This window comes from Mercenaria mercenaria, unplaced genomic scaffold (genome assembly GCF_021730395.1).
Source record: "Mercenaria mercenaria strain notata unplaced genomic scaffold, MADL_Memer_1 contig_4952, whole genome shotgun sequence".
In the NCBI taxonomy this organism is placed as follows: Eukaryota; Metazoa; Mollusca; class Bivalvia; order Venerida; family Veneridae; genus Mercenaria; species Mercenaria mercenaria.
The window spans coordinates 1,819-68,014 of NW_026463223.1; the positions used below are offsets into that span (position 1 = coordinate 1,819).

The window sequence follows — 66,196 nt, forward strand, 5'->3', positions numbered from 1 at the left end:
GGCTGGAATAAAGGACTGTCGCCATAAAGAATCACATATACATAGGAGATATCAACATTATATTCTGTATGGTTTACATATGAGGGACTGACCCCTAAATGTAAAGATATATACTTAGGAGATCTTAACCTTATGGCTGTCTCTCTGACCTCTATACGAGTGACTGTCCACCTAAATGTAAAAATATATACGTAGGAGATCTCAACCTTATGGCTGTCTCTCTGACCTCCATACGAGGGACTGTCCCCCAAAATGTAAAAATATATACGTAGGAGATCTCAACCTTATGGCTGTCTCTCTGACCTCCATACGAGGGACTGTCCCCATAATGTAAAAATATATACCTAGGGGATCTCAACCTTATGGCAGTCTCTGACCTCCATATGAGGGACTGTCCCCCAAAATATAAAAACAAATATGTTCATAGGAGATCTCAACATCAGGCTGAATCTCTGACCTCCATATGAGGGACTGTCCCTCTAAATCAATATCACGATGAACCGACGATATCGCCCCAACTCTATTTAGGCTAAATGCAAAAATAGATGCATAGGAGATGTAATCATCAGGCTGTCTCTCCTTGTCTCGCGCTTCAGTGACATCAATATTTTTGCGGCGGGCCGCTTGCGGCCTCTGCCGCTTAGTTAACACTCACAGTTTCAAAGTGTGTCATCGCGCGGAAGATCGAAAATTGGAGACAATCCGAATAACACATCAAATTGAAGCGTAATAATTCTTGTAAAACGGATAGTTTAATGAGAAGAAGGGTTAGTGGTTACTGCGTGATGATTTATAAAGTATTAATGTCTTGTATGGTAAACCTATTTTATACAGTAATAAACCCGTCAAACTAGTTCAATAATAGAACTATTTGACTTCGCGGAATGTCATTGGACAAAACCAAACAACACACTGAGACAAAATAGTCCAAATTTTCATTGTTATTACACCGTAAAAATGCATTTGATGAAGTTTGTGTATTATCCTACTTTCGTGCATTTTAATAAGAATAAAGAAGAAAATCTAGGCGAATGATATTTTTTGTTTTAATAGGTATTACCGGACTTCTTTAATTATTGTTGTTTATGACGCCATCTTGTTTTTGTGAATGAAACAACAACAACAACTTTTAAAGGACATATCTGTTTATGCGGTGATTTTTTTTATGAAATGAGCTTTTAATAGGAACGTGAGACCGTGTCAAGGTGTCACTAATATATAGCGTATGCCTGCCGTATTTGCAATTACCACAAAATAGTTTTTACAACGGAAACGTTCGAAGAAGCGGAAAATGACTCATCGATAGCATAATAGATTTCTGTACTAACAGTTTAAAAAAAGTCTCAAATCAAGGAATATTGCATTTGGAATGGAATGTTATTGAGGAAAAGGTTATCTATTTTTCTATCAAGCAGCGTTATGGCTTGTGTATAGATTTAAATCGGGCCTTACGTTTGCTTGGTAAGAATGGGTATTCCAAATTGCAACTAGCAGAACTTCGGATACTTCACAAGTTTGGCATCAAATTAAAAGAAGATTTCTACGTCATTCATGTTCAGCAGGACACAGATTGACAGAAGGTTGTTAGCCATTGATTTTTTTGCTTTTATTTGTAGATATTTGGGATTTTTTGTCAGAGCTATTTTATGAAGGTTAATAATTTGTAGGGTGTATTGATTTTTAGCAAAGAAGTATAACTATAAATATACAGAATCACAACTGGAGATCATCTCCCGCAGGCACATATCCCCGCGATAACAGGTGTTATCATCTTGAAGGGTTAATGCAGACTTGATCACTCCTGATCAAATTGATAGACGCTTATTAATTTAAAACTGGTGATACATGTACGGCCGTCACCTAATAAACCGAATCGGGTCCAATTTTCAAACGAGCACTGTTGATTTCTCAGACTTCCAATCATAAACTCATTTCTTCCCTGTGATCTTGTAGAAAATACTAACAACATTAAAAAAAAACACCATTAACATTATAAACAAACAATCTTAAAATAGAAAGTTTTTCACGATACAAATTTTTATCCTTCTGCTTTCTGTTTCATACACTGGTAACGGCTGACCGAATCGGGTCCAATTTTCAAAAGACCACTTCTGAATTTCCAGACTTCCAATCATAATTTATTCCTTCCTTCCCTGTGTAAAAAATACTAACAACAATATATATATATATATAGACAACAGGCTCGGAAATTTTGATAACTCAGTCGGTCCAAAACGAAAATCCTGACATCGGCGCTACCCCACCACTGCATTCCCAATATTACATATTTTGTAAAACGTGATAGAGTAAAGATATAATCATGTCATGCATTAAAACTGAGTTACCGGTCACCGCGTGTTTCCATACAATGAAGACAGTTATTCAGTGTTATGTGTGATTGTTACTTTGTTTAAATTTCGATTTTTTTCCGAGAAAATACTTGTAAGGATAAAATTACCGAGGCATTGACACCGTGTGCGTAACTAGTCTAAAAGCCAACGCACGTGACCGGTACCCTATACACGGCAGATACTTTGTGATGTTTCCTCATTCTTTGACGGAATTTCTATAAAATACAATTATATGACACATATTCTCTGCTAAACAGTCTTGGTATTTTAAGAATACTCTGCCGCGACCGAATGTGTACGTTATATGAAACGCTGAGATCGAATTTCCCGCATGTATAGTACCGAAAGGTCACGCGTGTTGGCCACGGATATTTCATTTCACTTATGTTGTACTTCAATAAGCAGCTACATTTTAAAAGTTATATGTTCTCTTCTGATGTAAACAAAATTTCATTTTGAAACGTTTTTTAAAAGACCGATTTGATAAACAGCACCACTCCGGTTTTCTTTTCATGAACGTGTTTGCCAGTCCATTTTTTTTTCTTTTTCTTTTTTGCACCGTCGGGTTGCAAAGACGATTTTCTGCACTTGTTTCAACTGGAGCCCCAACAATGAATCTTGTAATTTTTTCAAATCAAGTAATTATAAAAAATACTTTGATTGGTTTTCCGTGTGATGTCTCATTAAATCAAAGACCTATAATATACAATTATAGCTTTTGATTAATGCAGTGACCATTTGTTTTTTACCATGATGAAACATAGCCTTTTGAAATAAACCATCGTCGGATTTTAAAAAAAGAAGTGGATCCCAGTCGAAATGATTTGGATCCAGTCAGACATATTTGGAAACCAGTCAAAATGTTTAATACATTGCAGTCGGCTGTCTGCAAACATTAAAGGATGTGCCGCGCTAGTACTGATTGCGTCACGTGCTAATTATGGACCGATTATCAAAGTGACAGTCAGACTGTTTGACACGTTTATTGATTATCTGAGGGTGCGACCAACAATTTCCTGCTTGGCAGTAGATGGTGTATTGAGATATCAGACAGAAATTTATACTTTTCTCCATTTTTACGGGACCGATTTTTTTTTGTTTTTTCACTTTATGAATCGGTCTGAAAAGTAAAAAATCGATCCAAAACCGACAAACCGGCAAATTTCCGAAGCCCTGATAGTCAACATTAAAAAAACACCATTATATCATTATAAACAAACAATCATGACAATCTAATAGAAAGTTTTTCATGACAAATTTTTATCCTTCAGTTGTATGGTAAAAAATTTCATACATTGGTAAAACGAGATCTCATTCAGTTACCACGTGATGTTTGTGAGATTAGCTCTATGTGCCTTTCAAGTTGTGGGTCTGTTTATTCTTATAGGCTTAGCGCTTTGTTTTTAGGCAATGATTAGGGGTCAAGACTCCAGTACTAGACATCTAGACAAGTTCCATTTATCTCTGGACAGATGAATTAAAAATAAAATAATAAACAATGTTTTCTTTAGTATTTAAGACATGGATTGTGCTCATGAATTGTTGAATTGGTTTAAATAATGGTGACAGTCATTAATTGCTGTTAAAATTTTCTATTCAATATGCCTCAGACCTTCGAGTGAGAGCAACATACATGTAATTATGATTATAAGATAAAAAAAATTAAATGAAGGCAACTTTAGGCTAGGCTTAATATACTCATTTGGTTTATTGGGATGACTTATTTTATGATATGATATTTTTTTATCCCTCTAAGCCTTACCCATATCAGCATTTTAATGTTAGGAAAACGAAGACATTAAAAAATAAAAAAAAATGTCATATATACTGGTCAGACTTACTGCTACAGTACATTAAACATTAATATATTCATGTTGAATTTAACTAATAATTTTAATAACAGACATAAATCAATATAGACATAAATCTATATAATAAAATGTAAACAGGTGTGAGGAGATATTTACCCCGACACCTGTTTCAATACGCAGCGGACTGTGAACAACACTAACTTGCAGAAAGAAAAAACACATATACATTAAGAAAATGTCAGTGATGCAATTTTATGCTTTAATGTCGACATAAATTCATTATCAGAGATGTAATCTATACAAATACATTGTACGTGTACCAGAAAACATTCACAACAGATTCACTGGGGATTTCTTAAGTTTGGACGTGACGGGACAGCGACAGTCAGATTTATGTTATCACGCTGTCCCAAACGTTCTGCTTTATGACAAGAAATCAGAACTTTTACCAGCAATTACCTTATACACAGTAATACAGTACATAATAAATTAATAGTACATGTACATGTTGTATATTGATGCCCGGACTAGGGTGTAGCGATATGCTTAGTCTCACAATACAATACATATCATGTGACAAAATTAAAAAAAAAATAATGTTCCTTCTCTTGGAAAGTACTTGAAATTTTGCTTTAAAGTTAAAGAAATTGTAATAAATGATACATTTCGTCACCTCAGTGCAAAAAGTGGATAACTGCATTGATTTAAAGAAGCACTTATTGACTTACTGCACTAAGGTGACGATTTGTTTAGTTGCTATCTTCAACAGTGATTGTATGGAAGTTTTCATTCAATGTCGATCTCTACTTTCCACTGTATCGTAAAACAGACCTATGATACGATACGCCAGACTATATATAATGTATCGTGATACAGTGAATTTCGATATGTCGTTAATTACACCCTTAGCCCGGACCTCTAGACCTTAATGTCTTTATTGTGTGTGAAGTTGTGCATTTCCGTTTTGCTAAATGAACATGTACTATGATCCATAAGACATAACGTGATGAAAAACAAAAAACTTAAAATGTCATAAAAAATGATGTTTAAAGGTAATATTAAGCATGTTATACTAAGCTTACTTATAGAAGTAACACATACCTGGATACCAGCTGCTAGTTACTCTGGTTGTTGGGAAATTTTATATTAAATCAGACGATAAATAGAACAGTAGGTTTTTATATTCCCCTACAGGTGGAACACGGAGTGGATTATAGGAATGATGCCTATTAGAGCGCAATAAGTAGATATGCATGTACTTGACTTATGCTTATAGGTCAAAGGTCAGTGTCACTATGAAGGTCAAGAAAAATTTGTTTCTGCTGATGGATTATCTAGTGCTACACAAAAATGTTCCCCATGATGAGACAGTGTGTCAATGCTTGATCTATGCTGTCAGTTAAAGGTCAAGGTCACTGTTCAAGATCAAGTAAAACTTTGTTTCTGCTACATTAATTGCATCAAAGGACATTTTTAGTACTACACAGAAATGTTCCCCATGATTATGCTATATGACATTGGTGTTGGTCTTGATGTTCCAACTTCCAGCCAGATGATTTTTCACTGACTTATTGCCCTTTGGTAATTCAACTTAGTTTACTATAGTACCATTTCTTGTCCAGAGTATTCCTCAGCAACCACTGGCTGGAATTTATAGTAGCTTTATAGGAAGCTTCACTGCAAGAGGAAATGCGCGTTCGAGTCAGATGATTCACTGAGTTACTGCCCTTTGATAATTCAACTTTAGTACACTATAGTACCATTTTTTTGTCCTGGACTGGAATCCAAAGAAACTTCATCGGAGTTGCATATTATCTTCATGTTTGGTCGAATGATTATCACTGAGTTACTGCCCTTTGATTATTCAACTTTAATGAACTATAGCGCCATTCTAGTCAGGATATTTCTTGGCAACAAAGGTAGTGCGCATTTTTAGCTCATCTGAGCACAAAGTGCTCAAATGTGAGCTTTTGTAATCGCTCTGTGTCCGTCGTCGTCCGTCTGTCTGTCAGTCGGTTCCGTTGTCAACAATTTGACTGTTAACACTCTAGAGGTCACAATTTTGGCCCGATCTTAATGAAATTTGGTCAGAATGTTACCCTCAATAAAATCTTGGATGAATTTGATATTGGGTCATATGGGGTCAAAAACTAGGTCATCAGGTCAAATCTAAGATAAAGTTGTTAACACTCTAGAGGTCACAATTTTGGCCCAATCTTAGTGAAATTTAGTCAATGTTACTCTCAATAAAATCTTGGAAGAGTTCAATATTGGGTCATCTTGGGTCAAAAACTAGGTCACTAGGTCAGATCAAAGGAAAAGCTTTTTAACACTCTAGAGGTCACAATTTTGGCCCTATCTTAATGAAACTTAGTCAGAATGTTACCCTCAAAATAATCTTGGACGAGTTCGATATTGGGTCATCTGGGGTCAAAAACTAGGTCACCAGGTCAAATCAAAGGAAAAGCTTGTTAACACTCCAGGGTCACAATTTTGTTCCAATCTCAGTCAAAATGATACCCTCAATAAATTTTGGACGAGTTCAATATTGGGTATCTGGGTCAAAAACCAGGTCACCAGGTCAAATCAAAGGAAAGCTTGTTAACACTGTAGAGGCCACATGTATGACCATATCTTAATGAAACTTGGTCAGAATGTTGATCTTGATGATCTGTTGGTCAAGTTCAAATCGGGTCAGGTGGGGTCAAAAACCAGGTCATATCAAAGGAAAAGCTTGTTAACACTCTAGATGCCACATTTATGACTGTATCTTCATGAAACTTAGTCATATTGTTAAACTTGATGATTTTAGGTCTAGTTCGAATCTGTGTCATGTCACTTCAAAAACCAGGTCACCGGGTCAAATCAAAAGAAAAGCTAGTTAACACTTTAGAGACCACATTTATGACCATATCTTAATGAAAACTTGGTCAGAATGTTAATCTTGATGATCTTTAGGTCAATAGGTCAGGTGAGCGATACAGGGCCTTCATGGCCGTCATGTATCTTCATCTTATGGTGGGATAATATTCTGGACAGTGAGATTCTAAATATTTATTAATTCAACATGAGTATTTTTTAAAACTATATCTGCCCAGTCAGCGGATTCCACTTTTTAGCTCACCAGAGCACGAAGGGCTCAAGGTAAGCTGTTGTGACCAGTCATTGTCCGGCTGCGTTCGTCATGCGACATGCATCATCCGTCAACATTTACCTTGTTAACACTCTAGAGGCCACATCTGTCACCCAATCTTATGAAACTTTGTCAGAAAGTTTGTCTTGAAGATCTCTTGTCAGGTTCGAAACTGGGTCATGTATGGTCAAAAACTAAGTCAGTAGGCCAGATCAAAGGAAAATCTTGTAAACACTCAAGAGTCCACAGTTTAAGTTGGAAATTCATCAGAATTGTTTAAAGTGTTTGTCTTGATGTCCTCTAGGTCAAGTTCGAATCTTGGTCAGGTGGGATCAAAAACTAGGTCACCCGGTCAAATCAAAGGAAAAGATTGTTAACACTCTAGAGGCCACAGTTGTAACCAACCTTTATGAATCTTGGCTAGAATGTTTTGTATAGATGATCTCTAGGTAAAGTTTGAAACTGTGTCAGTTAGGATCAAAAAACAGTTTAGCAGGCCAATCAAAGGAAAATCTTGTTAACCTCCATAGTTTAAGTTTGAAACTCATAAGAATTGGTCAGCATGTTTGTCTTGGTCAAGTTCGAATCTGGGTCATGTGGGTTTAAAACTAGGTCACCGGTCAAATCAAAGGAAAAGCTTGTTAAAACTCTAGAGGCCACAGTTGTAACCCAATCATCATGAAACTTTGTCAAAGTGTTTGTCTTGATGATTTATAGGTCAAGTTTGAATCTGGGTCATGTGAGGTCAAAAACTAGGTCAGAAGGCCAGATCAACTCTGGTGAGTGATATAGGGCCATCATGGTCCTCTTGTTTCTTTTAATATGCAATAATTTATTTTGGTGAGCATCCATTGGGTTTACATTATTTCTTGTTATTCTATGCCTTTTATTCTCGGTAAAAAAGGAAAAAGACAATCAAACAGACATGAACTCATCTTTAGACGTATGTAACATTGCATTAAGTTGATATTCATGCGGATACTTTCATCGGTTTATGGCTTTTATTGTTTTGCTAACATGCAGATTAGAAAAAAAAATTGTCTAGTCAAATACGGAATATAAATTGATCCAATACAGTAATATATTGGACAGTCACGTGGTACAAATGTGATTCGCTGAGAAAAATATGTATTCAATGATATGTGTATATTCTAGATGCAAATTTATAATTAAAATTCAAAATCTCACTGTTTTGAGAAAGAGAAATTTTAAAATATAATCTTCCGTTATATTTCATGTCTTCTATTTAAGCCCGCCGCATTCAGCACTTTTAGTGCTTTGATTAAGGACTGTCAACGTTTCTTAAATATGTTCAATATATAGATACAATATCTTGCCCACTTTTAAAAGTGTCAAGACTGGTGGTATTAAATTGCATTGTCAGTAAACTACTTGGCTATAATTTTTGCCAGCAAGATAAAATTATTAATCTGGTATTGCGACACTCGGCATATTGACTTTATGCATGACTTAGTTACATCAAAGCTGTGGAACAGAGCAGGTATTTCCGTCATGGATTTTTTGGAAAATGGCCTCTATTTTATTTTGAAGAATGCAAGATCCTGTGTATACGAGAACCAAAACCATTGAACACTATTTACAAGTACATTTTACCAAACCAGTCTGTGATGTGACGGGCCACTTCCCGATGTGTAGAAATAACTTTAGTTCATTATCAACTAAAGTCTTTCATAGTCTACAGCTTAGAAGTCTACCATGGCAGCTGTCTGTCAAACTAAAAACTTTATATAATTGTTCCAGTGTCTGCCCCGAAATCTTTATAAAAGTATCGATACGTAGAAGACTCCAGAGGTATGATGCCAAGTTTGTTACCAGAGACATATGAATACATTCGATGTCTCTGTTGTTACTGAGCAAAACTCTGGGTATGACTGAAGAGACCTAGTATATATTTAATTTTCTTACATTATCTGTTCTTTCTATGTGGAATAAATAGCTAAGGAGATCTGGTAACTTGTATATTAATTTCTTTAAACCCACACTGTTTCATTGGTGAACACGTCCACTTTAACATTGTAAAAAGAAAAAGCAGACGGAAACGGTCTGCGGACTTCCATAATAGCTTCTTTCTCGTTACTGACTTCAAAAAAAGAATGCGGGACAGTCCTTGGTAAATGTGTTCATCCTAGTGACATGTAGCCACATCGTCCTTCCATTCAGAAGGACGGTTACAGTCTCTTTGGTCCCCATAAATGCTACTCTCAAGTCATTGAAATCAAGAGAGAAAAGCTCGCGACAAGGTTTCACTACAAAATAAGATACGAAAATAAGCACATGCTGTAGTTTTAATGATCTAGTACAGCGATTAATTTTGTCCCTCAAATTACGAATATCGTCCGAGTCCCTCAATCAACGGTCAGACTGGCAAATGAGAGAGAGAGAGAGAGAGACAGAGAGAGAGAGAGATGGAGAGAGAGAGAGAGATAAAAGGAGGGAATGTCCCCTATAAAAATGGCGGGGGAGGTGTTCGGAGTTCCCCTCCCAAGATATAGTTTTCGTATAAAGCAACCAAAATATAGATTCCTGAGCGCGTGAAAGGGGTCTCAAACGACGCTTCCTAATAGATGCAATAACAGTGCATTGTTTTGTTGTTTAAATGTGCTAGTGTTGCCAGAGGGATAGTCAGACGAGGGTTTTTAAAGCATGAAAATGTTGAATTCTGTAAAACGAAGTATAAATGAGGACGCCACGTGGGTCCTCCACCTAGATTTGAATTCAGATTTTGTAACCATGTTTTCAACAAAGATAAAAGTAAAAAAAAAAGCAAACATAAATGTAAAATAACGGATAAACGTATAGACTAAAGAATTATTGAAAAGGCGGCATTATACGAAAGAGTATTATGCCAGTTACGTGTTATTTAAGTAGCCCTACGTATTTCTTAATTTCGAGTTACGTACCTTTCTAACCCTATATTTTGAACAGTTGGATATACCTTACTCAAAATTTCGTCTGACTACTTCAACATTTTGAATTAAATAACTCAAAAATTGGATTTTCTAATGTCGTATACTCACAATTTCGACGTAATATCTTGAGATTTCATCTAAACAATTCTATTATCAAAACTAGATACTTGTGATAGCATGCATTGCAAGTTCCATCTCCAGATTTCGCAATGTCCACGCAAAATGCCACTTATTTATGTTATAAAGGACATAAAATATTCCATCAAAATCTTACAATCTTTTATCTCCAATTTAACTGATACTGTCATGTCATTCCGGAAGGCAGAAACAACGTTTGACTGGACGACACATGGCGGACCGACGTTCGGCGGGCGCCATACTGACATGTGTCGGGGTGACATTTGTAGGAGCGAAATTTAGTGGGGCAAATTTGGCAGGGCACTATACGACGTTCGGCGGGGCGATGTTTTGCGGGATGACGTTCGACGGGGCGCCATAACGACGTTTGTTGTTGTGTCGCTGCGACAGATCCAAATTACGAAATTGCACAAATCAGCAATCAGATTTCATTTCAAGTCATTTCTTTTTTCAATTAATAAATATTCAAATCCTTTAAGGTCAATAATAAAACCAACAACTAAAGTCATTTAAATATACAGTTGTTCTTATATGTATATAAACGAAAACAATATATGTACAAAAGTATTGGAAAGCACCGATCTTAAAACATGTGAGGCACCCTACAAACAGTGAACATTCGTGTCTCTCTTAATTGTATGCAGACACGAACGATTAAAAGAAGTAAAATAATGCTATATTTTCAATTAGATATAGTAATAACTCTATCTGATTTATTTTCCAAAACAACGTTTAATAATCCTTGGAAATAAATTCCTGATAGGTTAGAAATGTCTAAATACCTTCTTTTGTACGCTAAATATATGACAGTCATTACTGTCAGTGTTTAAAAGCGTTATGTATGATGATGGAATAGAAGCAGAAACATTTTGTTGAGGAATCTGCGAAACAATATAGTAGATCTATCCAGTTCTTTTCCATTTTTCTCAAAAGTATTGCTTTTCACTTCTGGGACGTCGAAATAATTGTTAAAGAGCAAATCACTGTTTGAGATATATGATTCTCACCTGTTGTCAACGATAGTTATCTGCATCTTCAAGATATTCACCAAATATTTGCCGCTTTGGCGAGGCTTTTTTTTTAACGCGCCACAATGACGTTTGATGCTATGACGTAATAATTGTACCGTTCCATGTGTTGCAGGAATTATATTTCACTGAAGAATTCGATAATTTCTGGTTGCATTTAATTATCATAACAGGGATCAGACGTTGAGGTGCTTAAGGAGGCGACCTGTATATTGACGTAAAAATATGTGACGATGATTAGAAGTAGGATAATATTAGGCCTTTACTCGGTAAGTGACATTTAGTTGATCAAGAGCCTTCTACTCGATTTTTTATTTCACGTTCACAAATGCCGGATCAAACAGTACCATTCCATGCAGAATTTGTTTACATTATATAACTAAAACGCGAACATCTCCGTTTTTGTGGCCGATTACATTTATTTCCTTGTAATCATAATAACTGAAGAAACTGCTTCTTCCGTGTGTACGGGCCCTCTGAAAGAATTTTAATTTAGGGCCTACATGCTAGCATACAAAACTTTTTCACCGTTTTAAATATACAATACGGCAATAAATTAACATTTGAACCCTTTTGACACGACTGATTATGCCTTTGCGGCTAGTGTAGATCATGATCAGCCTGCACATCCGTGTAGTCTAATCAAGATTATCACTGTTCGCCATTTAGGCAATATCTTTTTGGTAAGCCCCGCCCCCTTAACAGTTAAATGGTACTATCTAAATTCAAAAACAGACAAGTTCTTTATAGAAATTAAGCAGGGTAGGGGTTAAATGAGGTCGTAGAAATTCATAGATGTGCCGTAACCACTTTCTTCGTGGAAACTAAAAAACTTTCCTTTGTCATTTTCAAAAAGTGGTAGTATTTTTCCCATTTTCTTTAAGTTATGACTACCTATTGTTTGCAGAGATTATTTATTCAAAATATTTACTAAACATTTTAATTGTCGCCAGCACGTTAGTAGTCAGCATGTGCATTCAGTTATAAACTAAAAAGGTGCCTCTTTTTAATCAGAAAATGTTTTAAAGACTTAATTAAAATTATGTTTGATTCTTTGCTGGCATATGTTTTATAATTCGCATGCAATTAAAATTCTAAAATTTTGGATACACCAGTTTGATAAAGACTTTTAAAAATGATATATTTTTTTCGTTGTACATGCGAAATGACAGAATAGGATCGACAAATGCATGTTTAATTTGCCGATCCTATTCTGCGGTTCATTTCGCATAAATGAATTTTTATATAGTCATTGGCTCATTTTCAAGTAAATATTTTAAAACAAACCAAGTTTCGGTACAGGTGCAACATGTTATTGCTTCAAATCAGACACGCAGAACATAATATTTTTCAAAATAGTAAATGTGACATTGATTTGTTGGCGAAATAAAGATCATTAATTAGTAAAATTTAATAATTTGAGAATTGTTATTTATCATTTGGCAGTAAAAATTAGTTTTTACGAGATTTAGCAATTAACATTTTTTACTCAGTATATATAGTAGTTTGTAAGTAACATCTAGCATCAAGTGTATGATATTTAGCATTTAACTATTAGCATTCAGCATTAACTATTTGCTAGTTAGCATACGGCAATTAGCATGGCGCATCGGTCCAGGAAAATGGCCTTGATGTGTGCAAATTGATAAGAACCGGAGCGGGCGTACTATGCAGCAATGAAGAATTAATTCTAGCACTGCGACGTCTTGGATTTGTTTAATTTGCCAAAATTGAGTAAGGAGGAGAGGGATGGGCTGTCCGGGGTTGGAGCACTTAGGGTTATTCATTTACACTGGGAATTAGCCATTATATGCATAGTACTAACTTTCTGATTCTTTCTTAAAACGATATAATAGTATATATGTGTGTTTCTGTGTCTAGAATGTAAGTCATCGTGGTAAAAAGATCATTTGGATTTCTTTTTTTTATTTTGTCTATATAAAGCGTTTCCGTAATAATAAACACCTAAATTGCTAAATATGGAAGTAACGGAGCTGTTGTGACCACGCACTGTGACCACACATAAACATCTACATTAATCTAGATATTTTCCTTGTAACGTCGTGAAAAACAGCTTATATCTCTTTGATTTCTCCATCCGAGCTATATACAAACTACGAAGAGTACAGTTTGGATACGTACACGCAGACAGACAGACAACTTTATTTTCTCCCAAGCCAAGGTAAATAATTTACAACATGGGGATGAACTGCATTCAAAATTGAAGCTACAATAATACTTCCGGCAGCACCTTATTTACTGATGAATGTTGAGTTAATTGTTTTCTAGAGGATTCTGGAGTTTAAAATTATAATTGATCGATTATGGGGGAATCCTTCAAGATGTTCAAACATCATACATCATTTGAAGGAGTGCGCTAAATTACTCATAATATAATAATACATTAAGGGGACGCATATTGCTACATTCACAGTTCATACAGCAATGCGGAAGGGGTGCATATTCAAGAAATCGATGGTGGGAAAATAAAAAACATATTCCTAAACTGATATAATACTGATGGACACCTGTAATATTCAGTATTTTGTGGATAAGGATGTGGTACTATGAATGTAATAGGAAAACAGAGGTCTTTGTGAAAGTACATTCAACACAAAATATTAAGCTTTTGTATAAGGAAAAAACAGGTTTTTTACAATTACAGTGTTCCAAATAATGTTGAAGGGATGAGATTTTCTTTCTAACACACCAGGTTTGCTTAAACATGTAAAAATTTAACGCCACGTCAGTTCAGCTCGGGATGGACGCCATATTTCTCATTGATAAAAAATGTAAACAAAAAAATCAGAGTGGGATTAGCATTGCAAGGGCATAACATGACATTCTACACAATGAATACCTTAGAACAGATATCTAAGATGCTACACAGGTCAGGCGGGTTAAATGCATAATGGCGATCACTTGAAATTCATCTTGAAAAGGTGGTTAATCTTAGTTTGTTTACATGGTTTTTAATTTTCCCACGACTTCTCGGCGATTCACTGCAAATGTATTACTGCGCCGGACGAAAGGTAACTCTAATAAACATCGGGAGACAACTTAGGTGTCAGCACGTGTACGATTTTTAAAAAAAAACATGTCGATGATTATAATTTCTTATCAAATAATGAATCCTATTCAGATATTCGTCTTTAATATTAGAAAATTATTAATTTCTGTGGACATTTGTCAAAAAATATTACTTACATTGGACTACTTTGCGCATCAAACTGGTTTCCGCTTCAGTTGTGAGGCACTTCCGTTATACTTTTTGACAACAATAACAAAACATAAAATGAATCAATAGTCACTTATAAACCGACTGCTACTTAAATCAGTGTAAGTAAAGTTGTTGTTACAACATTATACATGTTCGTTACGTTATGAGATAAAGTTTATCTTGAACTGCATAATCCATTAATTACGTTTAGATGATATTGCATTTACAACTTATTTGACCCCATTTTTTTACGTGAATGACAGCATTCTCGTGCAACTCGTGCAAACAGAATTATGAAAAGTATGGTGGAGAATTCAAGGACAAATTATAAATGACATTAAAGTGAGGATAACTGTATATTCGTCCAGTTTTGATCATTGACATGCCTGCTGTGTATTAGTAACTTTTGTGAACAAGATTAGAATGTTACTTTTGCACATATACACATTGATTGGACCTCTCAACCAAATTTCATACCTTATTTTAGGGATTTTTAAGACAATACATTTTCAAAAGTTTGTTAAATGTGTTTTGATATTTAAGTGCATTGTAGTTCATGAATACCAAGTTAAAAATTATAATAATGGCAACATTTCTAGGCCCTTATTGTAAGCCACTAGACTTCTGTAACGATAAATGTTTAATGTATTAAGGGGAATATACTCTTTTAGTTTTGGAATGTGGCATTCCTTGACCACCGTATCTTTTCTTATGCACTACTTTGTAAACAAACTAAATAATGTGTTTTAGCTTACATATGCGAAATGAAAAGCAATACAGTGACCATATTTCACATTCTTTCTTTAAATTAGAATCTGTAGGACATTGATAAATGTTTGGACAAGGTGAAGCACTATTATTTTCGCACCAAAAAGTCTTAATTGTTGACTTTGAATGTACACAAGAAGTCTTATGTAATTCAACAATAACTTTCTTGTTTCAGTTTTCTCATTTTTATTTTAGTGAGTAATCCTTTGTGTACTTATAACAGTTGAAACAGTATCCATTTCATGTACCAAAACCTTGTACTTTTTTGCAGGTAAATTTTATCATACCCCACCCACTTTTTTCTAATTTCAAAGTATGCGTCCCCTTAAGTACAATAAACAATCCATATAAATAGAAGTCATCATGAAACTATTTTTAAGGTACATAATTTTAAGGTGATAACAAGTACCATAACAATAAAAGTCATCATGTAAATATTTAAAAAAAACATGACATGATATTGCGATAGCAAACTGACAAAGTACGACCTATATATAGTCGCAATGACGTACAGTCCATAAATAGCAATTCACACTGACGTAATGCTTTCAGTGTAAAGTTTACTATTTTATTGTAGTAAAGAAAAATGTACGTGTCGCATTTTGCTGTTATTCGGTTATGACTCATATTATCTTGTGTCGTTAGATGATTCAATGGAATATATGCACGTTTACCAACGAAGGTCAGTAAGTAGTGATATATATTTAGACGGCTATTTAAAACTTGACATAATAATGGAAACAAATTTACTAAGCTTAGTAAGTTCTTATTCAGAGTGGCTCGATAGTATTCTCGCAAAACAATGGACATTATCAGAAATATTAACATTTTGTAAAAAATTGTTTCTTTCCCTAGTAAAATTTAAGTAAATAGTGTTGCTCAGAGCCTGGTTCTTCAGAATCGCAGAGCCTGCACGTGTTATCAAGGTGCGCAGTTCCAGGTCCCCAACGCGCTGTTTCAATTGGGAGACGGTTATTACAAGTACGATATCTAAATAGATTAATGTTATCTACTTTTGAAAGAATATTAAAATATCTCTCGTATTCTAAAGTATGTTTAAATGAATGATAGATTCTGCCTTTATTGGATTGTTGTAATTGACTGTACCAGTGCTGCTTATATTGATCTATCAAAATTTGTTTTACAAGTTTGTGAGTATTTTTATGCACTGAAATATGCTGATTTAGCCAGATATCGGGTCTTCTAACAGTTTCAAGAATTTCTTTGATTTTACCAATCCATTTGAAGTTGACATTTGTCTGGTTAAGCATATACTGATAAATTTTAGCAGACAATTTGTTTTCTTTACCGCGCAGCAAACGTGACCAAAAAGATATCATTTTCGTATAAACATTTATATAAATCGGATATCTCCCAAGCTCACCATTGAGCATATATTTCGGGGTGCTTTTTCTACCAGTGGTAATTCGTCTCATAAAAACATTTTGAACTTTTTCAAGAAGATCTAGATTTTCAAAACCAAAAAATTTCCGAGCCGTATGTTAAAATGGGCAAGACGGTATGATCAAATAACTTAATGGTTAAGTCTGGTGGTAAATTCGCGTTGTTTGATTGTGTGAATAAGAGATGCATGGCTTTATTTACCTGTTGGCTAAAATGTTGTCTTGCTTTAAGAAAAGAATCAGATGCAGAAAAAGTTAAACCTAGGTAGTGATAGTTGTCAGTTATTTCAAGTTGATGTTCACCTAGATTAAAATTGTGAGCATTGCGATTTCTGGCACAAAATACTATTACTTTGGTCTTATTAGGATTAACTGTTATTTCCATTGGCTACAATAGTTGTTAAAATAATCTAAACAATGTTGGAAATCGACAGGATTATTGGAAACTATCACGGTGTCATCCGCATAAAGAAGAATCAATAGTTTAAGCCAAGTTTCGTCACTAAAGGAGTCATCTAGCTCTATGCCAGCGGCACCGTTAGCTTCCAAATATGACTGTAAGTCGTTTAAGTATAGTGAAAAGAGGATAGGACTTAAATTTTCTCCTTGTCTAACACCTATTTCGGATGGGAAAAACTGCAATTGATTACCACTATGCGTTACACATGATTTTATGTTTTGATACATGTTAAAGATAGTTCTAAATAGTTTCCCGTTAATGAAGTTTTGCGTAAGTTTACGCCAGAGTCCGAAGCGCCATATTTTATCAAAACATTGTGAAAAATCCACAAAGGCACAATTTCGTTTCTTCAGTATCTCAATAACAGCGTGTAGTGTAAACATGTGATCAGAGCACTAGTATGAGCTTCTGAATCCTGCTTGATTTTCATCATGTAGTTGCGAGTCTTCAATATATTTTGTTAACCTAAGATTTAAAACTGATGTAAAATGTTTACCCAGGCATGATAAAATATTCTAACACGTGTTAGAATATTTCTTAAGTAATTGGCCTATAGGAGTTGGTGTCTAAATGATTTCCTTTGTTTTTGTAAATTGGGATAATATATCCCTTAAGCCATGTCCTAGGTATGTTACCAGAATCAAGCAAATCGGTAAAATCATGTCTTTTGTTGCTTTGATATATTCATTTAGTATGTTGTCCGGAGGTCTACACGTTTTTCCATTATTTAAATTATTTATACATATCAAAATTTTAGCATCCGTGATAGGTGCATCTAAATACTGGTTTGAATTTTCTAAGAAGTCATATGTTAAGAACCGTTCATCTTCATTATCAGAATGAGGGTTAGCATTGATATTTTCGAAACCGATGGTGCATCATCAGACTTGGACTTTGGTTTAAGCTTTTTAAGAAATTTCCAATACTGTTTTGGGTTTTTATCATGCATATTTCTCAATTTATTACCATTACTTTGTTTAAATTTCGTAATATACCAATTAACGACTCGTTTATACTCTTTGCTAGCGTTTTGAAGTAGCAATTTGTTATCCATATTACGTTTACATCGATATTCAGATTTCGCATTATGGTAATTTTGTCTTGTCTTGTAGCATTTAGGACCAAACCAGGGTTTATTATTTTTTCTTGGAATAAATGTACCTTTAGATGGCAAAGTTGCAGTAGAGGCGTTATGAAACAGAGTCTGTAGTTCATTTGTTACAGTTTCAACAACCTGTGTATTATCACTAGAACCATTTTATCTATCTAAATTTCAATAGTGTCTTCCTTTTTATTTCACATTTGTCTGTAAATGTTAAGTCATAATTATGATTTTTAATTTTTCTCACATGTAGTATGGTTGAGATGTCTCAATATTATACCGTTTTGGGAGGGCGGCTCATGTGTTCTGTGATGGTCCACAAGACTATATAGTGCAATTATCATCTAGTCATCATTTCATTTGATATTTCTTATTTCTCCACTGCTTACGGATGTTTGTTCTAGACGTATGCACTGTATAATAAGTTTGGTGTTGGTTACCAAAAGAGCAATGGGCATAGCCATGTCTACAGAGCCTTGTACCATTAAGGAGTTGCAGAGAAAGTTAGAAACTTAATACATAGAAACAATCACATAGCAACAACACGATACACAACATACAACAATCCTTAACAAATACTTATACAGAAGTAGTAGTACAAAACTTATTTATATAAATACCAATAAAAGGGACACAATAAAGAGGGTTTAAAATAAGCATATTGAATTAACTTACAAAGCAGTATCCGGAACTTCTGGGTTGGAATAAAAGGCCTATACCCACTACCATATGAAATAAATATGACAAATAATGCCTACAATATAATTAATCAATATTTAAAATAAACTAAAAAAGATAAAAAAGTACGCACGAAAAAGATAACATTCTTTCTCGTGCATTTCAGTTTAGGCAGCAATTTTCCACGTGATTTCCAAACAAATTGCTTTCTTTTCTGATTTTCGATTTATTTGCTGCTTCTCTTCTTCAGTGAAACTTATTTTTCTTCTTTGTGTTGTTAAATCTGATACCATTACTATGGGCGAGATCATACATTAAAAATGAAAAATTGAAATTTTGCAAATCGAAAGCGTCATTTACGACATGCACTGCACTGCACTGACAAAAAGCCAACAATAAGGTAGCAGGGTACACTTCGAATTTTGGCCCCCGTCAATATTTGTTATAATTAGAACTTCGTGATTTTGGATGTTTGTAAATTAAGGTGAGAGATAATGACTGTTAATTCCTTAGAAAATTTAAACAGTCGATACATGTAAAATTCGCATGTAAGTTGTAAAACTAACTGCTGCTAGCTTTGTATGAATCGGTGAGTCACCTTGGGGCGGGAAATTCAAATCACGGAAGGGTTCCATGCTTGTTGATAGATACTCAGAAACTTTTTCGCTGCTTTTTGAAAAGGCGAGCTGGATGGACCCCCATTCCGTTTATATCCTGTAGTTCAGAAGGGACTATTAAATTGAGAAATGCAATGAAATTGGGCATTGTTCCTGCAGCGGGCTTATTGCAGGCTGTTCAAAAAGTGCAAAATTGATGATTTTGGCATGCTTTTTTTATTGGAATATGTAAAACTTTCGTTTTGATAACTTTCTGTATTCTTGTATGAGAGTCCGGATCTTGTTATTAATTAAAAACAAAAAACATGCACGCAATTTATTAAAAGGCCACCCTGATTCTGCTCATTAGGGAAGTGTTATATTGCGACTCGCTACATGTAAGCCTGGCCGTGCCCAAAATGATCGAATCTAAGTGTATTGCTGCTTTAAGGGAAATCTTCAAAAATTAAATTTTGAAAGAACTCTTAAAATTGCGCGGTTTCACATAGTTTAGAACCTCTTTTTCGATATTCTAAACTTTCTGGAGACTTAAAAACGCTACCTGACGGCACATCAGCTGAAAAAAATGTTACAGTGAGGACACATAGAAGCATAAAAGTCAATATACACGCATGCGATATTTTTTTAGATTCTAACACCATTAACAGGGTTCTGGTACAGTAAAAACATCATTTTTTATCATTTTTAACCCACATAGCGCATATCTGGCCAACCGGCTATGCATTTCGTCAATCAAGGGGATGTTCGGACGTTGGGGACCCCATGAAATAGGAAAATAGGGGGTGGGGACATCCCATTTTCGCAAAATGATGCAAAATTGCCCTTATATCATTCCTAATGACAAAATAAGTTAAATCATACCAGAAAATGATAAAAACGGATGTATTGTACGTTCTTTGTCTCGAAGCGACCATTTGTAAATTTTGGCTAAATTTGTGCGTTAAGGGTGGGCAAGTTTAGACGCTCACATAGAGACTTCTTTTCATGCTATTGAAAAAATTTCTATTTGGTGTAATTTGCGAAAGATTTATAAAAGTTCAGAACTAGTCAAACCCTCTTTGTTCATTAACTGAAAAATTTTAAGGTAGCAGGGTACACTTCGAATTTTGGCCCCTGTCAATATTTGTTATAATTAGAACTTCGTGAATTTGGATGTCTGTAAATTAAGGTGAGAGGTAATGATTGTTAATTATTTAGAAAATTTAAACAGCCGATTCATTTATAATTCTGATGTAGGTTGTAAAGCTTTGTACCGGGGAGTCACCTTGGCGCGGGAAATTCAAATCACGGAAGGGTTCCTTGCTTTTTGATTGGTACTCAGGAACTTTTTCGCTATTTTGTGAAAAAAAAAACTAGCTGGATGGGACCCCATTCCGTTTATATCTTGTAGTTCAGAAGGGACTATTAAATTGAGAAATGTCATAAAATTGGGCATTATTCCTGCTTATTGCAGGCTGTTCAAAAAGTGCAAAATTGATGATTTTGGCATTTTTTTATTGGAATATGTAAAACTTTCGTTTTAATAACTTTCTGTATTCTTGTATGAGAGTCTTGATCTTGCCATTAATCAAAAGCACAAAACATGCACGCAGTTTATGAAAAGGCCACCCTGATTCTGCTCATAAGGGAAGTGCAATATTGCGACTCGCTACATGTAGACCTAGCCGTGCCCAAAATTTTCGAATCAAAGTGTACCCTGCTACCTAAAATCGGTGGTCAGCTGATTACACACGTGGTGTATTTTACATAATTCTATATCTATATTATTTATTCAATCGAGAAACGTTCATTTGTAACACGTGACCTTACAATATATTACGGTATTTGGACGCACGTGCGTACAAAAGATCCTGTACTGTCTGCATTTGGACGCACGCGCGTACAAACATCCTGTATTTTCTGTATTTGGACGGTTCAACAGTCCCGAATGTAAATCGAATGAAGTAGGCACTCTATGTACAGAGTTTGATTATGCGCCTTGAAATCAGGATTTAATTGTCGTTTAATTTTTTTTTTTTTTTTTTTTTTTTTTTTTTACAACAATGCTATCTGATTTACTAATAAACCTGGATAATGTGGCAGTTAACCTAAATACATTCGACACTGTTTATTTTCCGATACAGGTAAATCAAATATTTACTTTATTATGGATCTATGACGGATTATCATTGAACACCCCTGGACTTATTGGACTCAACTGCCACATTATGAAAAGAAAATTATGAATGGCAGCGGACGGGGTTTCGTCATCCAAAGCATGTCCGCTCTCTAATTCAGTTTTCATCGGATCTTCACCAAACTTTCTGACAATGTTTGTGGGCATAACATCTCGGCCAAATTGTACCGGTACTCTTGGATTATGGTGCTTGAATTACTCAAAAAACGGGGAATTTAGCCTTGTCCGCTCTCTTACGTCGAACAGTTTTCATCCAATCTTCACCAAACTTGCTGACAATGTTTGTGGGCATAATATCTCAGCCAAGTATTATAACCAACCAAATCGCCAAATGGCTGTTGTAGAGAGGTTGCACCATATAATTTATTTCGTACTGATAAGCTGAAAAACAGCATCCAATGAATTACGTAAATTACGTATGAAGTGAAATAAATATAGAATAAAAAGGTTATTTAAGGCCTTACATTGTTCTGTATAATATATTTTTGCACTCATACCAAGCTAGGAAAATACAGAAAACATTTTTAATTTAAACTAAGATAAAATAGATATAGAATAAAAACGTTATTTAACATTGTGCTGCACAATACGAGATATATTTGAATATATATCTCCGTGTTGTACAGAACAATGTTAAATAACCTAATATTATACGACATGAATATTTTCATTTTGTAGGTAGAGTTTTGTTCTCAAAAACTAAGTAGGGCCTTTATCTTGTAGATCTTTTGTTGACTTGGATATTCAATCGCCCATTTTCTTTTTCTTTCTTTTTTTTCTAGTTTTCTTCAAAGGCGGATGTATGGAAGGTTTTCTGAAAATAAATCTATGACTCAAAGATAAAATTGAGAAAGTACACTTATCCAATCATGAAATTATTGGATTTTTTATCAACTGGTATCATAACCTATTAGGTTGACGATTTATCATGATTTTCAAAGTCAAGTGAATGTACATTGAGGAAGTATAAGACGGTCGACTATGTGTTTCGGGCTTCCTATTTAGTCATCAGAAAGATCTTAAATTTCAATTGAATCACAGTTTATATTTGAACAGCTAAGAATTCCTTACAATAGTGCTGATATAATACGGCATTGAACAAACAAAACTTAAATTTTCTTCTTCTTCCGTGTACAGGACATAACTCCAATAACTGGAATATACTTTGTCTCATTTAACTATAAAAATTTTTTCATTAAACAAAAAAAGTTTTTAAAGTGGAAAGAATGCTCATAACGCCTTTTGCAACAAAATAATAGTTTTTTATTAAACAAAAGAAGTATTTTAGACGGAAATAAATGTCAGAACAGGTAATTGACCAGAAAGGAAGCGATTTTCGCGTTTTTGTTCCTATTTTCAATAACCTTTTTGAACACAAAATTACCAACTCACCAGACCTGACATGCCTGATGGACAAGGTCATCAAATCATATATATTAATATTAGGTCATTTAATATTGTCCTGTACAATACGAGATATATTTGGACGACTACCCAGCTGAGAAAACCATATTGGAGTCCAAATATATCTCGTATTGTACAGTACAATGTTAAATGAAAAAAATATTATAATAAGTATGTATGTTTTATTTCTTCTTATTTTCTGTTTTCGCCTGGTACAGCCTATTTCAACAACCTTTCGAAAATACGACATCTGGTGATCTTTTTAATCGTATTTTTTTTTGGCTTTTGGTCATTTTTCGTGTTTATATCCAAATCTGACAGCATTGTCATGGCTTGCACTTTCGTTTTTGTGTTTACAAACAAACGACTGTACATAGAGCACATACTTCCGGAACATTTCCACGTTTCGAGCTTTATCATAAGTTTAAAATGGGACTGTTGAACCGTCCAAATACGAAAAAACCAGCTTTTGTGTACGCACGTGCGTTCAATACTATAAGATTCTTTCACTGGTTATAAGTGCAGATGGAAATTTCCGGCCTTGAGGGTAACTGTTTAGGCGGTAACGAGGTTCCTACCGAGTTACCGCCTAAACAGTTACCCGAGAGCCGGATATTCCCATCAGCTCCCATAACCAGTTTCAGAATCTTTTTCTTGCATACCGATATGAAGAAATAATAATAAAAATAAAGTCAGTCGAACGGCTTTCTTTTTAGAACTATTTCTTATAGCAGCGTATTTAAACAAAGTGCGGAAAACCTACGTCCGTAAACAGGAAAGACGTCATGACGTTTCAAAGACAAATAACAATGGTTAGTTCCGGTTTTGTTTTATCAGTTACAGCGTAACGTTATGAGTTTTTGATAAAATAACTTGTTTTTTTAAATCGAGAAATATACTGTCAGGAACAAAGATGAATTGTCAAGGTATTGGATTTTTATTCCGTTTTTCGAAATAAAAAATGAATAATTACATCAATCGGGGTGTAAGATTATTAGATTCTTTCACTGGTTGTAGATGCAGGTTGGAATTTCTGGTCTCGAGGGTAACTGTTTAGACGGTTTCGAGGCTCCAGCCGAGTGATCGCGTAAACAGTTACCCGAGAGCCGGATATTCCCATATGCACCTACAACCAGTGAAATAATCTTTTTCTTGCATACCATATTCAACAAAGAAGAGTAAAAAATAAATTCAAACAAATGATTTTCTTATAGCACTTTTTTCTTATAGTAGCGTATTAACAAAGCGCGGGAACTTTACGTCCGTAAACAGGAAGTACGTTATGACGTTACAGAGACAAAAACAACGTAAGAGTTCCGGTTTTGTTTTATCATCTGCAATGAAACGTTATGTTATTTCCTTAAAATAACGTGTTTTTTTTTTTAATCGAGAAATATGTTATAAGAAACAAAGAGGAACTATCAAGGTATTTAATTTTTATCCCGTTTTACGAAAAACGTTATTATTACTACACACATCTTCCGTACATATGTAGTTCGTTATACGTCATTTGCAGCGCGAGAGTCATCTTACACCCCGAGTTTTCCAGCACCTGTGAAATCACCAGAAATCCCCGTCTGGTATGCAAGAAAGACTTTTCCAGCACCGGTAAAAATACAGGAAATCCCCATCTGATATGCAAGAAAATGATACATTGTACGGTCACGTGTTGCAAATACACGTTCACGATTGGATGAATAAAACAGATATAGAATAATAGTTCATACTTTCTAAACCGAATGTTAAAATGCTCTCTTGTTTACAGCACTGCATAAGCTCAACGTCCGACACCCTTATTTATTTACTGAAAACCCACATGGGCGGGTGTATCCTCATCATGGCTTATTACATTTAAAATACAAGTGTTACGTGTATAATAATGTTAGGTTTGTACATGTCTGACGCTTTATTGTCTATTTAAATGTGTATACCAACATTAACAAACATGAGAAAAGAGACCCTTGCTAATATAATGTGAATTAAGGTAGCAGGGTACACGAATTTTGGCCCCGTCAATATTTGTTATACTTAAAACTTCGTGATTTTGGATGTCTGTAAATTAAGGTGAGAGATAATGATTGTTAATTCTTTAGAAAATTATGGATGATTTTGGCTTGTTATTAAAACTTTCGTTTTGATGACTTTCTGTATTCGTGTATAAGAGTCCTGATCTTGTCATTAATTAAAAGCACAAAACATGCACACAGTTTTAAAACGGCCACCCTGATTCTGGGAAGTGCAATATTACGACCCGCTACATGTAAGCCTGGCCGTGCCCAAAATTTTCTAATCTGAGTATGCCCTACTACCTTATAGGCATACAGACACTAAATAGAAAAATGGCGCGAAAAAAAATGGTAGTCGCATAATGGCGGATACAAATAGTCCTCAGTTTTTTTGCTCTGTAGAGCTATTTTCCTTATTTTCTTTGCAATTTTTTGGTTAAAATCACATGACAGATCTATGCTTGACATGTAGGTAGCATTTTCATAATGAAATAACAACATGACAAAATTTTTCATGGAAACTTAGATCATACACCACCAGTATAATTTGGGGTCTCATTTTTTAGATGATTTTGCAGTTTGTGTGTTTGACTGAAATTATTTTTCTTGCATCAACCATGACCCCCACTTTTCTTTTGATTTTTAGTTAGCACTGACAATATTCTTCAAGAAAATGTAAGTTACCGACATTTAAAATGGGTCCTGATGTGTGCTGCGGTCATTGGAAATAGGTCAATTTTATATAGAATAAAGAACAACAACTATTTAGTGTATTATAACCTTATAACGAAACCTAAATCCATAACGTGTATCTATTTTAGACATATCTGTGCTATTTATAGGTAAAGGAATAATATGGTGTTTTACTATTAGTTTATCGATCAATGTGAATCATTTGATTTCGCCGATAACTATTTGATATTTTATGATCTAGATTTATATCGTACGTTTGTGCTACATTTTACAGATACTTGGAATTCGAAAAATTGTCAAGGTAAACATTAGAAAAAATACAGTTAATAATAACTCAATGAAATAACAAATGAACATATCATAATAAATCATAAGAAGATCTGCATGAATAAATTTTCGAAAAAAGACTTCCGGAGTGACTAAATTGGGTTTCGTGGGAATTACTAGTATATATGGATATAGAAATCCAATAAATCATTACAATGTTTTTTTGTGTGTGTTTGACACGTCCTTTATTTTCATTTCTGGTTTTGCCACGGCTGAATGCCATTGAACAATTTAAATGTAATTTTAAATTACTGCACTTTTCTTACAAAGGACACTTCATTTAGATCAAGATATTGAGAATTCGTGATTTCGATCCACGGGTGAGGTATATGTTCTTTGTGACGATTTGATAAAAGACAAATTTTGTCTGAAATCATTCGTTCTTAACCTCTGATTCATACATGTTTGCAAGGAACAACTGCCTGACGTTACTTACCTAAAATACTGTTGAAAAACGGTGTCAAACCCAAGACAAACACACAAGCTTATGTAAAATACAAGACTCTGATTGTTGTTAAAAGACGTACAGGTAATGTGTTGTTAAAAGTGATACAGGTAATGCAAATGTATATCTGACTGTTTCTAACAGCAAGTGAGGCATGTGTTGTAACAATGCTTGAAAACACTTACTAATAAGATAAAACAAAATCTGTCTCATGGTTTCAATAAATTTATTGTTAATAGATTGTCATAAAATATAAAAACTATACATCGATACTATAATTCAAGAAACAATAACTATATACAATTATTATCATTGAGGCTGATGTGTTGCTTCAAGCTTAAATTAATTAATGTTGCCACAGTTGATTTGATTTCGTTTTTAAACTTATTAATTGTATGTTTTAATAATTTGCTGATCATTATGTATGAACCGAAAGAGTTAACTTTTTTTCAATCTGAAATACTTCTGAAATGTTGATTGCCAAAGAAATGACATTTGTCTCTGTATGTTTCCCATCCAAAAGATCAACAGCAGCTACCTGCCGTAGATGTCTTCAGAACAAAACATTATGAGCAGTGTTTCTTCTGTTTGTAATGAGCCCGTGTAGAAAAGCTTTAAGCGTGCATAAGAGGCAGTCATACTTAGCCTCTTCTCGTTGGTAAATTGCTAGGTTTCTGCTAGCAGGACGTATGGGTCTGTCTGGAGGTGTGGTTACAGGATCTCTAGCCTATCTTATTAGAAGTTGAAAAGATCACAGCAACTTATATAAGTTGGCCAACGTATACCCACAACGTATATGAAAAGGAAAACAGTTTTTTTGTGTGCAATTCCAGTCGTTCTTGATTGACAAATGATGTTTTAACATCAATTAAGGAAATCTACATCACTTGTTTCATGTGATTATAACAAATGCTGAAGGAAATTAGATCATCATTTATACAATAAAATACAATTCCTAGTATAGCTTTGAAACGTTGGGAATACAGTTCAAGTTACATTTTTGAAATTTCTAAGAGAAGTAATATTTGTTAAATTACTTAAAGCTACTCGCCCACAGTTTGGAAGATTTTTTTCCCCAACATGTTCATTTCCACCAATTTTGGCATATAAATACAAATGGGTGGTTGATTCGATGACCATTAAATACGTTTGTTTATAATGTTAAAATATCCCATGTCATCATTGTGCAAATTAAAAAAAAAAAAAAAAAAAAAAAAAAACGTTTGGCATAGAATTATTATATGACACTGAAAAAATGATTAAGTCGGTAAAAATTAAAGTAAGATATTGGTAAAATGCAAGAAGAATGTAAATTTTATGATATTTCAAAAGCTTCTACACAATATTTTTTTTATCATTTATATACTATCTTGCAAAAATATTTTGTCAATAAGTTTGTACTACTAGTCACTTTCAGATTTATTTACTTTTATGGATTTTGAGAGAAATTATTTTTCGCCTAAAATGTACGGGTTAGTCACTTTAAAATTAGACGTGTAACAAGTACAAGTGTGAAAAAAGAAATACTTCTAGTTCTTGCACGGAACGAAAGTGGTGGTAAATTGTTGATGTTTGTTTCAGATGAGTCATTCTGTATTTATGCCAGTTAAAACGTTTAAGATCGAAACGTTGAGAGTGTTCCCAAGAGTACATTACTTCCAAAGAAGATTTAGGGACCTTTTGCCAAGATTCAAACGAGTGATTGGTGAGTCTTTTGAGAGTAATAGTATGATACAAAAAGGTACTGTAGCTGACTGGGCGGTTGGGGCGTTTTGTGTTCAGTTGCAATGTTCAGCCATTGTTTATAGATTACATCGCCGGGTAACAATTGAATGACATACAATGTAGATGTAAAATGTATCAATTGCATTTACAGTTATTATCATGACCTATTGCAAATCACATTATGATATCAGATACTTGTGATATTTAGTAAAATAACTTGTCCTTTAATAGAAATTAAATATTACATGTTCCAAATGCAGGAACAATATAATATTACTTCAGCGAAACTATTCTATCTGTTCCATTACTTACATATAGTTATAATACTTTCGCACTTCACTGACTAGAATGTATTTTAATTGCAACTTGCACGAATAAAAATGCTTAGTAATTATTAATGGTTGAGTTGACATGATTTAATTAGGATAAAGTTTACAATGGCTGGCCTGGTGAGTTTAAAAGGTGGTTCCATAGTTTGTTCCATTAAAACCACTATCCGTGTTTGTTTTGCAATCTTTCACTATCATCTAATGCTTAAAAATAAAATTACAAATTTGTGCTAGTCTCCACATGAAATTTGAAACGATTTGTTTGCGTACTTGTAAAATAAACATAGCATTCTCTTAAATCTATTCAATATGTACACAAAAGATATCAGTTATATTGTCTCCCGGTCCTAGTACTTAAGATATAATAAATCTGTTCCTATACTTTATCAGTTAATAAAATATGGGCAGGTGTTTGGATGCGTAATAATTAAATCACGAGTGCGTAGCACGAGTGATTTAATTATTCGCTTCCAAACGACTGCCTATGTTTTATTAATTGATAAAATTATTGGAACATATTTATTGTTTCGATTCTAACAACGCAAATACTTTGCATTTTACAGTACTACATTTTCAGCGTAATACGTCATTCGGAACATATGCTGTTACAATTTACCCCCTATGGTTAGAAAGAGTTGCATAGCCAATGGGACGTATAGATATTTGTTTCTTTTTATCAGAATTTTGAGCAGTATTTATGAATTAGTAATCTAACAGCTCGCAAACTAATTATGAAGAGAATCATCAAATTAGGCGAGTTGACCCTGTGTTACAAGTTACAAGCTTAACTTTATATGACGTCACATCATTATGATGATATTATTATTTTACCAGATTTATATAGCGCCCTTTTCATGATCAATTTCACGTTCAAAGGCGCGTTACATAGTTCAAATGCAGCCACATATGCAGGGCGCATAATTCGTCCTCTACTAGTACAGACACAGAACGATCTGACCAGAGGGACACAGTGAGACAAAGCCCCCACGACAGAGAGATCAGAAATCAGATACAGACTTGTCCGGCTAACTTAGCCTAGCTCGTTTCGAATAGACGGCCGGTTCTTTAACGTGCCCAGTGTATAGCACTGATACACGCAAGGATTGCCTGGGTTCCTCACCAGTACACCTCTAGTTGGGTGGGAAACACTGAAAAGCGTTTCTGAAAATTCCCGAGTAGCTGCCGGGGATCGAACCCCCGACCTCAGGATTGGAAGGCCAGTGTGCAAACCACTGAGCTATCCGTCCACCCATATACTTTATGTCATACATTTATGACGTCACCGCTGAATCTTAGTTAAGCTAATTGAATTCGCTCGTAGAGATCAAAACGTGTTATGGTCCTACACATAAGTCAGTATGACTTTTTATCATATCTGTATTTTTGAAATGCTGTTTTCAACCGTTTAGCCCTGAAATAATTGGTATGTAATGGAACTGAAGTAGAATCTCTTATGCCACAGTCATAGGGGGTGAAATGTAACAGCCAACCATATTTTATCGTAGATTCATGTATAGGCGATTTCGCTATATGTTTATATAGCAATTGCTGCAGATCGTGTTAGAATTTGTGTTAAATGTTTTGGTCGTGCCCATTCAATGTATTTTTATATAGTAGATTTCCGCTTAAACCGATCATAGAGGGGCCTGAGGGGTGCTGCACATTTCTGCACCTCTTTAATATCTACAAACATGAACGCATGCCATACTTTCAAAGGAACTTGCTACATATTTTATTATTTTAAAAGGGACCATATCATATTTCATAATATATATTCTATCTCAATCTCTTCCATATACATACACGAAACACTAAATAATTATATTTGATACTATATCACTATACACATAACATGCTTACGACATACCTTATAAATATATCATTGTTCAAATGATATATTTTACATACGAGTGGCATAATATAGTACAGAATATATTACCTTACAACGAACAATGGCTTTTTATGTTTACATAATGACTTGTCATTCTATTCCTGCCATATTATTGTCGGATCAAAGCTTTTTATTGAAAATCAATACCAAATGACTTGTAACGAAGCAAATATAAGTGAACATTACATTTATAACATATTATATATCTCAAATATATTACAGGCGCATTCCCAAAAGGTTTCCATGTCGAGGAAGAACTCGAGGAAATCAATGACTTAGACGAAAAATTCACGAAGAAGTTGAACGTATATGTCATAGGACACAGTGAACTTGAAATTGCAAATGTTGTTGTTTCAACAAAACCGTTTGAAATAGAAAAGATTTCAGACCTTAAAGAACCACCAAGTATCTCCTTGTTCTTGTGCTACACAAAGACAGACTCGTTGGACCAAACTGGATTGAAGGTAGGAGTGTCGTTAACCTTTAGCCTTGTGGTGACAAGTTATTCTGCCTTTGTGACCAGTGCAGACCAAGATCAGCCTGCACATCTTGGTCTGCACTGTTGGCTATTCAGTCAGTAAATTTTCAATGCACATCCCTTCTAATAAAAAATGGCACTGCCGAAATTGAATGATAGACCAGTCCAATTTAGAAATTAATGAAAAGATGGAATGGTTCCAATGCAAAATTAATAATTAAGTGCTGCCCCGACAGTTCAGCAACACAGACAAGCAAATGAGCGCTCTAGGTAACTGACAAACTGTTTTGAAATAATACCGTAGTTTCTTATATTCCTCCTTGCGGAGTTAAAAGAAAATTATTACAGTTCAACACTGCGTTAAATGTTTTAAATATTAAAGTTGTTTGTTCTGAGTTACAATTTACGACGATAAAATAATCAATCTTTCCTAATTCATTAGTTTATTGGGTCTTTTGTTAATATATTGGTTTACGTCCCTTTTTTATTCGCTATGACAAAAGACATTGCGATACTACTGGCACTAGACCAAAATGAAAATTTCACTACACATGTTAAACTGTATCCCTAACTATTATACCCAGGGGTAGGGTATAACATTCTTTCTGGTCTGGTGCCAGTGTGCGATATCCCCGGCGTTGGCGTCGTATATAAACACCTTCTTTAGTATTTTCAGCACGCTCATATCACAATTAATATTCATCACAACTGGATGAAACTTCTTACATGTATTCCCCTTGATAATACCAATTAAATGACAAGTGTTTTTTCGAGTTTCTTTTTTCTTGAAATTATGCAGCCATTTATTTCAACAAACCTATTTGCAAATGTCAGCAAAGTTAGTACCTCAGTGAATACACATCAGAACTAAATGAAACTTGACACTCTTCTTTACTATGTAAGGACCATAAATTATGCTATCATTTTGTTGAAAGTATGCCATTTTTCCAAGTTAGCCATTTTTTATACAAATTACATTTCAAGTATTAGAATCTTTTGTTTCTTGGATATATTGTTTTATCCCCTGCTGTGAAGTAGAAGGCGTGATATAAAAATGTGTGTCCATCCATCTGCCTACATCATCCCCCGCGACACTACGTCACATCTCCCATCCTCCAAAAGCAATTTGGTTTTAATTTTACTCTTATGGTTCTAGATATTGTCTCTTAGTGTCCTACAGTTCGCCCTCGTCCACATTTTTCACACGCTTACCTCGACCTCCACACATCATCCCCAGGTATTTTTACTTTTATGTTTTACCTTGTGTTTCTTCTCATCATATACACACATATTTTCATCATCCACCCACTGGCCAAGAACTTTTTTAGATTAGTTTTTTTCTATTTCTTAATATTATTACCCCATCCACATTTCGTTTTTACTCTGATATATTCTTATTTTCACCTTTATTGTGATTGTCAATAATGTTTCTTACTCACCGAATTCTTTCCCACCAAACATTGCACACTCAAGAATAACCCCCTTTCAAAATGTGCTCATCTTTTGCGACGAGCTTCGTTGTCTGTAGACAACCATTGTCGGACTAAACCATATTACATCTATATCTGAACATTGTGTTCTTAACTATTCATACCCACAGTTTCCATCAAGTTCAGATAGAACTTGGTACTCATCATTAAAATAGAATAAACGTGAGTTTAACTCTAACATCTTTGACTTCATATTAGTGGAATTACGCTATCAGTCCTGCTTTGATAAGTACAGCTGAATCTTGTACTTTAGTATATAACTAGATCCTCCGCCCCTCGTAAACCTTACTAACTCTAGAAAGTAGTACTTATGCTCTGATGAATAATGAAGTATTTTACTCTTTGGAGGATTCGGCACTGGAAATTCTTTGTTATCAATACTACATCACAACCTTATATTACTCTACGGATAATATCCAATATTTGTCTTGATCCACCGAGTGCTTTAGTATTTTGCACATTGCTTTTGCCACAGAAAAATTGTATTTGGAATTGAAACTGTATTCAGAACTCAGTTCGCTCAAGTAACGAGATCAGATACTAATTCTGCTGTGATGAGTACAAGAGCATTGTGCATGTTGGAAATATTGACACTGGAATGTTGCTGAGTTGCTATTTTGTCTGTATGAAACACTCACAGCTTTACTATTGATATAGATACTATTGCAGCTTTGTCAAGAGATGAATTTCAGTAACTGGTAAAAGTGGCATCAGAAAGTGTTCTTTAACAAGACTGTATTCAGTTTTCATATGTCCAAGCTGACAATATAAAGTATTACAGATATTTCTGCTGTGAAAAGAACTAGAGTATTTTGACGTTTGAGATTTCAGTATTGGATGGATTGTTGTTGCAGACACTTTATTAAATCCTGTAAATGATGGAATATATATAACCCTGTTGGGATATTTACACTCGAAGGTCTTTGGTTTTCGAGACTGCATTACACTAACCTATAGTTCAACTAAACTTATCAGATTCAAGTTTTGCTGGACTATTACAGCACTAGTTGAAGGTATTTTCTCAGTAAAGCTATTGTTATTGAGATGTAACTTAACAACGGTAGCTAGTGCTGGCCAAACTGGCGAATGTATGTTTTTCCGGTTTAGAATATTGCTATTGGAAAGTCTCCGTTGTAGAAACTGTATCAATTAAATAACCTGTTTGCTGTACGAATGTTAATCTATGATGAGGACTTGAGTATTTAACTAATTTATAATATTTACACTGAAACTTTGTTGTAATTGAACGCACACAATTTTGAAAGTGTTTGCCTCTACTACTGTTTTTTCTACATTTCTTGAGATGGCACTGACAGAATATGTTTTTGGACACACATGGTAGTTATAATTTTTACTAATTTTCCCATTCAAAATTGAAAATCGTTATCACGAGGTACCGAAGGTAAAAAAAAGCTTTAAATAAATGGTTGCCAAGTACGAATACCTCCATGGTATATTGGTCAATATGGTAGGATATTGTATTGCCGAGACAAACTGGTTGGATTCCCGACTCAAACATGTTTTTTTCTTGATTAAGCACTTTCTAAAAGAGTTTAGAAACAACATAAACTCCTGTTCTGTTGTCCATGATGTGGCAAAACTTTAATTTCAAAGACAGATCATATTAGCCGAAACCTGGAGTCCATTCCCTTTAAATTGGAAGAGAAAATACTGGTTTTTGTACGCAGGTTTCATTGTAGTGGCCTTTATTCAGAGGTGGTCTTGCCATATGAGAATTTCTGACATTTCTTTGTAGTGTTGCCTTTCTAGTATTAATATTTACAGCAAGTACTCAACATAGCGCAGCAAGTGCCTGGTCGCTGGCTGAGCAATACGAAGGTAAGATACCGAGCTAGTGTCTCCAAGGGCTTAATTACTCCATTATTCATAGGTGTACGAAGGTACTAGTACCATAATAAGGGTTAGTTACAGCATTGACAATGAAACTTCTCCTATGAATACTCCAGCACACATTAGATTAGACTAGGACTAGTATATGATATATATTGTAGATATAGTTTTCTAACATCCTAATTTTTTTTCTTTTCCGTTGTCGTATGATCTGGAAGTCAGTCCATTTACCACAAAAAATGCAAATCTATCTATGTTGATGGAACATCTGTCAGACACCACTTTTTTTCTTTTTCAAAGTGCATTCCAGAGAGGTTTGACTACATGGGATTTGTATCAACAGTGTTAGAAAAAATGGAAAATACTTCTTACGACCGTGCTACTCACCTGGATCGGATGACGTCATTGCACGCGAGTAATTTATTGCAGATTCTAACACGACAAGCAGATAACCTACATACATGTAGAGCAAAATCTATCTCGGGTTATTCTGAAATAAACCACTCGCGTACAATGACGTCATCCGATCGAGGTGCGTAGCACGGTCGTAAAAAGTAGTAACCATTACCGTCCGTCCGTCCGTTAGCAATTTCGTGTCCGCTCTGTAACTCTTGAACCCCTTGGATTTCAAAGAAACTTGACACAAATGTTCACCACACCAAGACTACGTGCAGAGCGCATGTTTTGGATGTCTCACTTCAAGGTCAAGGTCACACTTAGGGATCAAAGGTCATATCAGTCTGTTTCGTGTCCACTCTGTAACTCTTGAAGTGCCTGAAGAATTTCAAAGAAACTTGGCACAAATGTTCACCGCACCAAGACGACGTGCAGAGCGCATGTTCCGGATGACTCGCTTTAAGGTCAAGGTCACACTTAGGGGTCAAAGGTCATATATGACTTTGCTTTGTGTTAATTGCGTTGCACTGTAGTGCTCTTATTTGTATTTGGTAGATCCCCTTTTTTGTTCACTTACAGTCAGTTTTTTTAATTACTTCCCTTTTATGTAACTATAAATAGCTTACTTTGAAACTTTTTTATTATTGGCCATAGGGAAAAACCAAGACCACTTTTCTGTGGTACAACATGGATGGTACATCCAATGTTTAGGCGTATTTGACATAGCTATTCCTGTTAAGGACTTTTTTTGTAGACTAAGAATTTTTTTTTGTGGACTTAGAATTTTTTTGGAATTTCTTCCCATTGTTGTTTCTGTCCTTTGGGCTTCAACAGGCAAGTTCTTTAAATTTTGCTGCCATCCTCTGATGAAACCGTTCGGGTGTATATTGTCCCGCTTGGCGGAGCTCTTTGTTTAAATTTAAAGTTAAATAATTTGCGTTTTACTTTCAGAACATCAGTTCAGTTATCGATAAATTCTTCGAAGACTTCGGAAATGGAAAACCACATTTGTTTGAATACATGTTTGTTGTTATTGACACCGTACGTAACCACACTGACGAGGAGCAAGATTTGTTTCAGAAAGAAGTGCATGAAGTAATACATAGTAAGCTTCAGGACACTGATGTTCACACGTATCAAGACAGAATAATTATTGGTTCTCATGACACTGTTCTTGGTAGTAAAATATCGGAACTGCTTGAGACAATGTTAGTTGATGGCTTCCATAAAGTTATAACATTTCTAGATCGTTTTGTACGGAAAACAAAACAATATAATTCGGAAATTGATATCATTCATACCGACCTTGTCGTTAGATCGATCCAGGCCTTTCTACGAGATGACATTGGCCTTGCTGACATGAGAAAAATAGCAGAAAGTAATACTTTAAAAGAAACTGAAGGAGTGAGCGTTGATGAAACATTTCTAAATCTGCTTTTAAATAAGCTTGCTCGACTTGTGAAATGTGCAATTGTTGAACCATGTGCTGCGAAATACAATATTCCATCTTGGGTTGTAAACCAACTTCTAGTTGAAATAGACTTTGAGCAAAAGCTAGTCGAATCTGTTTCTAAAAATACGAAACATCATTTGCGAAAACTAAACGATTTCTGTAAGAACTTTGAAGAAATCTTGAAGAGTTATAAACGTAAAGCTAACATGGGGAGAGGGAAGCACGGTGCAAGCCAACACGAGTATTTCACCAGACTTGTTTCATACAAATTTGACTTCATTGTCTATCCTCTGCAGAATGATATGTCTAAAGTAATAAGTGATGCGGAAAAGACAATGGCCTCTGCCGAAAGGATTATTACTATAATGGGCAAAATGATATTCGAAATAGAGGGATATTTGGAACAAACGATTACAGAGAAATACGAACCAAGAACTCCTACTGCAGATGTACCAAAAGATCTCCGGAATGCCATTTTAGAGTAAGTTCATGTTTTATTTCATTTGGACCTAGGGGACATCGATTACAGCAGTTTTATTTTTAAGTCCATAGTTTGGCCGCCACTAAATACTCGTATTTTGAAATATTACCTCCGTTCTACTCAATGACTGATTAGTGTTGGTTTAGTCACAGATTATAATTCAGTTACTTGCAACTTCATGATAGAAGTGTTTACCTTATAACCATACCGTATCTTTTGTGTAAAACATTAAAATGATTGTCATTTTTCTTACGTATATGTTTTTTAATATGCATCTTCTTTGGTCCTTCTTGAATGACACTAGAACTATATGTAGAAAAAAACAACGTTTACATGACTTCTGTGTTTTAATTTCTTTTAGGTTCTGTTATGGATCTTTCTCAAGTTTATTCAAATAGTTCTGCTTAAATACATTTAGGGCTTACATGCATCGTGATATATAATTATGTGCGTATGAATGTTGAACTAGTACGAATGTGTAGTACAATTCGAGAGTGTATCTAAAACAACATCAAAACTAATCTATTTGGGTAACTGGATTTGTTGTGAAATGTGCTTGCTCGTTTTTACAGCTAGGCACTCAGCCGTAATCGGGCTGGTGTTTTGTGATGGTGATTTATTCGCATGAATACTCACTACCTATATATGTGTGTATGTATAAACAGCTTTAAAAAATGTGATGGACCTTTATCAGGTATGTTAATTCAAATGGTTGCGCTTGACTGTACTAATGCTTAGGACTGTCAAAGCTGTAAATAGTAAAAATACCCTTTACGAGGCTTCTCATGAATCGCTTAATGACTACTCACAAAACTTGGTTAGAATCAGCCTTACATAATTTTTCTCAGTTTTTAATCCCCCGCCGTGGCGGAGGGATTATAGGAATGGTCTGCGTCCGTCCTTCCGTCCGTCCTTCCGTCCTTCCGTCCGTCTGTAACAAAATCGTGTCCGGTCCATATCTCCAAAACCCCTTGAAGGATTTTCATGAAACTTGGGTCAAATGATCACCTCATCAAGACGATGTGCAGAACCTATGAGTCAGCCTTGTCGGTTCAAGGTCAAGGTCACAACTCAAGGTCAAAGGTTTGAGCCTGCCATTTTGTGTCCGCTCTATATTCCCTAAACCCCTTGAAGGAATTTTATAAAACTTGAGTCAAATGTTCACCTCATCAAGACGATGTGCAGAACCCATGAGTCAGCCATGCCGGCTCAAGGTCAAGGTCACAACTCAAGGTCAAAAGTTTGAGCCTTCCATTTTGTGTCCGCTCTATATCTCTTAAACCCCTTGAAGGAATTTTATAAAACTTGGGTCAAATGATCACCTCATCAAGACGATGTGCAGAACCCATGAGTCAGTCATGCCAGCTCAAGGTCAAGGTCACAACTTAGGGTCAAAAGTTTGAGCCTTCCATTTTGTGTCCGCTCTATATCTCCTAAACCCCTTGAAGGATTTTCATCAAACTTGGGTCAAACGATCACCTCATCAAGGTGATGTGCAGAACTTATGAGTCAGCCATGTCGGCTCAAGGTCAAGGTCACAACTGAAGGTCAAAAGTTTGAGCCTTCCATTTCGTGTCCGCTCTATATCTTCTAAACCCCTTGAAGGAATTTTATAAAACTTGGGTCAAATGATTACCTCATCAGAACGATGTGCAGAAATTATGAGTCAACCATGCCAGCTCAAGGTCAAGGTCACAACTAAGGGTCGAAGGTTTGAGCCTTCCATTTGGTGTCCACTCTGTATCTCCTTAACCCCTAGAAGGATTTTCATCAAACTTGGGTCAAATGATCACCTCATCAAGAACTCATGAGTCAGCCATGTCAACTCAAGGTCAAGGTCACAACTGAATGTCAAAGGTTTCAGCTCTGTATCTCCTAAACCCCTTGAAGGATTTTCATGAAACTTTGGTCAAATGATCACCTCATCAAGATGTTGTGCAGAATTTATGAGTCAGCCATGTCAGTTCAAGGTCAAGGTCACAGCTAAAATCAAAGGTTTACCCTTTCACTATCTATAGCAGTGGCGGGGGATTTAGCTGTCTTTCAGACTGCCTTGTTATAGTTTGTTCCAGTTACCTATATTAAGGAGACGTCATACGTAAATATAGAAGAAAACCTTCCCATTTATCGCTTGAACGCTTGAACGATGTTTCACAAACTTGGTTAGCAAAGTCAGGTTACCAACTTTAAAAATGTAATCATGGCCCCCTTATTTCTCTTTTTCAGACTAAAAGACGTTTACAGCACAGGTACAGTGTACGATGTCTTCGAAATTCATGTACGAGAAGAAACCACAGCACTGAAAGAGGACGTTTCTACACTAATGCGCAAATATGGATACACCCAACCATACCAGGTGAAAACTATTAAAAAAGAACCGGTCAAAATGATGGCAGAACGGAAAGCTTATCAAAAACCTTTATCCAGGTGATAAAGCAAAGTATTAGGAACGTTCTGGAAAATACAAACAATAAAAGAAGAATCTGATATTTAAGCTCGGGAACAGGGGGCATATCTTTCATTGATACTCCTGCTATAGCTGTAAAGGATGATTTTAAAAGGCAATGTATCCGTCGAGTGAAAAATGAAAGTGGATTGAATAGAAAATCTGTAAACATTGCGATGGAAACTGTCAAAACAGTATTTTTTTAAAAGATTTGTTTATAAGCTCGGAGAAAAGTCTGGGCTCGCCAAAGGTGTCATCTGCTCAAGTGACTTCTCTTTGTCTGGTGCTGGTGACAGAATCTCTACCTTGCAGTGAGAACGGTTGCTTTAGCAGAGGGGTGATCATTTGCACATTTGTCGTTGATATCTTCAAATGCAGAACATAGCAACTTTCACACGGAATAGACATACAATTTCAAAATGTACATATAAAACCTAAATTTGAACGTTTAGGGATGGCAAACAACTCAATAAATTCTTTGGACAGCTTTCCGCAGAAGGTTATTACTAAGATTTTTCTACACGCATGCGCACGTGTACTTGTTCAACATCTAGTAATAGTTTACAAGTTTCGTCACTCAATTTGCTGTTTATTTAATTAGTTTTATGTAATAAGTATACTAAATTTATAATTTAAGCTGGAAAAAATATCAGCTAGTTTATACTTTGCATTGGTTTTCGTATTATTTTGCCCATTGACACGAGTGCAAACACATCTGTATATATTTTGAAATTTTGTCATTTAATTAACTTTTAGCCTGCTGGCTGCTAGACAGTTTACATTTGCAGGCTGATCGTGGTCTGCACTGTTCGCTATTTAGTGAGATTTTTTCAGTGATCATCCCTTTGAATAGTAAGTGGTACTGTCTAAACTGAATGCTGGATTGGTCAATTTTAGTAATTTAGCAGGGCGAAGGTTTAAAGGACTTGACAAATAAAAAGACGGCAATACCATAACTACGAATAACTCAAAGAACACCCCTTTCCCTCACACACTCACTGTATTTGATAACTCTGTCATTCTAACTGTAACTATTATAGTTCCAGATATCAATATGAATTAGAAATCCATTTTGCTACGAAATGTATCGGCTAAACTGTAAATAAATACTTGCAATTTAACTGCAAAATGTTTTACACACAGAAACATTTGATACATGCGTTGTTTCGTAATTTGATAATTTCATTCACAGTTTATCCAAATTCCAGCCCCTTAATGTTGTGAAAACTTGTGGCCCAACCCTTTTGCTTTTATACATAATCGGTATATCCATGCATTTATAATATTCTTAAATTTAGTTCGACTTTTGTATGCATGTCTTGTAAATTTGTATTGAAGAAGCAAAGAATATATTATGATTAAACTACAATGTCTTTAGACAGAGTATTAACAGCTGTAAAAAGGGAACACAAGTATCACAAACACCCAATGAATGAGTCGTGAACAAGGCCTTATTATAACATTTTTTGAAGAAAAATTCAATGAGCTATGACCACTTAATCATATACATGTAAACATTTAATAAACAAAGCCAGTTTAATAGTTTGCTAGCCGTAGATATGACAATAACATTGTTAGACCTTAAACTGGGCACTCGCTACAGTTTTTCCAGACGGGTCGATATTTACCCCAACACCGTGCCAATTTGGTTGTGTTTTTAATCGATGTAGCTCACTGCAGATCTGGTGCGGTCTTCTGCGCATTCCCGGAAGTGATTATCTAATGTTGCGTACGGCAAAAATTCGCAAATTATTGTATGTTCGCATGCATTTAATGTACAAAATGTATAATATACTGACTAAAGGTTAGGGTAAGTATCACCATGGTTACAAAATATATACATTTAAAGTACTTTTAGTTCAAATTGCTTCAGTCCGACATATACTGGAGTCTGTTATTTATACCAGCGCCCAAACTCTGCATTGAGTCACAGCTGTTTCTAATTCCGTACCGTACATTCGTAAACTATAGGTTTTGTTTTAAAAAAAGGCGGAAACTTTCATCGTTCTATGCCATCAAAATGCTTCAGAAACACCTTAAAATCCGCTTATTAAGAAATATGCCGTTTGATAATTTTATATATATATTTCTAAGTCATTTGCTCAAACACTGAAAGAGTATTTCGTACCAACCTGCGTTGTATAAATGCCCGCCACACCCCACCTCGTTGTAATTTGATTTAAGCGAAATCTATTATGGTGACCTATCAATTTTCTTTTTGTTTTAGATTAGGTAGACATAACCAAAGGTATGTGCAGAGTTTGATTAAATTCTATTATGTGAAACTCGATAAAATAGCAGAAGTACCAACTTAAAACTGACAAAAATATGCAAAAATATCCATTGGGTCTGCTGAACAAGTATTTCTTTCTTTACAAAATCATATTCTTTTGATTTCTCTGAGCATGTTTCAAATAGATATATTGTTTTCCGTTATAAAAATACTTTGATAATCAAATTTATGCTAGTTATTGTACTTTACTGAAATATATTTTAGGATTACAGAAATGTTGAAAATGTTTAAAATAGCACCATATCTAGGGACAAATTAAATTGAAACAAAGCTGGTGACCTAGTATTTTTATTTCATTTTTCAATACATCATAACATGATCTTTTAATACAAAACATTTCATCAAAATCTATTATTGAGAAAAAAAAAACGAAACTGTAGCGAGCGTCCTTAATAAGCTTATAAGAGTATAAATCTTCAAGTCTACTTCCTTTCTATATTGTATTCGCCAGTTTGGTTGGTTTAACTATTTCTTGAAATGTCGACTAACTGATGAGAATAGAGTTGAATATACAAAAAACAATGCCCCTGAACAAAACTGTGTCTTCACTTCCTTGACCTCTTGCGGTATCAAAATGGTAAGCAGCCACATCTAAAAGGTGGCTTCAGTATTGTGTGCCTGAGATTAGGAAAAGTTAAACTACGATTTTGCGCTTTCATATTGGCAATGCCACTTCATCCCGTATTAAATTATGATATTATTGCGATTTCATTTCACATAGTCGCCTCACATTGCACAGACGTAATATTAGGCCTACTTTGCATTGTTGTGCGTCGTGCTCGAGATCTACCTTTTTGCTAGGCTCGACACACGAAGTGTAATACGATACACGTTAACGGTTAATTCAATATGACGAACGACAACGCAAAGCGGCACTCAAAAATGTGAAGTGACATTTTTTCACTGTTGTATGGCAATTTTATACGTGGTGTTAAGTTCCCTTTGTGGGTTGATAAAAAGGTTATCGGAGTTTAACAGAACTTGTTATCTGGAATTTTGTATTTTTCAGCGAGATCACTGTTCTAAGCTTTCAAGTGTTGGCGGGTCAAGGTACAAAGATAAATATCGTTTCTGCACATTTCCAAGCAGATCAGTGTCACAATAAATGCAGTCCTAGCGTTTAATCACCCATGCCTGGTTGAATTAATGTGCAGTTTGTTACACTTATGTACAAAGTTGTAATCTTGTTCTAGGCCTCTATTATAAATCATGTAATTTATTTCAAAATCAATTTCACCAAAAAAGATGCATATTGCAGGGTGGGTAGCTGAAGAGCTATTTCTGTAAATATATATCCTAACAGCTTGAAATATGTTCTCTTTATGAACTTAAGACTGTACATTCAGCAATATCGACCTATTCAAGTGTCATAACCGGTATTATTGAGACAATCTTGCCAATTAGTAAATGTGGTCATTTTGTGAAAATGTGAATTTGATTTTATTTGGGTTTTAGAGTACACCGGCACAGTACAGTTATACGGTACCAAATAGTTTCATACCCCATTTACATTGAAATAAAATAAAAACTTTTTTACCAACTGTGATCAGAAATACAGCAAAGTCAAGTGTTCAGACCCTATTCGATTATGCAAGGATAAGATAGTGGTTCAAATTCCTCCTTTTACACAAGTTGTCCAAGAACCAAAATGGATGGATTAAGGTAAACCAGAACAACCTTCCCTTAAGTCAGTTGCGTAAACTCTGCATGACTGATTTTATATGAATTTAGTTCTTTATTACGTCTCATAACAGATTGTGTGTTACTGAGGCTACGTAACAGCTACCAGACGATATCAAACTACGTTTGGAGGTGTTCAGACAATAACTAAGAATTCTTCCACTGAAATATCTATTTAAAGCTATGCTTGTACCGTAGCTAAGCATAATTAGAAAGCTGGATCTGTCCAAGCCGCCTCGTTTTGATGGAATTAGATATTTACATCCCTCATTTCTCGGTTTAATGCTTATAATTATATTGCATCGGTAGTGATTGTCACAAGATCTTGTTTCTACTGTGTTATGTATTTATAGTACAATACGACTTAATTATACAAATTACAACATCTGTGAAATATAATAAAGTCAATAGAAAAGCTGACATTGTATGAGACTCAACGAATTGCTAACTTTACCTTTATTGTAACACAGTAAATGGGCCCAGAATTCAAATCCTTTCCAACCAGTTTTCAAAAATAGAGCATCCTATGTCTTATTTCAGTTCTTTTATGTATATTTTTGATTTAATCAAAAGCCATAGTCTGACATCACTTGGTGAAATCCCAAACAAAATCTAGCGTGTTGAATGACATTCACATAAAGTTTCATGAGTATGTCCAGTACTTTCGAAGATATCTTCGGGAGAAAGTGTATCAAATAGGCCGATTTAATAAGATACCTTCATCCCACGCCCCAGTCTACAAGCACGAGAAGTATTTCTTTACATTCTTTATATTCTCCGATTAATTGATTCGCTTGATGTAAATATAAACAGGATTGATTTATTGATTCCTGATTCTGGATTTCAAGTTACATTAAAATGTTACCATTTTATCCAACCAGTTTTCCATGAGTCTCCACGGGGACTGGCATAGTCTTCACAAATAAATGGAAACTTCCACACATTAATCGTAAGTTGAGGACACATCTCTCATAAAAATCACAGAAAACATCTGCATTGTCTCGGATCAATTTGCTAATTTTTGAAAAAAATGTAAGCTTATTCATAGTCGCCACCGGTAACCCATATGGGAGACTAATAGAAGACTGATAGTAATGTTAGTAGAACGTTTCAATAATAGAAGCTTCCCTGGTTCTTTAGCATGCCAGATATAAAGCCACGCATTAGTTGGAAGAGCTAGGACTCGAACCCACGATCCCTGTTTTCGTTGTGAGACAGTGTTAAAACTGGACCAAAGCGTCCACTCTTTTGGAATGACTTTTGTTCTACATGATTATACTAAGTAAGTTCTCGATTTAGAGCGGCAACAAAAAAAAAAAAAAAAAAAAAAAAAAAAACAGAAAAGAAATTAATGTGCTACATTTATTTATTATTTAACATTTGAAGTAGGGGTCTGGTTGTTGTGCATGACACGTCGACTAATTATGGTAAAATTTGTGCCAAGTAATGTTAAAATTCCTTGAGGAATGACATAGTTACTGACCGGGAATTAAACTGAGAACGGATGGACGGAAAAGCGTAATCCGATAGTTATTGAAACTAGTTTTCAATCAGTAAGGGACTTAAGATCAATTACAAAAACTGGTATATTAAGCTTTAACATAAACTAATATATCTTATGCTATAAAATTGTAAGTGTAACTTGATATAAGGTAGCATTGTTTGTTGGGTTACAATATTGCGTGACATTATTGGCTGTCATTCAGGGTTAAAAATAATAACAGTTCAGTTGGTTTTTATTTAGTTTGTTACAGTACTAAAATAGCAGAAACAATAAAAATCTTCCATTAAACAAGTCAACAAACAAGTCACTCATTGTGCACCGATCATATTTCATCTTAATTGATTTTAATGATATTATCTCATCATTTGGCGAGTCGTCTAATTATAATATTAATAACATATGTCACGTTAACAGATTTATAAGATTTTAAACGGGTCTTATGACAAATAAATGCTATAACGTTAACATTTGCAATGAAACAATCTTCATATAACTTCGATACTGTACAGATAATGCTCATTTGAATTTTCAACCTTAAACTAAGCCTACCTAAATTAAAATACAGTCACACCTGTGTTAAAGACCACCTCTGAACAGTCCTCAACTGGTTATAAAGACCACAAGTCTTGGTTCCCATATTAGCATTTACATTTAACCTGTAAATAAAAACCACCTCCAAATAAAGACCACAGTGTGGCTTTACGAGGGTGGTCTTTATAGGAAGATTTGACCGTAAAGTAGTGGCAAGTTAACATTTAGGAAGGTTTAGGAAGATATTGTTTTATCTAGAAAGTCAATTTATAACAAAGATTAATTTAGTGCTAGTTTGAAGAAATTTAACACTACTTTTCCCGCCATACATTTCTTTTCGGAATTTAAATGCTACATTAACATACCGGTGAAAACTCACTATAATTGATACAACACATACTTACTTTTTCAAATGAATATTAATATCGCTTTTGATACAGCTGCTATTTTTTTTCGTATTATTCAGCTATAACATTTTTTTTTCTGCCTCAACAGTCGATTTCATTAAAAAATTTCTTAGTCTAGCAATTTTTAAATTCTTGTTGTATTGTGTAATTTGCACTAGTAGTCACATAAAGATTATGTCATTTATTACTAAATGGCCCTTTTTATTCACATCTGTGTTATAACCTCCTTTGAAATCAAACGTAGAAAAGCTTCCAGTGAACCAAGTGTTAAGGCTCGTCTACACTATTCAAGAAAACTTGCACAAAATATAAATCACCGCAACTTGTATAGTGTAGAGAGTACATTGTGTCCCCCATTAGTGTCTTTTTGAGTGGCAGTTTCCAGATAATTTTCGGCTACAACATTTAGCATTTAGAACTAATCCTATTTTTCTTGGATGAAAGTGCTGTCAAATGCTCTGATAAAGGGTTTTTGATGAGGAGCACCTGCCTTGTATATAATTTGTTTACATTTTTCATTAAATGTGTATTGAGATCTAATAAAACCATTATTGAATGTTTGGCTTTGATAATTTAACAATAAACATGGCATTGTGGACAGCAGGAAAAAAAATGATGTTTTAATTGAATGACATGCTCAAAAGCCAAGTTTATATAATTCAATAATAAAATTATATCTAGTACTCCAGTGGAAGAGTAACATCAGCAAGTCTGGTGTTCTCAAGAAGTATTTTTACATTATAAATGATGTTTCTCACAAGGTTACATATTAACAAAATATGCCTTTTTCATATTTCCTGAAATAATATCTTTTAAGTAGCTTTGTTCTTCAACTGGACATGTATCACTTCAACTAGAGTTTTTCTCAATCAATGTTTTCACCAATGATTCATTTTTTAAATGTCCAAATATTTAATCTTTATAAACACTTTGTACCAGTATCATTTCGGCCATCTTTTTTATTTACCTGTCATGATTTCCCTCCATTTAAAATTAATGTGTCTTCAAAGTTCAAGAAATATTGCAAAGCACTAATTGCTTGTACAAGATATACACTATCTAGTGATTTATGGGCTCTACAAGATTTTCTTGTAGAGTGTAGACGGGACTTTAGACATAAAAACAGTTGGGCTGCAATGTTTAAAGAACAAGAGCTATTGGGAGGACAGTGTATGCGACTATGCGACCACTAATGAATTTTAGTTTAATTTAATAATATTTTATTTCATTGTGTGTAACTTTAATGCTTGTATAAATGTGATGTACACATGTTTGAATATATATCCACACATGTAATGATGTATACATCACATTTATACAAGCATTAAACCAAATACGTACAAATGGTTTAGGTCGAAAGCTATTCCAACACTATCAAGGGCCCTCAACTGAACTGTCGGCATATGAGTAGCTCAAAAGTAATGTGTTATCATGGCTGTTTGATTTGTTGTAAAATTTCAAGATTTCAACAATTAAATGATTAAAAAAATATGAATTTAAAAGAAGTTGAAAGATTTCTTTGTAAGAAATTTAATAGAATGTTAAAAAAACTACAAAAAAAACCCAACATAATAAAGAAATAAACAAATCGGAAGTTATACAATTGTTCAGCTGCCGTTTAAACAAGTACCGAAAAATTTTTATTGTGAACTGGAGATAGTGATTTTTATTCTTTGAATATTTTGCTCTCCTTAATATAACACCGCTCAGCATTTCCATTATCAGCACCAAATTTACAAGACGGGCTCGAAAAGAGATGATCATAATACAAATCGGGCGTTGGATTGCTGTAGTTATTTCTAATACGGGCATGATGAAAGGCTGAAAATCTTTCGCCTTTTGTGAAAAAAGATGGAATTACTGTCGGCTGATACAATTCTTTCAGTTTACTTTTAAAAGAAGATAGTTATTCTGAGTATCGAACATTTAACGAAAGATCATTCCAAAGTTGTAATGCTTGTGGTAAAACAGACTAAGAATAAATTTCAGTTCTTCTTGTTACACTGAAGCGTAGTCGGCATTATTCAGACAAATGTAGAGGAATAATTGTGCCAAGAACTTTGGTTAACTGGTTTTCGGCTTTGTACATTAAAAGTAAACTTTTGAATTTTCTGTATCACAACATATCTCATGTAGTAAGTTTTATATTGAAACCGATCTTGTTAGGCCAGTAGCTGTTCGAGCTGCCTCGTATTGTATCTTTTCTATTTTTTGTTCAAATGAATAAGTGAACAAGAGTCGTCAAAGTGAACTTTCCTTCATGCTGGATAGTGAAAAGGGCATATGTGAAGAAGCTAGAGCTACCAATGAAGGAATAAATGTCTCAGATGTAAATGATGTTGGATAACAATTTAAGTTTGATTCAAATCACAATAATCTAAGTTATAACAGAAATAGAGTGAAATTGTATCTTTGAATCAAACACTTACTACAATCCCCAGGTATAAAAGGGAGATAATTTATGAAATATTTCCGCCAGTGTAATGTGCCTTTTGTCATATAATGAGGGTGATGATTTGGAACAAGTATTAAATGTTGAATTAAATCCATTTCGTAATAAGCAAGATAGACTGAAAGTGCGTTACAACTTTAACCTGATGTTGAAATGAGATTGGGGGCATATTTCAAGAAGTTTTAGGCCAGAATTATGAACCTTGTGTTATGTCATGTGGGTGACATTGTGGAACAACGATTTGATGTTTGAATTAAATCCATCCAGAAATAATAGGGATATACTGAAAGCGCATCAAAATAAACCAGATATTCTAAATAAAAAGCGGACCTATTTCTGCGTTTTTATATGTAAGCTGGGATCTCAGTAACCACTTACGGGAATGGAAACTTCGCACTCCTTTGGCGGATTTAAACTGACATATGTTGCACAAGTTCCATAACTCTATTTTGCTATCTTTACGAAATTATGTCTCTTTTTCTACTTAGCAATTTTTGGTTAATTTTTTGTATGCAAGCTGGTATCTCAGTAACAACTTATGGCAAAAGATTGAAACCTAACACACATGTTAATTGTGATGAACTGACATGTACTGCCTAGGGAACATAACCTTACATTTCAGTTTTACAAAATTACACCCTTTTTTCGACTAAGCAATTTTTTGTTTAATTTTTGTATCAAAGCTAATAGCTCATCTACTGTTGCGAAGGTATTGAAAGTTCACACACTTGTTCGCTGTGTTAAGCACACATGCATTCTACAGGTTCAATTACTCCTTTTTCTACTTTTTATTCATTTAACTGAAATGGTTGTTGAATAGCAAAGAGTTGCTGTCCGCCGAGGCAGCTCCTGTCTGATTTGTAATCTGTTATGATCTCATTTACTAGTAAAGAAAAAAGTTCTATGAATCAAAATTGTGGTCTATATCTATAACTTCGTTTCTGTGACGACGCTTTCGCACGGTCAAGCAATGTTTCTTTCTATAACTCTCGTTTATATGTGGCACTTGATAGTCACAAATACACACACATAAAGCATATCAGTCTCGTGTAAAAGCTTAATTGTTTATTAATCAGTACGGTTTGTTATCCATCAAGTAGTATGGAATTGTTGAAATTTGAAACTAGCTACACTTCACTGCCGACAAAGTTCCATTACTTGACATTTTTTCTATTTTCAGACTTAACTGTTCATATATTTAGCAATCTGACTAATAATTGATAAATATAGCTGTTTTGGAAAAGCTCTAAATGCAGCTGAAATCGAAACAAGGTTACTCGAAATCAGCTAAATTATTCGCACGGATTTAAACGATATCTACATTACAATAAAAGGTAAGACATAGAAAGAATGAATTTTACTGAGTACTTTCTGAAAATTGTTCCTTTTGAATGTTTTCTCTCTTTGAGGCCTTTGAAGGGGTCACAAAGATAAACATTTCATCCTTGTTAATTCTAACGCGATTCTTTCGAAACAGCCGTTTTGCTTCCTTGTCTTCATGTACTTTACTCGGCAAATGATGATGGTCCTTAGAGCTGCTAGTTGTTAAGTTATACAGAACCCCTTCCGATCACAAAAAAGAGTAAATAAGCATAAAAATAGAGGGAACCCGTCATGACAAAGATTCAAGGGGATTTTATCTCCTTCGTATCTGCAAATAGGATGATATGGCCCATTGAATTACAACAACAGTATATTACTTAACGAATAGTAGGTCACTTGCGGCTAAAATTTAGGTAAAGACATTAAAATAAATTAGCACTAGATGTCACATTTTCATCTAGGTCTACATGAAATTTGATCAAAGGCTTTGTCACCATAATCTTTTGACGACTTTTTCACAGATGTATCTGGAAAAATACTAGGTCGCTCTGACAAATTATAGAAAAGTTTTGTTAGCATATCACAAGACATATCATTTACCCAATAACAGGAAATTTGATCAGAATATTTGAATGGCTTTTATTTTGCCTGTAATAATTTTAAAACTTCATCATATCGGATCAAAACCTATTTAATTAGTTCAAATAATATATTCATTGTGTTAATACTGTATATACCAAATTATTTGTGTAATTTGTATGAAACCTGAGGAAATGTTTGTCTGTATTAAATCTACATTGTCAGAGATACCTTTATCAAATCATAGAATCTGTTACTTCTCTAAGAGTAAGCATCTTTTATTTGATTTACAAGAGATTTGTTCAGAATGTTTTGTCTTTACTGTAAACCTGTCAGGTTAGAAACTGAGCTATCTAGGGTCACAAATTAGGTGACTTAGTCAAATATAGATAAAGCGAAGAGATATATACTTTTTACTTTAAAACTAACATGGTTCATCCATTGGACTTCATCAGAGTATGATAACAAAACGGTATGACGTCATAGGAAAGTAAGACGTCAATGACGACGTCAAAAGACGTTACCCATTTTGGCGTAATATTCACATATAGTAGGATCAAAAATAGATATTTATTCCCTGCAAAAATTGTAAAGCAAAAATAATACCAATACAAGCAAGCAAAACTAATATGCAAAAATACATTAGGAAGAATCTGTGTGAAAAAAAGACTAAAATAATATTTAAGCATTCATGCCATAAGGCCGGGTTGTATTCAACGTATGAATCCAGCGAGTCTCTTTCAAGAGTCTAAAGCAGTCATTTTTTACCAAGTCGATTGACATGAAAGAAAAATCACTAATAGAGTGACTTGTTAGAATTGAAATGCTCTGATACATTTGTAAGAGTATCAGGAAAATGCCTAATATCAAATTTATGGCTATTCATTCTTTGTGAACATTTCTGATGTGTTTGCCCCACATATTGTAACTTACACTTTTTGCATATGATTAAATAAATAATATTTTCAGACATACAATTAACATTTTGTTTACCATCATAAGTTTTTAAATTTTGAGAGCTTGTAAACTGTGCAGATTCAGTAATATTAGCACAATGAGAGTACCGTGTTCTATTGCATTTAAGAACACCACCATTCACATCCGAAGACATCAGGCTACTGTGAACCAAAATATCACTAAGATATGTAGGTCGCTTGTAGGCAATAATTGGTTTGCATTTGGCCAGGTTGCGTACACTGCTTTTTTTCCCCAGATATTTAAAAAAGCCCCCAACATTTATTAAGAATCTGACCAATGTTTGGTAGGGATGGGTTGTATACACAAACAAAGGCGATAACATCATCTGTATTCTGCCTGTGATTGGTCATGGCTTCTTTTGTTCTGACAGTACTGATGCCTTTGCTAAAGCATCATCAAGGATACGACTGTCTTGGATAATTACGATTTTGGAAATACATCCGCAATTTTTCCAATTCATTTGTGAATAATCACTAGAAGTGATATGTCTGTACCTCTTAGCTTGGCTAAACGGGATCCCTTTCTAGCATGAAAGTGTGTGGCTGGATGAAAATTCAATGTATTGATGTGTATTAGTTGGTTTTTTTTATGAACAGAAAAATCAAAATTACCACCCACTGTTCTACCAGTATTAACATCAAGAAATATGGCTGCATCTCTTGAGTAAGTGTGGGTGAATTTTATATTGGGATGGACATTGTTTAAACTGTCAATAAATTTAAATAGGTCCGCTTCACTGTGTTCCCATATAAAGAAAATATTATCAAGGAAGCGTAACCAAAGCGATGGCTTAACAGTAGTATTAGCTAGGAAATCGCTTTCCAGTTTACCCATAAAAAGGGAAGCATCAGTAGGAGCTATACGCGTGCCCATAACAGTACCTGAAATATTAATATAATTTTCATTTTTGAACTGAAAATGGTTTTTAGTCAAGACTAGTTCAATAAACTGACAAATATCATTGACTAACTTGTGTGACAAGCATGAATGTGCTTTGTTCAAATAATCACGGCAAGCCTCTATCCCGTCATCATGCTCATAACTTTCCCATCTTTCACTTCTTTAAATGATTCAAGAAATTCTAGCAAACGAAATTAAAATAAGAACAACATTGCTTTTCCATTTAAACTAATCATAGTGCTGTTCTTTTGCAGAGCGCATTTATTAAAATCAAACAACGTTTTATTTCTACACAACCACGGTTGAAATACTCGATTAAGTAATATGATGAACTCTAAATCAACAGAATCTTAATTATATTTTGGCCCTTTTTTTTGATTATTTGAATCACTCTTCACTTCGGGGTTGAAATGAAGTGATGTTACCTTCAAATATCTTTTTGAACACATTTATTGATTGGCAGCTCTCTTAAAATGAATTAGTCTGTGCTTTCCAAGGTATTGCACTTGCCAGTTGCCGGCGTCCTTGACTGTCTAACAATAAACTTGTATCTCAATAACCAGTTCCGGGATTATCGGACATGAGGTTCCACAAAACATTTTTTTCCCATTTTTGTGAAGTTATATGACTTGTTGTGTCAAAGCTTGAAAAATAGTCCAGCATTGCTGTCCTCCGGCACTTTTTTTGGCAGAATACACAACCCCAAGTCAGTCTTATCTCTCTGGAGTAATCAATGAAAACTAACTGCAGTAAACGAAGAATCTTTAAGTCTGTTCATGAATATGGTTTTTATATTCATCAAAAAGCATGAAAATGATAAAAAATGAAATTCTGCTCATCATTGATACGCTATTGCTTATATCTGAAAAAAGTTGACAACCATTTTAACGTACTGGGTTACCATTACGAAAATTTCTAATTTTGACATGGTTAAATTTAGTTATTTGGGAAAAATGTTGACATAGCTCCAAATATAGCCGAAATCGAAACTAGTTAAAATATTCGCAGTGATTTGATAGGATATTTACTTTGCATCAATAAAAGGTAAAACATGTAAATGATAATTTTTTATTATATAATTTATAATAGTGACTGTGTTCCTCACTTGAAGCCCGAGAATGGTTCACAAAATTGAATAGTTCATCACCGTATTCTTCCGAAAAAATATCAGTTGGCATTAACAGAATCTTTAAAAATTATTGAATTTCTTGGGCATTAAATTTCTCAGTTTTTTATTTAAAAACTACCATTTATGTGGATTCATGTTCATGTATTTCAACTTTTAAACTTTAATAAGTTGACTTGAAAATTTACCTGTTCGCTAGGAATTACACAGCCACAAATCCCAAGACAATTAGTCACTCGTGAATTTTCATGATATCATAGTATGTCTTAAATTTGGATTTTGCAAGCTTTAAAATTAATTAATTATAAAACCCAGTTAAGTATTTGGTGGATTAGACAGTAAATTTAAAAATATCTGTCATATTAAGAACTATAGAACCAGGGAAAAGAGAATTAATCCAAATCCCAAATATTTTCATCAATTCAATGACATATCATAGGCATTATTTAGTAGTTTGAAAAAAATATGAATCGAAAGTAGTATGTCTTTTATTTTCAAATTCAATGCTTGTGTACACTGACTAAGAAGCCCGTAATGACAAAGATTTAAAAATAGCTATACGGGGAAAACAGATAAAATTGTCACACTTATGGAACGCTCAATTAAGAAAAACTGTATGCACGCATTTATTGATTTTTGTATTGCTGTCTAAATAACTGAATTAATACCAGTCGTTAAACTAATCACAGTGCTGTTCAAAATCATTTGCAGAATATATTTATTTAAATCAAGCAACGTTTCAATTCCAGTCAGCCACGGTTGAAATACTCGATTAAGTGATATGATGAACTCTAAATCAACAGAATCTTAATTATATTTTTTGGCCCTTTTTTTGATTATTTGAATCACTCTTCGCCTCGGGGTTGAAAAGAAGTGATGTTACCTTCAAATATCTTTTTGAACACATTGATTGATTGGCAGCTCTCTTAAAATGAATAAGTCTGTGCTTTCCAAGGTATTGCACTTGCCAATTGCCGGCGTCCTTGTCAGACTTAAAATAAACTTGTATCTCAATAACCAGTTCCGGGATTATCGGACATGAGGTTCCACAAAACATATTTTTTTCATTTTTGTGAAGTTATATGACTTGTTGTGTCAAAGCTTGAAAAATAGTCCAGCATTGCTGTCCTCCGGCACTTTTTTTGGCAGAATACACAACCCCAAGTCAGTCTTGACTCAATCAAACCGAGCCTGCAACATTTTCGTTTTTTGTTGTGTTGAGCGACCTGTGGAGTTTCCACTTTTTCTATTTATCTCTCTGGAGTAATCAATGAAAACTAACTGCAATAAATGAAGAATCTTTAAGTCTATTCATGAATATGGTATTTATGTTTCATCAAAAAGCATGAAAATGATAAAAAATGAAGATCTGCTTATCATTAATACGCTATAGCTTATATTTGAAAAAAGTTAAAAAAAAACATTTTAACGTACTGGGTTACCATTACGAAAATTTCTAATATTTTGGACATGGTTAAATTAAGCTATTTGGGAAAAATGTTGACATAGCTCCAAATATAGCCGAAATCGAAACTAGTTAAAACATTCGCAGTGATTTGATAGGATATTTACTTTGCATCAATAAAAGGTAAAACATGTAAATGATAATTTTTTATTATATAATTTATAATAGTGACTGTGTTCCTCACTTGAAGCGAGAATGGTTCACAAAATTGAATAGTTCATCACCGTATTCTTCCGAAAACATATCAGTTGGCATTAACAGAATTTTTAAAAATTATTGAATTTCTTGGGCATTAAATTTCTCAGTTGTTTTTTTTAAAAAAACTACCATTTTTGTGGATTCATGTTCATGTATTTCAAATTTTAAACTTTAATAAGTTGACTTGAAAATTTACCTGTTCGCTAGGAATTACACAGCCACAAATCCCAAGACAATTAGTCACTCGTGAATTGTCATGATATCATGGTATGTCTTAAATTTGGATTTTGCAAGCTTAAAATTAATTAATTATAAAACCCAGTTAAGTATTTGGTGGATTAGACAGTAAATTTAAAAATATCTGTCATATTAAGAACTATAAAACCAGGGAAAAGAGACTTAATCCAAAGCCCAAATATTTTCATCAATTCAATGACATATCATAGGCATTATTTAGTAGTTTAAAAAAAAATATGAATCGAAAGTTGTGTGTCTTTTATTTTCAAATTCAATGCTTGTTAAGTTTAAAATGTACACTGACTAAGAAGCCCGTAATGACAAAGATTTAAAAATAGCTATACGGGGAAAACAGATAAAATTGTCACACTTATGGAACGCTCAATTAAGAAAAACTCTATATGCACGCATTTATTGATTTTTGTATTCCTGTCTAAATTAATGAATTAATACCAGTCGTTAAACTAATCACAGTGCTGTTCAAAATCATTTGCAGAATGTATTTATTTAAATCAAGCAATGTTTCAATTCCAGTCAACCACGGTTGAAATACTCATTTAAGTAATATGAGGAACTCCAGATCAACATAATCTTAGTTATTTTTACCTCTCTTTGATTATTATAATCACTCTGCAATTCAGTCCCTTTTAATGAATTTCTGCACCACTCATTCATATAATTGGTACAGAGTTTACAAGAAATAAAGATAGCTTAAATTTTTTGCGCATCTGAATAATTGAAACAAAGAGTGGATACAATCTATGTGTTATTGTTATCGGCTGTAGTTCATTTTATTGGTTAACAGTTGTTGCATAATGCGAGCAATAAAATTTTCATCAAACTTGATGTTATTGTTGGGCATTGCCAATAGATGATCCTTACTGCTCCGGGGCCAGTAGTTTAAAGATCAAGGTCATGGTGACTTTTAGATTAAAAACCGAATCCGATCAATTAAAAGGAAATGCTTTGGCTTAAGCCTGTCACTCTTCGTAAGATGATTGACTGTTGTCAGTGAATGGCACCTATTGCTTTCAGACCATTAAACAAATACCGAAACGTTTTTGGGGTTCAGAAGGTCAATGATCAAAGTCCTTGTGACTTTAAAACTTGAAATGTTTCCTATCAATGACTTGAGATTACTTTGAGATTACCTTGGCCAAAGGCTGTCATACTCCGTTGGATGCTCGACTCTTTGTGTGTGTATGAGTTCAACATGTTTTTCAACAATTGTTTTGTCATATAAACGACGGTGTTCGCTTGTAGCAGTGAACATAATGTCCAATTTTATAATGCTGCCTCACTAGAATCTCACGCCATAACGCATGGCATAATATCCCACCCAGTAAAATTAAACTAACACCGTGCTGACCTGTCCTAGTACTATTCTCTTAATGCTGAACACCAAACAAGGAAGGTACCATTGTTTACGTCTTTGGTATGACGCAGCCAGAGTTCAAACCCACGACCTCCCGAAGTCGAAGCGGGTGCTCTACTCCTAGGCTACCGAGTGGGTAGGGGTAGATTGGCCCTAATGTATATGGTGCAGTTCATCATAAGTCAAGGTCAGAGTGAAAATGTTTGAGAATTCTTTCGCTCAAGTTCATCAAACGTAATAGCGTGAATGTTTATGGCAAGTTGAGAACTCAGAAGGTCAAACATCACAGTGACATTAAGACTAAAATAGTTTAGGATCTACTTGTACGGTTGGAGAACGTCCCTATGGCCATAAAACGTAATTCATCATGATTGTAGATCATGATCCACAATTAGGTTTAGTTCGCCATCTTATCGGTACTGTGCGATATCGATTTTTTATCTGGTTGATATTTTCATATAGAAACAATAAAGGATTTTCAAAACAAGTCTTGTTTTTTCTTAGAAGGAACGCACAATATTCATTATCATATTGAAGTGTTTGTCATTCTTCTCTCTTTACAAAGATAAAAAATATTATTTAAAATGGAGAATAAATTTTTATATTGGCGATTGAAAAAAACACTATCAGTCTCCGTTTACGACATACAGTTACTGAACAAATACCTACAGAAGTATTCTACAGACAATAAATGTTTTATATATGTTTTTGTTTTGAAATTATTGTAATGTCTTCTTTATTCCCTAGACGTTAAAAGTTGACGAGGTTTGTAAAAAAAACTTCATCTGCTCGTGTTCGTGATATTTCCAAACTCGAGCGGAAGCATACGAACGCGTCCTAAGCTACTGCTATTTCTTGTACCTTACCAATGACACAGAAAGAGCTATTTCTTCCAACAGAATATTATTATTATTGGTAATTCAATATAAAGGAAAAAAAGAAAAAAATCACGACAATTTCGTGAATTAAAAATGCATTATTTGTTATACATGTTAGAAAAGAAGCTAGAGTATGTAAATTATCTATAATTTTAAATGATAATTTAGATTATTTTCTTATAACGACAAAGATTTTGTTCGACTGTCAAAGGAGCGGTTGAGTAATCAATTAAACAATTGTGCATTTTGAAAATAATTCATAATGACATATGATGTTTTGTATCGATGGAACTATTAAACAAATCAATTTGTCATTTAAGAAAGAATAATATTTTTAATTTTCCCACTTTCCATCAGAAAATGCCTAGCGTATCATGTAAATACATAAATGAAAATGATTATATTTCAGAAGAAATAATGCACTTTGCAAGTACAAGAAAAGCAACTTTGCTACGCATTATGAATTATTCGTTTCTTTCTAAAAACCAAATAAAGTAGTCAAGCTAGTCTGTGATGCGCATTATGCATTATATCTGTTCTTTCTAAAAATATACGATATAGCCACTATTTAGTATTTTGACGACTCACGCAAATACATATATATAACGAAATTTTTAGCCGTAAACGAAATACTGAATTTATATAATGCAACAGTAAATTGTTTTCGAAGCATCTGAGACAGCCAAAGAAAGCAAATAACTTTATTTATTTTATGCTAACTAATGAAATACTGTATTCTATCAGTTAAATATTTTCATATCTCATCACTCACACTGTGAAAATATGAAATCTATATTTTCACACTGTGAGAGATATAGCTCCGCCCTCTCATTACATTGTGTATGAATTTAAATTATTTTCTTAAAACAGGATGAAAATTGTAGTCGCACTTTGTTCTTTATAGTATATTTCTTGATTCAAATTAATTTACTTAAAGAGAATTTCATACCGTTATGCAGCAAAAAATAAAACAAAATGGAACTTTATGTTGCATGCGTCTTTATAACGTCACAGCACGTCTGGCGTCATGTCTGTTTACGCGCGTCTGTTTCCCGCGCTGAGATTAAAACAGTTGCAAAATGCACATCTCAACGTAATTGAGTATAAAATAAAAAGAAAATTTGTTTGTTTTTCGTGAATATGGAATATATCTCACCTCGAAGTGTGAAAATTTTCTCACTTAATTCTCAGTGAGATATATTCCATATTCACTCAAGACAAACAAATATCCTCTATGTATTTCACGAAATTAACTCTCTATCTTCACCATGAAATACTGTGAATAAACAGTTAAATTAACGACGTTTTTCAACAGTAGTTAGTTATATTATGGCGCAACTTTGTTGTGTGATATGCACGCTAATCTTTACTACTAGGCTCTTTGCCATGATTGGTGTGATGTATTGTTGAGATGATTTCTTCGTAAAGATTCAAGTCTTTATCTAATTTAGTTTGGAAATTCTATCTTGTTCTTTAGGCCAAACGAACCGTTTAGAATTTAAAAATAGCTCGAGACTGTTTCACCTTAGATAGGGCTAATTTGGTAAAGGAATGTTTACAAGAGGCATAAAAAAAAAGATGTCATTTTCTGTTGTAGAAACTTGGCAGAGAGACAAACCAAAATCTAATACATATTCAGTAGATATTGGCTGCTTACCTGGGTGCGCCAATCTGCAAGGTAGTATTTTCTGTTTACTTTTTAGGACAGCTAAATGACTTTTTATTTACCTGGCAAGTTTGGAAAATAAATATTCTTGCTGGAAAACAAGCCATTCAGTCATTGTTTATTTTTGGTTTGCACATTTCAACAGTTAATGGTACTGTCCAAAATTGAAAGACGGACAAGTTCATTATTGAAATTAAGCTGGGTAAGAGTTGATAAAATTGCATTGTACTGAGCATATATTCACATGTTTTGTTTGATGGTAATATACATCATTTGCATAATAACTGCTAGTATAAATGATGTGAATGTCGTGGCTTATGAATAGTGTTAGTTACCATGCAATCCATAATTAATAAAAATTCTATTAAAATGTCATATTTGTAAACATATATGCAAACCGGTTTAACTCTCCATTGCCAGTTTTGCCACTGACCATTACAAGGCGATGCAATTTTGTGTTTTCTTTACTTGTTCGTTTTGCATTGATGTGTTTGTTTTTCCTTTGTCTTTACGCGGTGTGTGTTTGTCTATGTGTGCTAGACTTTGCACGTCCGTGTGCTGTGGGATGCGCATTTGGGAAGCTGAGTTTTTTAAATGTGACTTTTCCTGTTTGATATTCTTTTTTTTCTGATTATTTTCAGATGACGGATACAGACCAACAAGCCGTCGTATATGAGGTGAAAATTTCGATGTATTTTCCAGGATAATTTAATAACGTTATTGGATGTTTACAAGGAATATTCTCTATAAGATGCATTTCATAAGACAGAAATTATTTCTACAAAGAATTAATCATTTTATAAACTGTAAATAAAGGATGAAAAGAAAGTTTGTTCTGGTTAAGCAAACAGTAGTATTGTTTTATTGAGATGTGAAAAAGGCAATAAGAAAGGACCATATACTACAAATGATCACGTTTGGTTTTATTACAAGTTCAGAAAAATATGGCATTCACTGAAAGATTGTATTTATAACATATTACTATGAAAGAAAATTTTCACTAAATTTCATGTTTGGGGCGGGAGATTCGAATGGGGAGGGAGGGGAGAGGGAAATGGGTGGATGGATGGATATGCTTTTGTATTTTTTACATAAAAGCATTTACAGGCAATAATTAAAGATACGGCAAAAATGTTAGTTCGAATAACAATATTAGAGCTAATGCTTTTTAAAATGTTCTGAATTTAATGCATAAATTATATTTCCTCCAATGTGAAAATCAGAAAAGTACAGACTTTTGCAGCAGAAATAACATTAATTATACATGTCCTACTTTTAATGTTTTGCTTCTTCGCCTAGTTACTATACTCCTTTATAACTTTAAAGATTACGAAGATTATGTGTAGGCGCTGAATAAAATGTTGTGGTCTTTTACATATCAAGATTGTTCATTTATCAAAGAATATATGAAACTTTCCAAAAATAATAATAATTATTATTAAAATTTTGTGTGCTGGTAGTTGTATTAAGACTGAGGGCAGAGACTAGCACAGGTGTATTGACAATAGCTTTGAAGAAGTCAACTGTGGCTGTCAGCGGGTAAATGTTCCACTGACCTACTGTTCTGGGGAAAAACAGAGGAATATTTGTAGGAATCTTTTGATGTGCTAATGTATCTAGTCTTGTGATGCTGGTTCACTATTCCATTTTGAACGACTTTTGCGTTCAGTCTTTAAGTGTATCTGCATGGAAACAATAATTCCAAGAGACACGGTATAACTCACGGTTAGACAAGATAGTGCTATTGCTTCGGTTGTCGCACCTATATTTGTGTCCACTTATTGTATTTTGTTGTATTTTTTGCACAGGAAAAAGACAAATGCTGCCGTTAATGATGCAAACGTTCTTCGTACAAAATTAATTTAATTGAAATTTATAAAACCAGAGTAGTTATATAAGCCGTCTGAACCAAGACTTTGCAAGATAGGGCTGTTAAGAGCATTGGCCTTTAGATCATACGACAACAAAATAATCGATTATTTTAGGTATCAGGACTTTTCAAAGAAATATTTGAAAACTTTAGTTTCAAAGTTTATTGGCAAATCGGCATAAATACAATACCTTTGGCCATTTAGTAGTTGTTTTAAATAATTTTACAATGAAATTTGAAAAGCGTTTGTAACGGTTTTCTCGGGGTAAACTGCCTTAATTATAAATATCAAATTGAACGATTGTTAAGTTCATATTCCTCTGTGATGTATTTGTAAAGACAGAGGGAATTTTTTTATTGCCGCGGTGTCCCAGATTTAATTCCTGTTCCGGGTATCGTTTTTTCTTCATTTAGAATTGTGATGTAGTTTAGAAACACAAACTATATCTGATAGCTCATTTTGTGTGATAAAGTTATGATTTATTCCATCCTCATTGAAAAAAGGCGAGTTGGTTCTACCATAACATGTGACAATCAACGACAATTGTATAATTGTCGATCAATTTGACCTCATTAATTAATAATTAAGTGTAATGAAACATTTATTCTAATTTGAAAAGAATGATTTGAAATAATGATTTTTAATTAGATCTAATAAAGCCTGATTAGTGTTTAAAGTGAAACTGGAATATGACTTTTATCAGATATTATTCATCTTAAGGACAATAAAGGATAATTAACTTCTTAAATCAACACTAGGCAAAGATAATATGATATGTTCAAATTAGCGCCTGAGCAAGCGGACCTCTGAAGCGGTACTCTATGATACAAATATTAAATGGATTGTCTGATTTCAAACAGCATTAGTTAGAAATTATATCATAGATTGGAAGAAAAATTTAGTAAGGGGTATATAATATTACAGGCATTGTTTTTAAGCATAAATTAAAACATACTTTTATTATCTATATTACGTATACATCAACGCAAACATATTCAGCGGTTCGTGATAATAATTTCATTTTAAAGACCACGAAATGCTACAATCATTGTCGGCGTCATATGAACACACGTATTATTCGGCTGAAAACAGATTTCACATTCAGCCATAAAAATATATAATGCATTTGTCTGTTACATTTTCTGTTGCTAGCCAGGTGGCGGAATCTAAACAAAATAGTTTAGGTTTGTGACATTTGAAAGTACAACAGTTTTGTAAAAAAAAATTTTTTTGTACTTTTCGGCACATTTTATTTACTTCAGTTTAACATTTTAGAAAACTTCGTTACTGTAGTCTTTGTAGAAGGGAATAACAATTACTTAAAACAGTCAGCGCTTGAATGAAACGAAACATGATTTCAGAACAGAGACCCCCTCGAACACAAACAAGTAGAAGAAGTAGAATTATTCTTTATATTCTATTAGTTTTAGTTTCACATATATTCATTAGCTCATTTGAGTACACAAAGTGCTCAAGGTGTACTATTGTGATATTCCTGTGTCTTTCGTCCGTCTTTAACTTTTAACCATAAATAGAGTTCGCAATGTTGGCCTAATCTTTATGAAACCTGAAGAGACTGTTATCCGCAATAAAAACTCGGAAACAAGTCTGAAACGGGGATATCCCGGGTCTCACACTAGGTCAATAGGTCAAATCAAAGAGAAAACATTGTCAACATTCTAGAGGCAATATCTTCTACTTTTCTATATCAAACCTGGTCAAAGTGCTGTTATAAATAAAACCAAGTTCAAAATTGTGTCAGTAACAAAGTCACTTGTTCAAATTGTAGAATAAAATTAACACTAAGGCCTTATTTTCAACCTGGTCTTTATAAAATCTAAGTCAAGTTTTAAGCCGAGTTAAAAAACAAACTAGGTCACGTTAAAAAATGTTAACAATCTAGAGGCCATATATACTATCTGGTCTTTATGAGTTCTGATAAGTATGTTTGTCGAAACTGGGTCATTCGGATTGAAAAAATAGGTCACTGGGTCACATTATGAAAAACAGTGTTCGTACTTTAGATGTCAAGTTTTCTACTTAGTTCTTCTGATTCCTAGTCAGAATGTATATCTCTATGGCTGTGTTTGGTGTGCTCTGCGCTTCCTGGAAATCTACCCTGACATTTTATCTTTTATGAAACTTCATCTTGGATCAAATAAGGCCACTAGGTAAATTCATAGAAAAAATGTGTTAACACTTTAGATACTACATTGTCTACTTGTTGATTCCTGGTAAGAATGTTTGAAAGATTATAGGTAAGGGTAGATTTCTCGGAAGCACAGATCACCAAAAACACAGCCTCAGAGTCACGCATTTGCAAAGTAGGAAACCTAGATCGAATCTTAAACTAGCTCATCTGGAATCAAAAGCTAGGTCACTAGGTGAAAGTGTAGAACAAAAACAACTTGTTAACACTTTGGAGGTCACATTGTTTATTTGTCCTTTAATGAAATACTGGTTAGAGTGTTTGTCTTCAGAAATCTTTGTCAAGTTTGAAGCAAGTCCATTCGGAGTATAAAATCTAAGCCATTAAAGCCAAAGCTATATGACTTATCTGATCTATTTGAAACTTGGTAAGAATGTGTTTAAAAGTAGATTACTTGGAACAATGGTACAGAAACATTCTTAACTCTCTAGAGGGTAAATCATCTATCTGATATGTATGCAACGTAGTCAGCATGTTTATCTTTTATATTTTAGGTTAATTAATGGACAGAACGAAACTGAGTGTGTTAGTTTTTAGCTCACCTGTCACGAAGTGACCGCTTGATGTCCGTCGTGCGTCGTCCGTCGTGTCGTGCGTCGTCCGTCAACAATTGCTAAAAAAAATCTTCTTCTTGAAAACCACTGGGCAGAATTACACCAAACTTTACAAGAATGATCCTTATGTGGCCCCCTTTCAAAATTATTCAAAGAATTGAATTCTATGCAGAACTCTGGTTGCCATGCCAACCGAAAGGCAAAACAATTCTCCTTGTCCAAAACCACAGGGCCCAGGGCTTTGCTATCTGGTGTGTAGCATCATCTAGTGGTCCTCTACTAAAATTATTCAAATTATTCCTCTAGGGTCAAATATGACCCCGCCCCGGGGTCACATGGTTTATATGGACTTATATAGGGAAAATTTGAAAATCTTCTTGTACAAAACCACATGGCCTTAGGCTTTGATATTTGGTATTAAGCATCATCTTGTAGTCCTCTACCAAGAATGTTTAAATTATATCCCCCTAGGGTCAAATATGGTCCCGCCCCGGGGGTCACATGGTTAATAAAGACTTATAGTTGGAAAACTTTGAAAATCTTCTTGTACAAAACCACATGGCCTAGGGCTTTGATATTTGGTATGTAGCATCATCTAGTGGTCCTCTACCAAGATAATTCAAATTATCCCCCTAAGGTTAAATATGGCTCCCACCCCGGGGGTCTCAAATTTTACATAGACTTATATAGGAAAAAAGTTTAAAAATCTTCTTGTCTGAAACCATAACACTTAGACCTTTGATATTTGGTTTGTAGCATTGTCTTATGGTCCTCAACCAAAATTGTTCAAATTGTACCCCTTGGGTGAAAAGAGGCCCTGCCCTGGGGGTCCCAAGTTTTATAAAGACTTATATAGGAAAAAGCTTTAAAATCTTCTTGTCTAAAACCATACGACCTATGCTTTTGATATTTGATATGATGCATTATCTAGTAGTTCTCTACCAAAATTGTTCAAATTATGCTCCTGGGGTTAAAAGAAGCCCCGCCCTGGGGTCACTTAGTTATTATGTGAGTTATATAGGAATAATACTTTAAAAATCATCTGATCCTATTTCCAAGACTGGTTAATTATAATAACCTGATGACCCTAAGTAATATGATGTCAATTGACTGTGACCTTGACCTACTGACCTATTTTCTTGTTTTGTAAGATACAGCCTTGAAATTTTGATGACATACAGAGTTTTGCACACAAATCGTAAAACTGAATTTTATTGACTGATTGAATGTGACCTTCTGACTTTCTTAATATTTTATCATCAGTTTGACATTTGAAACATGTAGCTCATATCACTCAGGTGAGCAATGCAGGGTCATCATGACCCTCTTGTTTTATTTGTTGCGTTCCAAAAGATTGTCTAAGATACTTTCGGTTTGATTTGCAGATTATGTAACTTGGTTTTTCGTAATTTTTCAAGAAGCCGTCTAAGGACATTTGACTTGTTTCAAACTAATATATCTGTATGTAAGCGGAATAGAAACAGGTTGAACTCGTTTTTGACGATAAATCATGTATTTTTACGAAATTTTGAAATCCTATTACAATGTACTTGTAACTGTCGTATATTTACAAAAAAGAATCAAATAGTAATTTAAACTACACTTTGAACAGAAGCTTGTTTAATATATGGAAACTTTGCATTAAGATTTATTGGTCTGTACAGGATGTTCGAGATAGTAAATAACTTAAAACTACGTTAAAAATAATGCTTATGGCATTTGTTAAGTACCAATACAACATTCTATCTCCCTTAACGTTGAAAGACTAGTTGGGCACATCGGCATGTAGTAAATCAGCTAAACTGTTATAATCCAAACAAAAAGCATTGTGACAGATCTTCTTATTTTACGAATTATTAAAGGGGATGAAAAATATACACCGAACCGCAAAATAAACGCAACTTTTGGGGAAACACATATAATTCGAAAATAAACAATTCAAATGATGAATAACGATTTTATTTCATTTTATTGGTACCTTACCTACATACTGTGTAAATTTCATTAAAATATATCAACAAATAACCCCGATTTCATTATGTCAAAGTTCATTACCCACAAGTTCAATTTTCACACATTGTCAATATCTCGTGTATCCTCCATTGGCCTGAATACAAGCAACGCATCTACGTCTCATGGAGCCAGTTACATTCGCGATATCGTTCTGTGGAATATTGTTTCACTCTTGGATAAGAGCCTGACGTAACTGTTGAAGGTTGTTCGATGGTGGTTGACGTGCATACACGCGTGTTTTGAGCTCCGCCCAGATGTTCTCTATCGGTGCCAGGTCTGGCGACAAGGACGGCCAGTCCAGGACATTAACATTATTGTTTCCTAGAAAGTTAGTTGTTAGGTTCGCCGTGTGAGGCCTTGCATTATCATGCTGGTATATGCCACCGCGTAGGTTCCGTCGCATATACGGGATCACTTCCGGTTGGAGAACGTCATTTACATGCCTATGGGCGTTGACGTTGCCGTTGGGAATTACTAGATAAGTACGTCCAAATTGGGACATACCAGCCCAGATGTGAACGCTTCCACCACCCCACCGGTCATACCTTTGTACACACTGATCTGCTACTCGCCCATCACGTGCGCGCCACACACGTACACGTCCATCCAGCCGGTTGACGTTGACCTTGGATTCGCATGAAAATAGCACTTGACCCCATTGCCTGCGAGTAAATCGTAGATGTCTCGTAGCCCAGTTTGAACGCCCCTGTCGATGTCTAGCAGTAAG

At 34.3% G+C, this 66,196-nt stretch overlaps 1 protein-coding gene and 1 long non-coding RNA gene across 7 annotated transcripts; both read left to right on the forward strand.

Annotated features, from left to right (window-relative positions):
• The first annotated feature begins 11,499 nt into the window (after window positions 1–11,499).
• LOC128554339 (uncharacterized) lies at window positions 11,500–39,898 on the forward strand. 5 transcript variants are annotated; one of them, XM_053535616.1, is made up of 5 exons: window positions 11,500–11,660; window positions 28,272–28,395; window positions 30,858–31,099; window positions 35,802–36,784; window positions 39,011–39,898. In XM_053535616.1, the coding sequence occupies exons 1-5, from the start codon at window positions 11,625–11,627 to the stop codon at window positions 39,213–39,215; spliced, it is 1,590 nt and encodes a 529-aa protein (XP_053391591.1). In that variant the 5' UTR covers window positions 11,500–11,624; the 3' UTR covers window positions 39,216–39,898. The 5 variants fall into 5 exon arrangements, with proteins under 5 accessions (XP_053391591.1, XP_053391595.1, XP_053391594.1 ...); XM_053535620.1 differs by lacking the exon at window positions 11,500–11,660 and adding an exon at window positions 15,976–16,061; XM_053535619.1 differs by lacking the exon at window positions 11,500–11,660 and adding an exon at window positions 16,186–16,360.
• A 9,418-nt stretch (window positions 39,899–49,316) lies between these two features.
• On the forward strand, window positions 49,317–60,504 carry LOC128554338 (uncharacterized). Of its 2 annotated transcripts, none has more exons than XR_008369578.1 (3): window positions 49,317–49,431; window positions 58,754–58,834; window positions 59,464–60,504. It is a non-coding gene; the product is annotated as an uncharacterized LOC128554338 (long non-coding RNA). The 2 variants fall into 2 exon arrangements; XR_008369577.1 differs by lacking the exon at window positions 49,317–49,431 and adding an exon at window positions 54,525–54,591.
• Window positions 60,505–66,196: the final 5,692 nt, after the last annotated feature.

Coding starts and splice junctions, on each gene's coding strand:
- LOC128554339 (XM_053535616.1), top strand. CDS start 11,625: ATGATTAGAAGTAGGATAATATTAGGCCTTTACTCG. Junction 28,396..30,857: donor AAGATTCAAACGAGTGATTG/GTGAGTCTTTTG, acceptor AATATATTACAG/GCGCATTCCCAAAAGGTTTC. Junction 36,785..39,010: donor CTCCGGAATGCCATTTTAGA/GTAAGTTCATGT, acceptor TCTCTTTTTCAG/ACTAAAAGACGTTTACAGCA.